We start from the raw sequence: 70,907 nt of genomic DNA, 5'->3' as shown, positions 1-70,907 counted from the left end.
ACTGGTGGGGACGGGTCTGTCACTGTATAACACTGGGGTACAGTACTGGTGGGGACGGGTCTGTCACTGTATAAAACTGAACAGGTTCTCTGATGGCTCTGTTCAGTTGAAGATACCTTTGCTTTGAAGCAGAGGTTTAACATGACGGAGAACGGGGTGGGATGGAATGGTTAGGATTCGGAACGTGTTGCCTGAAGTGGCAGCAAAGTTCGAAACAGAATCAGACAAATAATCTAGCGAGGAACGAGATGCCGATGGGCTCCCTGGCCATTGTTAGACTTTCTAATTCCAGATATTTGTTTGGGGAATTCACATTTCTGCCATGGGAGAATTTGCCCCGTGGGTTTCAGGGCTATTGACCCAGTCATAATGCCACCTTTAATGCTGAATTGCTTCGAAAGGTCTGCCAGGCAGTCGGAGACATGTTTGGCCTGGTGGTCACGGGGGCAATGAGTTAGTTATTGGGCTACAGCTTGGCCTCGGGGCTGTGCAGGGGGAGGATGGGTAGGCACAGGGTGGGGGGGCCGGAGAAAGTTGGGACGAGAGCTGGTTTAGCACAGTGGGCTAAATAGCTGGCTTGTAATGCAGAACAGCGCGGGTTCAATCCCCGTACCAGCCTCCCCGGACAGGCGCCGGAATGTGGCGACTAGGGGCTTTTCACAGTAACTCCATTGAAGCCTACTCGTGACAATCAGCGATTATTATTATTATCCACTGATATCATAGAATTTACAGTGCAGAAGGAGGCCATTCGGCCCATCGAGTCTGCGCCGGCCCTTAGAAAGAGCACCCTACCCAAGCCCACACCTCTGCCCTTACCCCAGTAACCCCACCTGACCTTTTTGGACACGAAGGGGCAATTTATCGCGGCCAATCCACCCTAACCCGCACATCTTTGGACTGTGGGAGGAAACCGGAGCACCCGGAGGAAACCCACACAGACATGGGGAGGACGTGCAGACTCCACACAGACAGTGACCCAAGCCGGGAATCGAACCCGGGACCCTGGCGCTGTGAACACAGGTGCAGTGTAAATCTAGGAAGGGCAGATGGGTGATTGGCTCCCAACATCAATGTTCCTGGTAGAGTTGTTGATGATTTGAAGTCGAACACGGCGATGATGATGAGGGTTAAGAGGAAGATTCCAACGCAACAGAATGTGTTAAACCTCTTCTATAAGAAGTTGAGCCTTGCCCTTATTGCCATTCACCCCCATTGGGTGACCAGAACCCTCCGAGGGAGTGAATTAGGGTGAGCACGGATGGGGGTGAATAAACAGAGTAAATACATTTAACAAACTGACTCTCAAAACTGGGCAAATGTTCACTGGTGATCCAGGCACTGGATCAGGAATCCCATCGCCCGATTTGAACTTCCTTCCAAACCTGTCCACTTGGGCAGAGGTGTGGCAATGCCCAGGAATGCTGAGGCCCATTTCTAAGGGTTTGACTTGGTGGAGAGGGTGCCAAGAATGACAAAGGTACAGGGGGGCCGAGGGAAGGCTTAAGATCAGGAAAAGGATGATCCCTTATTGCCTTATTTATGTCGGAGACACACCGCGTCTTAAACCTCTGGGGTAGACGCAAGGTGGGGCCAGCTTCTCCCTACTTTTTGCCACCCCATCCCACCCCACCGCGATGTATCCACACCTGCCAAGGACATGTCCAAATGCGTTTAAGAAGGTCCTGCTCCGCCAGAGCCCACATTGAGAGTGAAGACCACCCGGCCAGCGAATTTATCGCGCTCGTCATCGTTCTTCACGTTCGACCCGTAGACTTTGCACTCAATGCTGACATCGGTGTTGTGTGTTATGTTGAGGAATTTCACTGCCACCAATGGTTGTGTGTAGTTCACCTTTAGGACATAGGGGTCACAGTTAGATTGGCTGCTCATTGTGGACACTATCTCCTGTCCTACATTCCATCAGTCTTAACCATCCCCCCATTCACATCGCTCCTCCATTGGCAGCCGTGCCTCCAGCTGCCTGGGTCCTGGAGCTCTGGAATTCCCTTCCCAAACCTCCCTCCCTCTATCTCTCCACCTCCCTCTCTCTCCACCTCTCTCTCTCTCCACCTCTCCCTCCCTCTATCTCTCCATCTCCCCTCTCTCTCCGCCCTCTCTCTCTCCACCTTTCTCTTCAGCTCCCTCTCTCCACCTCTCTCTTTCTCCACCTCCCTCTTCACTTCTCTCTCGTTCCACCTCCCTCTAATCACCTCTCTCTCTCCACTTCCCTCTCTCCCTCTGTCTCTCCACCTCTCTCTCTCTCTCTTTCTCCACCTCCCTCCCTCTTCACCCTCTCCACCCCCTCTGTCCACCTCTCTCTCCACCTCCACGCACCACGGCCGTGCCAAGGGTGGCATGGGCCCACGATCGGTGGGCACCGATCGCGGGCAGCGGGTCCGATACCCGCGCACTCTTTGTTCTTCCGCCGCCCCGCAGGATCAGTCCGCGGGGCGGCTGAGGGGCATGATGGACCGCACATGCGCGGGTTTGACGCATATGCGTGATGACGTCATCCGCGCATGCGCGGGTTGGAGCCGTCCAATCCGCGCATGCGCGGCTGACATCATCGTGCGTGTCAGCTGCCGTGACGCTTGGCGCGCGGGCTTAGCGACGGTCGCTAAGGCCACAATGCCGTGCTTCACGGGGCCGCGCTGCTAGCCCCGCCCGGGGGGGGGGGGGGGGAGAATCAGGTCCCGGGAGGGGGCGCGGAGGCTGCCGTGAAACACGGCCAGTTTCACGGCAGCCTTTACGACTCTCCGCATTTGCGGAGAATCGCGCCCTTTATTCTTCAAAAAACTATCTGTATCTTGAAAATATTTAATGAAGGAGCCTCAACTGCTTCACTGAGCAAGGAATTCCATAGATTCACAACCCTTTGGGTGAAGAAGTTCCTCCTAAACTCAGTCCTAAATCTACTTCCCCTTATTTTGAGGCTATGCCCCCTAGTTCTGCTGTCACCCGCCAGTGGAAACAACCTGCCCGCATCTATCCTATCTATTCCCTTCATAATTTTATATGTTTCTATAAGATCCCCCCTCATCCTTCTAAATTCCAACGAGTACAGTCCCAGGCTACTAAACCTCTCCTCGTAGTCAACCCCTTTAGCTCTGGGATTAACCTAGTGAATCTCCTCTGCACACCCTCCAGCGCCAGTACGTCCTTTCTCAAGTAAGGAGACCAAAACTGAACACAATACTCCAGGTGTGGCCTCACTAACACCTTATACAATTGCAGCATAACCTCCCTAGTCTTAAACTCCATCCCTCTAGCAATGAAGGACAAAATTCCATTTGCCTTCTTAATCACCTGTTGCACCTGCAAACCACCTTTTTGCGACTCATGCACTAGCACACCCAGGTCTCTCTGCACAGCAGCATGCTTTAATATTTTATCGTTTAAATAATAATCCCTTTTGCGGTGATTCCTACCAAAATGGATAACCTCACATTTGGCAACATTTGATCACTCACATGTGCCTTTTTTCCGTAATACGGAAAGTAGATCAGGTCCAAGGTCCCATTGGGAGGGAAGTATAGCACCTCGTGAACTCGATTGTTGTCTTTGGTCTAAACAAGAACAATAAAGAGGAGGAATTTCAGTGGCCGCCTGCTTGAAATGCAGAGTTTACAGATTTGAGTGCAAGAGTCCATCGAATAAGCTTCAGAGAGATGTGATGGGAACTTTATACGGGCGAGAGAGGAGGAAGTGAGGGAATGAGAGAGAGGGAGAAAGGGTGTGAGAAAATGGGAACGAGAGAGAGAGAGAGAAAGGGAGAAAGAAAATAGAACGAGTGAGAGAAAGGGAGTGAGAAAATGGGAACGAGAGGGAGAGAAAGGGAGTGAGAAAATGAGAACGAGAGAGAGGGAAGACAGGAGAGAGAATGGGTGCTGTCGATATCTGCTTTTAATTTTACACTAAAGGAACTATTCGGCAAAAGTGTACCTGTGAGAAATTTAACGCAAACTCTGTTTAACATCCCGACTGAAAGTTGTCACATTCAATATTTCAACAATCCCTCAGTACTGACCCTCTGACAGTGAGAAAGCGAGAAGGATTAGGGTTCACGAGAGTGAGCAGCACTTGTGAAAGTGGCTAGACTCGACGTAATAATTTAGAAGCCAGCTCGGCATCCAGCGAAGAGACGTGACTTCAGTCCGCCATTGTTGGCGGGCTTGGGCGGTCAAGTGGCGCCTTGGTGGTTTTTACCCGGGGGTGGGTTTTAGCAGCCCATTGCCTCGACAATCTAACCGATCCTGCCGACGTTCAACCATCTTATCCTGTCGCTTTGCCCACTTTTGTTTCTGCGCTGATCCGGAGTGGACGGAGAGCAGAAGGGAGGAAATGAAACAGGGATAGTTAGAGGGCGCTGACGGCCAACTCCCCACGGGGAGAGCGCTGTCATCGCAACGCGCACAGCAAGGACTCCGCAGGTCACTAACCTTCCCTTCACAGGACACATACGGAGCCTTCCCCTCGCTGGGCAGGAAGCCAATGATCTGCAAGAGAAGAAGTTAGAGATTTGGATTGGATCGCACCTCCGGACGTCACACAAACCCCGAGGCAGGCAGAGATATTTCAGTTCAAGGATATTCACTGTAGCAAAGGCAGAAGCCAATTTGAGCACAGCCAGATTCCAAATAAAGCAATTGGACAGTGAGCAAATAATCTGCTGTTAGAGACAAATATTGGGCGATTGAGAGGACAGAGTTCACCCTCAAACTCTACTGACCGTGAGATCAATTATATACAGGTCAGAGGACACATGAGGGGTTAGTTTAATTTCTCAGTACTGACCCTCTGACAGTGCGGCACTCCCTCAGTACTGACCCTCTGACAGTGCGGCACTCCCTCAGTACTGACCCTCTGACAGTGCGACACTCCCTCAGTACTGACCCTCTGACAGTGCAGCACTCCCTCAGTACTGACCCTCTGACAGTGCGGCGCTCCCTCAGTACTGACCCTCTGACAGTGCGGCACTCCCTCAGTACTTTTTTTAATTTTTTTATATAAATTTAGAATATCCAATTCATTTTTTCCAATTAAGGGGCAGTTTAGGGTGGCCAATCCACCTACCCTGCACATCTTTGGGTTGTGGGGGTGAAACCCACGCAGACACGGGGAGAATGTGCAAACTCCTCACAGACAGTGACCCAGGGCCGGGATTCGAACCCGGGTCCTCAGCGCCGTACTCCCTCAGTACTGACCCTCTGACAGTGCGGCACTCCCTCAGTACTGACCCTCTGACAGTGCGGCACTCCCTCAGTACTGACCCTCTGACAGTGCGGCACTCCCTCAGTACTGACCCTCTGACAGTGCGGCACTCCCTCAGTACTGACCCTCTGACAGTGCGGCACTCCCTCAGTACTGACCCTCTGACAGTGCGGCACTCCCTCAGTACTGACCCTCTGACAGTGCGGCACTCCCTCAGTACCGACCCTCTCCTCTGACAGTGCGGCACTCCCTCAGTACTGACCCTCTGACAGTGCGGCACTCCCTCAGTACTGACCCTCTGACAGTGCGGCACTCCCTCAGTACTGACCCTCTGACAGTGCGGCACTCCCTCAGTACTGACCCTCTGACAGTGCGGCACTCCCTCAGTACTGACCCTCTGACAGTGCGGCACTCCCTCAGTACTGACCCTCTGACAGTGCAGCACTCCCTCAGTACTGACCCTCTGACAGTGCGGCACTCCCTCAGTACTGACCCTCTGACAGTGCGGCACTCCCTCAGTACTGACCCTCTGACAGTGCGGCACTCCCTCAGTACTGACCCTCTGACAGTGCGGCACTCCCTCAGTACTGACCCTCTGACAGTGCGGCACTCCCTCAGTACCGACCCTCTCCTCTGACAGTGCGGCACTCCCTCAGTACTGACCCTCTGACAGTGCGGCACTCCCTCAGTACTGACCCTCTGACAGTGCGGCACTCCCTCAGTACTGACCCTCTGACAGTGCGGCACTCCCTCAGTACTGACCCTCTGACAGTGCGGCACTCCCTCAGTACTGACCCTCTGACAGTGCGGCACTCCCTCAGTACTGACCCTCTGACAGTGCAGCACTCCCTCAGTACTGACCCTCTGACAGTGCGGCACTCCCTCAGTACTGACCCTCTGACAGTGCGGCACTCCCTCAGTACTGACCCTCTGACAGTGCGGCACTCCCTCAGTACTGACCCTCTGACAGTGCGGCACTCCCTCAGTACTGACCCTCTGACAGTGCAGCACTCCCTCAGTACTGACCCTCTGACAGTGCGGCTCTCCCTCAGTACTGACCCTCTGACAGTGCGGCACTCCCTCAGTACTGACCCTCTGACAGTGCGGCACTCCCTCAGTACTGACCCTCTGACAGTGCGAGGCTCCCTCAGTACTGACCCTCTGACAGTGCGGCACTCCCTCAGTACTGACCCTCTGACAGTGCGGCACTCCCTCAGTACTGACCCTCTGACAGTGCGGCACTCCCTCAGTACTGACCCTCTGACAGTGCGGCACTCCCTCAGTACTGACCCTCTGACAGTGCAGCACTCCCTCAGTACTGACCCTCTGACAATGCGGCTCCCTCAGTACTGAAGGAGGAATGTTTTTACCCAGCGATAGGCCTGGAACCTGTGAACTGGAATAAAATGTGAAAAGGAAATTGGAGAGGCTCTGGGAATGAAACTCAGTGGGGTCTGGGAGTCGGGTGGGGTGGTAGAAATGCCTGGAGTGTGGTGCAGAGGAACAGAATGAGTGGATGGGCTTAATGGCCTCCTTTGCTGACTCTCTCAATTCAGTCCCGTTCTCCCTGAAACTGTGTCGCTCGCTCACCTTATTCATCTTGATGAGAATGCATGGTTTGCCCTCATTGTAGCCGTATGTCTTGTCCTCCAGCCCCGAGCATTGCCCCAGCATGGTGCGGTTGAACTGGCAAGACCTCTTGGGCGTGTTCCTGACATCCCCACTGTCTTCCTGCAGGTAGTATGTCCCTGGCTTGCACTGGTCGTTGGTGGAGACCTGGACGCTGTCATTGTAGGCTGGAAGAGACGGAAACAATTCAGCATCGAGGCTTCCCCGCCTTGGGGAAAATGGGATTGGTGGGGAGGGACGAGGAGGCGCGAGGTAAGGGTGTTTTCCGGGCGACGGCTACTCACGGTCGAGGTAGAGGTTCAGGGCCTTGACGTAACTCTCCCAGGTGCCCTGCTGTGTCACGTTGAACCCAACATGGAGACTCTCCGTTCTCGGCCGAATCATCAGACCTGCCGTCAGAAACCCCAGTTGGTCAATCACCCCGCCGACCATCGATAAAGCCGGCCGCTGTTCCCGGCGGGAGAGCTCAGCCGACATTCGCAGCGCCGAAACAGGCCACGTAGCTCACGCTGTAAACCCGTGGTCCACGTCCCGAACGAGCCTCCTCGATCAACAGAATGGTCAAACGCAGAAGGCCGAAAGCTGCCATTCGGAACGGTTCGGGCCGTTGGAAGGGACTGGGAAGCGGCCCACAGAATCGCAGAACTCCTACAGGGCAGAAGGAGGCCATTCGGCCCATCGGGTCCGCACCGACCCTCTGAAACAGCCCCCCTCTCCCGGTCCCCGCAACCCACCCCTTCCTAACCTGCGTTACTCTGGACCACCTCGGTCTCCAGATAGTCAAACTCGTTTTGACCTTGGGTTGGGGGGGGGGGGCCAGGAACCCAGAGAATGGGAAAGGACCGTTAGTTGGTCGGCCTTTCCCCTGAGGGAGCTGGACGCCGGAGGGAAGTGAGGCTTGAAAGCATCGGCTTCATGGATAACCCTTTCAGCGAAGGAAATCTTCCGTCCTTTCCTGGGGCTGGCCGACACGTGACTCCAGACCCAATGGGGTCGACTCTTTACCGCCCCCCCCCCCACCCCTCTCTGAAATGTGAAATGGATTCAGTCCTCGTACCCCCCCTCCCCGGGGGTGCTGAGCGTGCCTTTACCTGGATTTGTGATGCGGTCCTGATATTTGGGCGTGTATTCGTTCACCGTCTGTAGCATTACCCACATGGTCAACGTGAAGAGGCCGGTCAGGAATGTGTAAAAGACCACATAAAACAGCAGGATCAGGGCTGGAGGAGAGAAGAGCATGGCAATCAGAACGTCAGCGTGTTAGTGAGGGAGATCGTTACTACGGCCAACCCAGTTGAGGAGCGGGGCACGGCGAAGGGGAAACGGGACCCCGTCTCGTGCGAGGATGAGCCGGACACAGTGTAAGGTGGTGCACAGGGTGCATATGACTCGGGCGAGAATGAGTGGGTTCTTTCGGAGGGTAACAGATGAGTGTGGGCGGGGGCCAGCGAATCACGCGCACATTCACAGACTTTACAGTGCAGAAGGAGGCCATTCGGCCCATCGAGTCTGCACCGGCTCCTGGAAAGAGCACCCTACCCAAGGTCAACACCCTATCCCCATAACCCAGTAACCCCACCCAACACTAAGGGCAATTTTGGACACCAAGGGCAATTTATCATGGCCAATCCACCTAACCTGCACATCTTTGGACTGTGGGAGGAAACCGGAGCACCCGGAGGAAACCCACGCAGACACGGGGAGGACGTGCAGACTCCGCACAGACAGTGACCCAGCCGGGAATCGAACCTGGGACCCTGGAGCTGTGAAGCAATTGTGCTATCCACAATGCTACCCTGCTGCCCCTGTTTTGGGGTTGGGTAAAATTGGGAAGATTCTGGGCGGGAGTGTTCGTGGTCTTAGCCAGGATAGTGGAGGAGGAGGTGGACCCAGACCCTTTGCTGCCGATATTTGGGGTTTGAGAGAAGCCGGAGCTCATGGAGAGGACGAAGGCCGACGTCTGGGCCTTCGCCTCTCTGATTACTCGGCGGCGAATTTCGCTGGAGTGGCGGTCGGCATCGCCGCCGGGGGTAGCGGCTTGGTTGGGTGACCTGTACGACTTCCTGCGGTTAGAGAGATAAAGTATGAGTTGAGGGGCTCAGCAGGGGTGGCGGGTTTGAAAGAAGGTGGGAGGGGTATTTGTGACCGTGTTTGAGGAGCTGTTCGTCGCCAGGGGGCGGGAGAGGGGATGAAAAAGGGGGAAGGATTTGTACAGGCTGTGTAGCTGATCGCTGGGAAGTATGTGTCCCGGGGTGTTTTTGTGTTGTAACCTGTTTTGATACAGGTTGGTAATAAAATAAAAAAATTTTTAAAATACTGTGGGACAATCCTTTCCCACTCTAGGTTTCCCAAAGGACATACTGAGCAGGAATCTGCACTGTCAGAGGGTCAGTACTGAGGGAGTGCCGCACTGTCAGAGGGTCAGTACTGAGGGAGTGCTGCACTGTCAGAGGGTCAGTACTGAGGGAGTGCTGCACTGTCAGAGGGTCAGTACTGAGGGAGTGCCGCACTGTCAGAGGGTCAGTACTGAGGGAGTGCTGCACTGTCAGAGGGTCAGTACTGAGGGAGTGCCTCACTGTCAGAGGGTCAGTACTGAGGGAGTGCTGCACTGTCAGAGGGTCAGTACTGAGGGAGTGCTGCACTGTCAGAGGGTCAGTACTGAGGGAGTGCCGCACTGTCAGAGGGTCAGTACTGAGGGAGTGCCGCACTGTCAGAGGGTCAGTACTGAGGGAGTGCCGCACTGTCAGAGGGTCAGTACTGAGGGAGTGCCGCACTGTCAGAGGGTCAGTACTGAGGGAGTGCCGCACTGTCAGAGGGTCAGTACTGAGGGAGTGCCGCACTGTCAGAGGGTCAGTACTGAGGGAGTGCCGCACTGTCAGAGGGTCAGTACTGAGGGAGTGCCGCACTGTCAGAGGGTCAGTACTGAAGGAGTGCTGCACTGTCAGAGGGTCAGTACTGAGGGAGTGCCGCACTGTCAGAGGGTCAGTACTGAGGGAGTGCCGCACTGTCAGAGGGTCAGTACTGAGGGAGTGCCGCACTGTCAGAGGGTCAGTACTGAGGGAGTGCTGCACTGTCAGAGGGTCAGTACTGAGGGAGTGCCGCACTGTCAGAAGGTCAGTACTGAGGGAGTGCCGCACTGTCACAGGGTCAGTACTGAGGGAGTGCCGCACTGTCAGAGGGTCAGTACTGAGGGAGTGCCGCACTGTCAGAGGGTCAGTACTGAGGGAGTGCCGCACTGTCAGAGGGTCAGTACTGAGGGAGTGCCGCACTGTCAGAGGGTCAGTACTGAGGGAGTGCCGCAATGTCAGAGGGTCAGTACTGAGGGAGTGCCGCACTGTCAGAGGGTCAGTACTGAGGGAGTGCCGCACTGTCAGAGGGTCAGTACTGAGGGAGTGCTGCACTGTCAGAGGGTCAGTACTGAGGGAGTGCCGCACTGTCAGAGGGTCAGTACTGAGGGAGTGCCGCACTGTCAGAGGGTCAGTACTGAGGGAGTGCCGCACTGTCAGAGGGTCAGTACTGAGGGAGTGCCGCACTGTCAGAGGGTCAGTACTGAGGGAGTGCCGCACTGTCAGAGGGTCAGTACTGAGGGAGTGCCGCACTGTCAGAGGGTCAGTACTGAGGGAGTGCCGCACTGCCAGAGGGTCAGTACTGAGGGAGTGCCGCACTGTCAGAGGGTCAGTACTGAGGGAGTGCCGCACTGTCAGAGGGTCAGTACTCAGGGAGTGCCGCACTGTCAGAGGGTCAGTACTGAGGGAGTGCCGCACTGTCAGAGGATCAGTACTGAGGGAGTGCCGCACTGTCAGAGGGTCAGTACTGAGGGAGAAGGGCAGCACGGTGGCCTAGTGGTTAGCACAACCGCCTCACGGCGCTGAGGTCCCAGGTTCGATACCGGCTCTGGGTCACTGTCCGTGTGGAGTTTGCACATTCTCCCCGTGTCTGCGTGGGTTTCGCCCCCACAACCCAAAAATGTGCAGAGTAGGTGGATTGGCCACGCTAAAATTGCCCCTTAATTAGAAAAAATAATTGGCTAATCTAAATTTAAAAAAAAAAGAAAGAAAAAAAAGTACTGAGGGAGTGCCGCACTGTCAGAGTCAGTACTGAGGGAGTGCCGCACTGTCAGAGTGTCAGTACTGAGGGAGTGCTGCACTGTCAGAGGGTCAGTACTGAGGGAGTGCCGCACTGTCAGAGGGTCAGTACTGAGGGAGTGCCGCACTGTCAGAGGTCAGTACTGAGGGAGTGCCGCACTGTCAGAGGGTCAGTACTGAGGGAGTGCCGCACTGTCAGAGGGTCAGTACTGAGGGAGTGCCGCACTGTCAGAGGGTCAGTACTGAGGGAGTGCCGCACTGTCAGAGGGTCAGTACTGAGGGAGTGCTGCACTGTCAGAGGGTCAGTACTGAGGGAGTGCCGCACTGTCAGAGGGTCAGTACTGAGGGAGTGCCGCACTGTCAGAGGGTCAGTACTGAGGGAGTGCCGCACTGTCAGAGGGTCAGTACTGAGGGAGTGCTGCACTGTCAGAGGGTCAGTACTGAGGGAGTGCCGCACTGTCAGAGGGTCAGTACTGAGGGAGTGCAGCACTGTCAGAGGGTCAGTACTGAGGGAGTGCCGCACTGTCAGAGGGTCAGTACTGAGGGAGTGCCGCACTGTCAGAGGGTCAGTACTGAGGGAGTGCCGCACTGTCAGAGGGTCAGTACTGAGGGAGCGCCGCACTGTCAGAGGGTCAGTACTGAGGGAGTGCCGCACTGTCAGAGGGTCAGTACTGAGGGAGTGCCGCACTGTCAGAGGGTCAGTACTGAGGGAGCCGCACTGTCAGAGGGTCAGTACTGAGGGAGTGCCGCACTGTCAGAGGGTCAGTACTGAGGGAGTGCCGCACTGTCAGAGGGTCAGTACTGAGGGAGTGCCGCACTGTCAGAGAGTCAGTACTGAGGGAGTGCCGCACTGTCAGAGGGTCAGTACTGAGGGAGCGCCGCACTGTCAGAGGGTCAGTACTGAGGGAGCGCCGCACTGTCAGAGGGTCAGTACTGAGGGAGTGCTGCAATATCTCGCTATCAGCTGAACTGGTGCTGTTTGTGGGATTTTCCTGTGCACAAATTGGTTGCCGGATTCTCTACAACAGTGAGCCTAGTTTCATAGTTCTCCGTGCGATGTTAATACACTTTGGAATGCCTGCGGCCATGATAGCGGGTAGGGATGGAGGGGTTAGTGGTGTGGTTTGTGAGGTGGGTGTTAGGGTGACGATGGGCAGAGATGTGGGGGGCACTGTGGCACCAGGTTGTACCTGGAGAAATTCTCATTTCGGTGTCGAGTGAGAGGTGAACATTCGATCTGAATGACTGAGATCCGTTTCCCCCACAATAGAAGAAGAGTAAACATGATACGCAGCGGTTGCTGAGCTGGTTTGTATTTCTCTCTCGCAGCACACTAACCTGTCTCCCAGGGGATTCAGTACCCTACTGCCTTCATCGAAGACTTCCATCCCAGCGAGTTCATCTGGCAATGCCCCCCTTTGGGAATATCTCAATCCAGCACCCTCACATTCAGAACCCCCATTCTTTCTTCGCCATAAAATGGGCAACGGTGTTGAACCTGGTAACCGTTCTGATCTCGGGGGCATTAGCAGCTGTGGGAGGCCATTCTGCCCTTCTAGCTTGCTGGATCCTCCCGTCCACCTCCTCAAATCCCTCAGAATCCAGGAATGTAGCAATCACCGCCTCGGAACACCCTCGCCAACTGGGATTCCAAAGATTCACAACCCTCTTCCACTTATTGTACAAACTAATCATACGTTGATACAACCGGTTCTTTTGCCAATTCTCTTCAATGTGTAACTCTCTTGCCACAAGGAAACACTTTCTCCTTATTTACTCTAAGCAAAACACCTCGTGATTTCAAATGCCTCGATTAAATCTCCCCCTTAACCTTCCCTGCTCCACGGAGATCAATCCGGCTCCTCCCAGTCTCTCCACCTGGACTGGCGTCCCTCATCCCTGGTCCCGTTCACTCAGCTCCTGACCTCATTACAGCTTTGGTTCAAACATGGACAAAGAGCTGAATGCCAGAGGGGAGGTGAGAGTGACTGCCCTCGACATCAAGGCAGCATTTGGCCGAGTATAGCATCAAGGAGCCCGGGCTAAACTGGAGCCAATGGGAATCAGGGGGGAAACTCTCCGCTGGCTGGAGTCATACCCGGCACAAAGGGAGATGGTTGTGGTGGTTGGAGGACAATCATCTCAGCTCCAGGACGTCACTGCAGGAGTTCCTCAGGGTAGTGTCCTCGGCCCCAACCACCTTCAGCTGCTTCATCAACAACCTCCCTTCCATCATAACGTCAGAAGTGGAGATGTTTGCGGATGACTGCACAATGTTCAGCACCATTTGTGACTCCTCAGATACTGAAGCAGTCCGTGTCCAAATGCAGCAAGACCTGGACAATATCCAGGCTCGGGGCTGACAGGGGGCAAGTTACATTCACGCCACACAGTGCCAGGCGATGACCATCTCCTACAAGAGAGGATCTAACCATCGCCCCTTGACATTCAACGGCGTTACCATCGCTGAATCCCCCACACTCAACATCCTGGGGGTTACCATTGATCAGAAACTGAACTGGACCCAGCCACATTAATACTGTGGCTACCGGGGCAGGTCAGAGGCTGGGAATCCTGCGGAGAGTAACTCACCTCCTGACCCCCCCCCCCAAAGCCTGTCCACCATCTACAAGGCACAAGTCAGGAGTGTGATGGGAGACTCTCCACTTGCCTGGATGAGCGCAGCTCCAACAACACTCAAGAAGCTCAACACCATCCAGGACAAAGCAGCCCCGCTTGATTGCTCCCCTTCCACAAACATTCACTCCCTCCCCCACCGACGCACAGTGGCAGCCGTGTGCCCCATCTACACGATTCTCTGCGAGGTCCACTTTGCAAGAATTGAATTGAAGTAGATCTGGCCATCAAACCAGTCTGTGCTGCCAACGGGACACGCTTGGTGACGTTTAACCGTTGAACCACATCCGTCTCAGCCCCCTCCTTTCCCGAAGGGGCTAACAGGAAGACGCCATTCGGCCCCTCAGGCCTGTCCTATGGTTCAATGAGATCGTGGCCAATCTGCGAATAGCTACTTGTTCCAGAACCTTGATTCATACTCCCCACGCCCCACCGGGTCTGTGAAACAAGATTCAGTCACACGCCGCTGCCCAAAACTCCTGTACATTTGGCATTTGTTTCAGCCAAAAAAAAAAAAGATTTCCCGTGAAGCAAACAGAGACGATGAAGGTTCTGGTGGGGGTGAAACCCGCCTGCTGGGCGCAGCCTGGGCCACACGCGGGCAGAACGCTCCCCCCACCTCTACAACTGGAAATGTGGAGGCCTGGGTAGGGGCGATGAACACCATCTCCTTTACCCCCTCCCACCCCCCCCCCTCACCCCTGCCCCCATCCCCCCCCTCCCCCACTCCCCCAGCGACTCTCCACTCCATCAAACCGCCCTCCTCCCCAAGCCCCACAAATACCCCTCATTGTATATAGTTGCCAACATCGCTCCATGTATATATGTTCGCTATCCACCATTGTAAGTGCAGTTGCACTATCCGACCACCAGGGGGAGTCGCTCTGGGAGTACGCGAGAGTTTGTACTGGGCTCCCCCCTTGGCTCGGCCCAGGACTCCTCCCCCTGGGACCGATGTATAAAGATCAGTGCCTTAGAGCCGGCCTGCAGTTCATCTGGAGTTCAGCGACGAATAGGCTGGCTCTGTTGTAAGTGTATTAAAGCCTCTGTTCAGATCCGACTACACGTGTTCGCTGAATTGATGGTTCCATCAATTTATTGGGGGAGGGGGGACTAGCCTCTGTAGAGAAAGGACATCAGCTCTGACAATGTGGAATCTGTATGGGTAGAGTTGAGAAATACCAAGGGGCAAAAAAACATTAGTGGGTGTCACATATAGACCCCCAAACTGCACTGGTGAGGTTGGGAGTGGCATTAAACAAGGAATTAGTGATGAATGTAATAAGGGAATATCGGTGATCATGGGTGATTTTAATCTGCACATCAATTGGGCAAATCAGATTAGCCACAATCCCATAGGGGAGGAATTCCTGGAGTGTGTACGGGATGGTTTTCCTGACCAATGTGTGGAGGAACCAACTAGAGAGCAGGCCATCTTAGACTGGGTACTGTGTCATGAGAAGGGAATCATTGCCAATCTGGCTGTACGAGACCCCTTGGGGATGAGTGACCATAACATGACAGAATTTGTTACCAAGATGGAGAGTGAAGTAGTTGATTCGGAGACTAGGGTGCTGAATCTTAATAAAGGGAACTATGAGGATATGAGGCGTGAGTGGGCCTTGATAGATTGGGGAGAGTTACTTAAAGGGATGACGGTGGATAGACAATGGCAAACATTCAAGGAACGCATGGGAGGAACTACAGCAACTGTTCATTCCTGTCTGGCACAAAAGCAAAGGGAGGTAAGGGGGCCAATCCATGGCTCACAAAGGAAATTAGAAATAGTATCCTATCCAAGGAAGAAGCACATAGATTGGCCAAGAAAAATAACAGGTCTGAGGATTGGGAGCAGTTTAGAATTCAGCAAAGAAGGACAAAGGGATTGATTAAGAAGGGGACAGTACAGTACAAAAGGAAGCTTGCAGGGAACATAAAGACTGACACTAAGAGTTTCTACAGATATGTGAAGAGAAAGAGATTGGGAAAGAGAAATGTAGCCCCCCCTACAGACAGAAACAGGGGAATGCATAATAAGGGACAAAGAAATGGCTGAGAAACTGAATACATACTTTGGTTCTGTCTTCCCAAATGAGACGACAAATCAGATCCCAGAAATGTTGGAGAATGAAAGGTTTAGTGAGAGGGAAGAACTGAGGGAGATCAACATTAGTAGAGATATGGCGCTGGGAAAACTGATGGGATTGAAGGCGGATAAATTCCCAGGACCTGAGAATCTGCATCCCAGAGTGCTTAAGGAGGTGGCTGTGGAAATAGTGGATGCATTGGTGGGCATCTTCCGGGATTCTATAGACTCTGGACTGTCCCTGCAGATTGGAGGGTAGCTCACGTCACTCCGATATTCAAAAAGGGAGGTAGAGAGAAAGCCGGGAATTATAGACCAGTAAGCCTAACATCGGTAGTGGGGAAAATGCTTGAATCCATTATCAAGGACTTTATAGCGGACCATTTAGAAAGCAGTGGCAGGATCAGTCAGAGTCAGCATGGAATTATGAAGGGAAAATCATGCTTGACAAACCTGTTGGAATTCTTTGAAGAGGAAACCAGTGCAGTCGACAAGGGGGAGCCAGTCGATGTGGTATATTTGGACTTTCAGAAGGCAATTGACAAAGTCCCACATAAGAGGTTATTGTGCAAAATTAAAATGCATGGGATTGGGGGAAATGTATTGAGGTGGATAGAAAACTGGTTGGCAAAGAGGAAACAAAGAGTCGGGATTAATGGGTCCTTTTCAAATTGTCAGGCAGTAACCAGTGGGGTACCACAGGGATCGGTGCTGGGACCCCAGCTATTCACAATATATATTAATGATTTGGATGAGGGAACAAAATGTAACATCTCAAAGTTTGCAGATGATACCAAGTTAGGTGGGAGGGTGAATTGTGACGAGGATGCAGGGATCCTACAGCATTATCTGGACAGGTTGGGCGAGTGGGCAAACCAATGGCAAATGCAATATAATTTGGATAATTGTGAGGTTATTCATTTTGGAAGCAAAAACAGGAAGGCAGATTACTACCTGAATGGTTGTAAATTGGGAGAGGGGAGTGTGCAGCGGGACCTGGGTGTCCTTGTGCACCAGTCACTGAAGGTAAGCATGCAGGGGCAGCAGGCAGCAAAGAAGGCGAATGGTATGTTGGCCTTCATTGCGAGAGGATTCGAGTACAGAAGCAGGGATGCGTTGCTGCAATTGTACAGGGCCTTGGTGAGGCCACACCTGGAGTATTGTGCGCAGTTTTGGTCTCCTTCTCTGAGGAAGGATGTTCTTGCTCTCGAGGGACGGCAGCGAAGGTTTCCCAGACTGATTCCAGGGATGGCGGGGCTGTCGTATGAGGAGAGATTGACTAGGTTGGGATTGTTCTCGCTGGAGTTCAGAAGAATGAGGGGGAATCTCAGAGACGTATAAAATTCTAACAGGTCTAGACCGGGTAGATGCAGGGAAGATGTTATCAATGATGGGTGTGTCCAGAACCAGGGGTCTCAGTCTGAGGATTCAGGGTAAACCATTTCAGACAGAGATAAGGAGACATTTCTTCACCCAGAGAGTGGTGAGCCTGTGGAATTCATTACCACAGGAAGTAGTTGATGCTAAAACTTTGAATATATTCAAGAGGCTGCTGGATATAGCACTTGGGGAGAATGGGATCAAAGGCTATGGGGAGAAAGCAGGATTAGGCTATTGAGTTGGATGATCAGCCACGATGGTGATGAATGGCGGAGCAGGCTCGAAGGGCCAAATGGCCTCCTCCTGCTCCTATCTTCTATGCATCTATGTATTTGGGGAGGGGTCTATCCCCTGTATTTGGGGAGGGGTCTATCCCCTGTATTTGGGGAGGGGTCTATCCCTTGTATTTGGGGAGGGGTCTATCCCTTGTATTTGGGGAGGGGTCTATCCCCTGTATTTGGGGAGGGGTCTATCCCTTGTATTTGGGGAGGGGTCTATCCCTTGTATTTGGGGAGGGGTCTATCCCTTGTATTTGGGGAGGGGTCTTTCCCCTGTATTTGGGGAGGGGTCTATCCCTTGTATTTGGGGAGGGGTCTATCCCTTGTATTTGGGGAGGGGTCTATCCCTTGTATTTGGGGAGGGGTCTATCCCTTGTATTTGGGGAGGGGTCTTTCCCCTGTATTTGGGGAGGGGTCTATCCCTTGTATTTGGGGAGGGGTCTATCCCTTGTATTTGGGGAGGGGTCTATCCCTTGTATTTGGGGAGGGGTCTATCCCCTGTATTTGGGGAGGGGTCTATCCCCTGTATTTGGGGAGGGGTCTATCCCTTGTATTTGGGGAGGGGTCTATCCCCTGTATTTGGGGAGGGGTCTATCCCTTGTATTTGGGGAGGGGTCTATCCCTTGTATTTGGGGAGGGGTCTATCCCTTGTATTTGGGGAGGGGTCTATCCCCTGTATTTGGGGAGGGGCCTATCCCCTGTATTTGGGGAGGGGTCTATCCCTTGTATTTGGGGAGGGGTCTATCCCCTGTATTTGGGGAGGGGTCTATCCCTTGTATTTGGGGAGGGGTCTATCCCTTGTATTGGGGGGGAGGTTTATAAGGGAGGGGTGGCAGCAATGAGGGGGGGGGGTGTCAGAGTGCGTATTTCAGCGTGGATGTACCCACCCAGCATAGACCCCCCCCCCACACACAATCCCTCACCTCACGGACTGAGGGACGACCTGCCCAGACCCTGACCGCCCGCTGGAGACACGGCAAAACTTACAGGGCGCAAAGATTCCCTTATCCCTGTCAAAAATTTAAATACGTTACCCCCCCCCCCCCCCCCAACCACCTCCCTCACTTACCCCAGCTGGTCCCGGTCCTGCCCAGAAATTCCTGGGTCCTCGGGTTCCACAGGAACTCTCTCCACTCGCTCATCACCTGCCCACAGGACTTCTTATCCTTCGGAGCCATCTTCACAGCGACTAAACCGGGGTGGGGTGGGGGGGGTGAAATGAAAGAGAATTCTGTCACAGCCAGAGGCTTTTTGCTGCTAAACACGGGGTTAGTGCAGGAGCGCACAGTCTGCCCGGCTGGCAGCCACACACACACTAATGATGCACCGACCTACATCTCCGCAACTTTTATAATCCTCCTCCTGCTTAACATTCATGTATGCAAAACCCACGGCACTCCCCCCACCCCCACGTCCTCATTAATATTAATCTTTCAATCTATTGCCGTGAGGTCGATTCCTTCATTTCCAAACCCCCCCCCCAACAACATGCGGTACAGCGCCGATGGAGTCTATTCGGCCCATCGAGTCGGTACTGTCCCTCCGAAAGAGCGCTCTACCCTGGCCCACACCTCCACCCTATCCCCGTAACCCCACCTAACCCAATCCTTTTGGACGCAAAGGGCAATTTATCATGGCCAATCCACCCTGACCTGCACGCCTTTCGACTGTGGGAGGAAACCGGAGCGCCCGGAGGAAAACCCACGCACACACGGGGTGAACGCGCAGACTCCGCACGGTGTGGGATCTTGCTGTGCGCTGATGGGCTCCCGGGGTTTCCCGCGTCACAGCCGGAGACTGGACTTCACCTCTTTTAATATACGTCATCCTTTAACAATGACGTTGGCATCGTCCACACCAACACCCTCCGGTCAAACTCTTTCCTGGTGCGACAGCTGCCTCCTGCTGGACAGAGCCGGAATGACGTGGGCGATGTCTGATCGAGAGCAGGCGGAGAGAGTGATACCAATCCAGACTCTCTGGGCAGTGGGAGGGACCCGGGGAAGGGGGGTATCAATGGCGCCATGGCAACCAGTCCTTGACCAGCTGGGGTCTGGGGGTCAGCATTGTGATGCTGCCCAGGAGAGTGGACCCTTCGCAAAGTCTTCCATCGCCTCACCTACACCCCTCCCTATCTCTGTAACCTCCTCCAGCCCCTACAACCCCTCCCTATCTCTGTATCCTCCTCCAGCCCCTACACCCCTCCCTATCTCTGTAACCTCCTCCAGCCCCTACAACCCTCCCTATCTCTGTAACCTCCTCCAACCCCTACAACCCTCCCTATCTCTGTAACCTCCTCCAGCCCCTACACCCCTCCCTATCTCTGTAACCTCCTCCAGCCCCTACAACCCTCCCTATCTCTGTAACCTCCTCCAGCCCCTACAACCCTCCCTATCTCTGTAACCTCCTCCAGCCCCTATACCCCTCCCTATCTCTGTAACCTCCTCCAGCCCCTACACCCCTCCCTATCTCTGTAACCTCCTCCAGCCCCTACAACCCTCCCTATCTCTGTAACCTCCTCCAGCCCCATCAACCCTCCCTATCTCTGTAACCTCCTCCAGCCCCTACAACCCTCCCTATCTCTGTAACCTCCTCCAGCCCCTACAACCCTCCCTATCTCTGTAACCTCCTCCAGCCCCTACAACCCTCCCTATCTCTGTAACCTCCTCCAGCCCCTACAACCCTCCCTATCTCTGTAACCTCCTCCAACCCCTACACCCCTCCCTATCTCTGTAACCTCCTCCAGCCCCTACAACCCTCCCTATCTCTGTAACCTCCTCCAGCCCCTACAACCCTCCCTATCTCTGTAACCTCCTCCAGCCCCTATACCCCTCCCTATCTCTGTAACCTCCTCCAGCCCCTACACCCCTCCCTATCTCTGTAACCTCCTCCAGCCCCTACAACCCTCCCTATCTCTGTAACCTCCTCCAGCCCCTACAACCCTCCCTATCTCTGTAACCTCCTCCAGCCCCTACAACCCTCCCTATCTCTGTAACCTCCTCCAGCCCCTACACCTCCCTATCTCTGTAACCTCCTCCAGCCCCTACACCCCTCCCTATCTCTGTAACCTCCTCCAGCCCCTACACCCCTCCCTATCTCTGTAACCTCCTACAGCCCCTACACCCCTCCCTATCTCTGTAACCTCCTCCAGCCCCTACAACCCTCCCTATCTCTGTAACCTCCTCCAGCCCCTACAACCCTCCCTATCTCTGTAACCTCCTCCAGTCCCTACACCTCCCTATCTCTGTAACCCCCTCTAGCCCCCTACAACCCTCCCTATCTCTGTAAACTCCTCCAGTCCCTACAACCCTCCCGATCTCTGTAACCTCCTCCAGCCCCTACACCCCTCCCTATCTCTGTAACCTCCTCCAGTCCCTCCAACCCTCCCGATCTCTGTAACCTCCTCCAGCCCCTACAACCCTCCCTATCTCTGTAACCTCCTCCAGTCCCTACAACCCTCCCTATCTCTGTAACCTCCTCCAGCCCTACACCCCTCCCTATCTCTGTAACCTCCTCCAGCCCCATCAACCCTCCCTACCTCTGTAACCTCCTCCAGCCCCTACAACCCTCCCTATCTCTGTAACCTCCTCCAGCCCCTACAACCCTCCCTATCTCTGTAACCTCCTCCAGCCCCTACAACCCTCCCTATCTCTGTAACCTCCTCCAGCCCCTACAACCCTCCCTATCTCTGTAACCTCCTCCAACCCCTACACCCCTCCCTATCTCTGTAACCTCCTCCAGCCCCTACAACCCTCCCTATCTCTGTAACCTCCTCCAGCCCCTACAACCCTCCCTATCTCTGTAACCTCCTCCAGCCCCTATACCCCTCCCTATCTCTGTAACCTCCTCCAGCCCCTACACCCCTCCCTATCTCTGTAACCTCCTCCAGCCCCTACAACCCTCCCTATCTCTGTAACCTCCTCCAGCCCCTACAACCCTCCCTATCTCTGTAACCTCCTCCAGCCCCTACAACCCTCCCTATCTCTGTAACCTCCTCCAGCCCCTACACCTCCCTATCTCTGTAACCTCCTCCAGCCCCTACACCCCTCCCTATCTCTGTAACCTCCTCCAGCCCCTACACCCCTCCCTATCTCTGTAACCTCCTCCAGCCCCTACAACCCTCCCTATCTCTGTAACCTCCTCCAACCCCTACACCCCTCCCTATCTCTGTAACCTCCTCCAGCCCCTACAACCCTCCCTATCTCTGTAACCTCCTCCAGCCCCTACAACCCTCCCTATCTCTGTAACCTCCTCCAGCCCCTATACCCCTCCCTATCTCTGTAACCTCCTCCAGCCCCTACACCCCTCCCTATCTCTGTAACCTCCTCCAGCCCCTACAACCCTCCCTATCTCTGTAACCTCCTCCAGCCCCTACAACCCTCCCTATCTCTGTAACCTCCTCCAGCCCCTACAACCCTCCCTATCTCTGTAACCTCCTCCAGCCCCTACACCTCCCTATCTCTGTAACCTCCTCCGGCCCCTACACCCCTCCCTATCTCTGTAACCTCCTCCAGCCCCTACACCCCTCCCTATCTCTGTAACCTCCTACAGCCCCTACACCCCTCCCTATCTCTGTAACCTCCTCCAGCCCCTACAACCCTCCCTATCTCTGTAACCTCCTCCAGCCCCTACAACCCTCCCTATCTCTGTAACCTCCTCCAGTCCCTACACCTCCCTATCTCTGTAACCCCCTCTAGCCCCCTACAACCCTCCCTATCTCTGTAAACTCCTCCAGTCCCTACAACCCTCCCGATCTCTGTAACCTCCTCCAGCCCCTACACCCCTCCCTATCTCTGTAACCTCCTCCAGTCCCTCCAACCCTCCCGATCTCTGTAACCTCCTCCAGCCCCTACAACCCTCCCTATCTCTGTAACCTCCTCCAGTCCCTACAACCCTCCCTATCTCTGTAACCTCCTCCAGCCCTACACCCCTCCCTATCTCTGTAACCTCCTCCAGCCCCTACCCCTCCCTATCTCAGTAACCTCCTCCAGCCTCCAACCCTCTGTATCTCTCTAACCTCCTCCAGCCCCTACACCCCTCCCTATCTCTGTAACCTGCTCCAGCCCCTACACCCCTCCCTATCTCTGTAACCTCCTCCAGCCCCATCACCCTCCCTATCTCTGTAACCTCCTCCAGCCCCTACAACCCTCCCTATCTCTGTAACCTCCTCCAGCCCCTACAACCCTCCCTATCTCTGTAACCTCCTCCAGCCCCTACAACCCTCCCTATCTCTGTAACCTCCTCCAGCCCCTACAACCCTCCCTATCTCTGTAACCTCCTCCAACCCCTACACCCCTCCCTATCTCTGTAACCTCCTCCAGCCCCTACAACCCTCCCTATCTCTGTAACCTCCTCCAGCCCCTACAACCCTCCCTATCTCTGTAACCTCCTCCAGCCCCTATACCCCTCCCTATCTCTGTAACCTCCTCCAGCCCCTACACCCCTCCCTATCTCTGTAACCTCCTCCAGCCCCTACAACCCTCCCTATCTCTGTAACCTCCTCCAGCCCCTACAACCCTCCCTATCTCTGTAACCTCCTCCAGCCCCTACAACCCTCCCTATCTCTGTAACCTCCTCCAGCCCCTACACCTCCCTATCTCTGTAACCTCCTCCAGCCCCTACACACCCCTCCCTATCTCTGTAACCTCCTCCAGCCCCTACACCCCTCCCTATCTCTGTAACCTCCTACAGCCCCTACACCCCTCCCTATCTCTGTAACCTCCTCCAGCCCCTACAACCCTCCCTATCTCTGTAACCTCCTCCAGCCCCTACAACCCTCCCTATCTCTGTAACCTCCTCCAGTCCCTACACCTCCCTATCTCTGTAACCCCCTCTAGCCCCCTACAACCCTCCCTATCTCTGTAAACTCCTCCAGTCCCTACAACCCTCCCGATCTCTGTAACCTCCTCCAGCCCCTACACCCCTCCCTATCTCTGTAACCTCCTCCAGTCCCTCCAACCCTCCCGATCTCTGTAACCTCCTCCAGCCCCTACAACCCTCCCTATCTCTGTAACCTCCTCCAGTCCCTACAACCCTCCCTATCTCTGTAACCTCCTCCAGCCCCTACACCCCTCCTATCTCTGTAACCTCCTCCAGCCCCTACCCCTCCCTATCTCAGTAACCTCCTCCAGCCTCCAACCCTCTGTATCTCTCTAACCTCCTCCAGCCCCTACACCCCTCCCTATCTCTGTAACCTCCTCCAGTCCCTACACCCCCTCCCTATCTCTGTAACCTCCTCCAGCCCCTACACCCCTCCCTATCTCTGTAACCTCCTCCAGTCCCTCCAACCCTCCCGATCTCTGTAACCTCCTCCAGCCCCTACAACCCTCCCTATCTCTGTAACCTCCTCCAGCCCATACAACCCTCCCTACCTTTGTAACCTCCTCCAGCCTCCACATCCCTCCCTATCTCTGTAACCTCCTCCAGCCCCTACACCCCCTCCCTATCTCTGTGACCTCCTCCAGTCCATACAACCCTCCAAAACCTCTGCTCCTCCGATTCCGGCCTCTCGAGCACCCCTCGCTTCCGATCTATCCACCATTGGCTACCTTGGGGGGGGTGGGGGCATAATGTCTGGAATTCCCTCTCTCTGCCTCTCCTATCCCTCTCTGTCTCTATTCCTCTCTCTTTATTCATCTCTCTCTCCCCCTACCTCTCTCCCTCTCACCTCCTCCCCCCAATCTCTCTTTCTTGGTGTCTCTTGTAACAATATGTGTGTACGAAGGAAGATCACGGGTTGACAATAAGGTAATAATACCTCTCACCACCAGATGGAGATAAGGAGCAGTGATATATATATCATGTGACTTCTGGGATACGGGGAGAAGGTTGTGAGGTGTGACAGAGATTAAGTGAGAGTTCAGTTGTAAGAGATTGTATTGTTTTATTTTTTTAAATAAATTTGGAGTACCCAATTCATTTTTTTTTCCAATTAAGGGGCAATTTAGCGTGGCCAACCCATCCTGCACATCTTTGGGTTGTGGGGGTGAGACCCACGCAGACACGGGGAGGTATTGCTTCACTTAATAACTCCTTCCTCGTTGACTGGTTAGAATCTTTAATTTAGTAGTATAAATAAATCAGCTTTGTTCAATCACTCAGCCTAATGTTCTTTGTTAACCTTACGTTCTGGCTGAGCACGGTTTGGCTGCCGTGTTTGCGACAGCGACTGCAAGTCTCAAAAGGGATTTCGTTGGCAGAGGGACGTTTAGGGGCATCCTCGAGCGGGTGAAAGGCGCTATCGAAATGCACAACCTGAGCTGCCCAGGTGTTAATTCCGCGAGGACGCCGGTCCCTGATCCGTTCAGGTGGAGCCTGGTCCCGATGCTACAGATCCCTCCTGCCCCAATACTGGTGCCAATTCCCCAGGAAATGGAACCCCCCCCCCTTCCCGCAACACTCCTTAAGTTCACTTCCCTAGTTTTCTCATCCGCATTCCCAATTCACATTTGCCTCGGATAGTAATCCAGAGATAGTAACCCTTGACTACCTGTTCTTTAATTTAGTTCATGGTACCTGATAATAAGACCATCAGACATAGGAGCAGAATTAGGCCACTCGGCCCATCGAGTCTGCTCTGCCATTCAATCATGGCTGATATTTTCTCATCCCCATTCTCCTGCCTTCTCCCCATACCCCCTGATCCCTTTATTGATCAAGAACCGATCCATCTCTGTCTTAAAGACACTCAGTGATTTGGCCTCCACAGCCTTCTGCGGCAAAGTGTTCCACAGATTGACCGCCCTCTGGCTGAAGAAATTCCTCCTCATCTCTGTTTTAAAGGATTGTCCCTTCAGTCTGAGATTGTGTCCTCTGCTTCTAGTGTTTCCTACAAGTGGAAACATCCTCTCCACGTCCACTCTATCCAGGCCTCGCAGTATCCTGTACGTTTCAATAAGATCCCCCCTCATCCTTCTAAACTCCAACGAGTACAGACCCAGAGTCCTCAACCGTTCCTCATACGACAAGTTCTTCGTTCCAGGGATCATTCTTATGAACCTCTGGAGCTGGAATGGCCTCCTGTGCAGTGGTCAGTTGGCTCAATCCTCCCTCCAGCCCTCTTCCTCATCCACACAGGGGGCAAATACCTCGTACCTGTTGGACAAGATCAAGAGCTGAGGCTCCTCCGTTTCTGAATTCAGGATCCCTCTACCTGCCTCACTCGCAGTTACTACCTGCTGTCCCCTGACCACTGGTCAGGGACTGAATCTATGGCGTGTGACCACCTCCTCAAATAAATGTCCAGGTGACTCAGGAACTCGCAAACTAATTGTTCTACACCCGACAGTTGGAGCTGGTGTAAATATTTGGGAGGTGCTTACAGCTGCCATCGAAGCTGCGGATGAGATAAAGTCTGGCTTTCGCCTGACAAATCCCGTTTAATCTGCTTCTGTGTTAATCCCCATCAGAGGCAGCGCATCGCTCCGCTCTCTCTCTCTCCGCTCTCTCTCTCTCTCTCAGCTTCCTTGCTGCTCTCTCTCCCTCTCCCTCCCTCTCTGCGCTCTCTCTCTCTCTCTCTGCTTCCTTGCTGCTCTCTCTCCCCGCTCCCTCTCTCCGCTCCCTCTCTCCGCTCCCTCTCTCCCTCTCTCCACTCCCTCTCTCTCTCTCTCCCCTCTCCCTCTCGCCGCTCCCTCTCTCTCTCTCCGCTCCCCCTCTCCACGCTCCACCTCTCCCTCACCACACTCCCCCTTTCCCTCTCTCCGCTCCCTCTCTCCCTCTCCATGCTCCCCCTCTCTCCCTCTCTCTCTCTGCTTCCTTGCTGCTCTCTCCCTCTCCCTCTCTCCATCTCCACGCTCTCCTTCTCCCTCTCTCCCTCTCTCTCTGCTTCCTTGCTGCTCTCTCTCCACGCTCCCCCTCTCCCTCTCTCCGCTCTCTCTCCCTCTCCGCTCCCACCTCTCCCTCTCTCCATTCTCTCTCCCTCTCCGCTCCCTCTCTCCCTCTCCCCGCTCCCTCTCTCCCTCTCTCCGTTCTCTCTCCCTCTCCGCTCCCTCTCTCCGCTCTCTCCCTCTCCGCTCCCTCTCTCCGCTCTCTCTCCCTCTCTCTCTCTCCCTCTCTCCGCTCTCTCTCCCCTCCCTCTCTCCGCTCTCTCTCTCCCTCTCCATGCTCCCCCGCTCCCCCGCTCCCTCTCTCCCTCTCTCCGCTCTCTCTCTCCCTCTCTCCGCGCTCTCTCCCTCTCCACGCTCCCCCGCTCCCTCTCTCCACTCACTCTCCCCGCTTCCTCTCTCCGCTCTCTCTCCCTCTCCGCTCCCTCTCTCCCTCTCTCCGCTCTCTCTCCCTCCCCCCTCTCTCCCTCTCTCCCTCTCTCCCTCTCTCTCTCTCCGCTCTCTCTCTCTGCTTATTGTTGCTCTCTCTCCACACTCCCGCTCTCCCTCTCTCCCCCTCTCTCTCCTTCTCTCCCTCTCTCCGCTCTCTCTCCCTTGCCCTCTCTCCCTCTCTCCGCTCTCTCTCCGCTCTCTCTCTCTGATTATTGTTGCTCTCTCTCCACCGACTCCTCTCTTCCCTCCTCCCCGCGCTCTCTCTCTCTCTTCCCTCTCTCCGCGCTCTCTCTCCGTCTCCACGCTCCCTCTCTCCCTCTCTCTCTCCCTCGCCTTATCTCCCTCTCCCTCGTCTCCCTCTCTCTCTCTCCGCTCTCTCTCTCTGCTTATTGTTGCTCTCTTCTCCACAACGTCCCTCTCTCCCCTCTCTCTTGCTCCTTCTTTCCCATCTCTCCAAGCGCCTTACACCACATCTCTCCCTCTCCACGCTCTCCCCCGTTCCCTCTCTCACTCACTCTCCCCGCTTCCTCTCTCCGCTCTCCTCTCCCTCTCCGCTCCTCTCTCTCCCTCTCTCTCTCCCTCTCTCCCTCTCTCCCTCTCTCCGCTCCCTCTCTCTCTCTCCCTCTTTCCGCTCCCTCTCTCTCTCTCCCTCTCCCTCTCTCCGCTCCCTCCCTCTCTCTCCCTCTCACTCTCTCCACTCCCTCTCTCCCTCTCCCTCTCTCCCTCTCGCCGCTCCCTCTCTTTCTCTCCCTCTCTCCCTCTCTCGGCTCCCTCTCTCCCTCTCTCCCTCTCCCTCTCTCCGCTCCCTCTCTCCCTCTCCACGCTCTCTCTCTCCCTCTCTCCGCTCCCCCTATCCCTCTCTCCTCTCTCCTCTCCCACTCTCCGCTCCCTCTCTCCCTCTCCCTCCCTCCCTCTCTCCGCTCCCTCTCTCCGCTCCCCCTCTCCCTCTTTCCACTCTCTCCCTCAGTACTGACCCTCTGACAGTGCAGCACTCCCTCAGTACTGACCCTCTGACAGTGCAGCACTCCCTCAGTACTGACCCTCTGACAGTGCGGCACTCCCTCAGTACTGACCCTCTGACAGTGCGGCACTCCCTCAGTACTGACTGTTTGACAGTGCGGCACTCCCTCAGTACTGACCCTCTGACAGTGCGGCACTCCCTCATACTGACCCTCTGACAGTGCAGCACTCCCTCAGTACTGACCCTCTGACAGTGCGGCGCTCCCTCAGTACTGACCCTCTGACAGTGCAGCACTCCCTCAGTACTGACCCTCTGACAGTGCGGCACTCCCTCAGTACTGACCCTCTGACAGTGCGGCACTCCCTCAGTACTGACCCTCTGACAGTGCAGCACTCCCTCAGTACTGACCCTCTGACAGTGCGGCACTCCCTCAGTACTGACCCTCTGACAGTGCGGTGCTCCCTCAGTACTGACCCTCTGACAGTGCAGCACTCCCTCAGTACTGACCCTCTGACAGTGTGGCACTCCCTCAGTACTGACCCTCTGACAGTGCGGCACTCCCTCAGTACTGACCGCCTGACAGTGCGGCACTCCCTCAGTACTGACCCTCTGACAGTGCGGCACTCCCTCAGTACTGACCCTCTGACAGTGCGGCACTCCCTCAGTACTGACCCTCTGACAGTGCGGCACTCCCTCAGTACTGACCCTCTGACAGTGCGGCACTCCCTCAGTACTGACCCTCTGACAGTGCAGCACTCCCTCAGTACTGACCCTCTGACAGTGCGGCACTCCCTCAGTACTGGCCCTGAGTGTGTTAACATGTGTGATATGATCATGGTCCTGGAGTGGAACTATTGATGGTTCAACCTCATGATTCAATAGATAGAGAGAGACCCGGCCCCGATCAATCACGTTTGATCACATAAATCCCACACACTCACTCCGACCTTTCGCTTACCCATTCTCCTGAAGATGCTGAGCGTCATTCCAGCTAATCCCTGCTCCTCGTTCGATTCCTGGCAGCAGCTTGCCAATCCCGCGTCCTGATTGCAACCCTTCACCCCGTGGTCAGGCTGTGTCTCTGTGACCAGCAGTTGCTGAGAAGCGATCACACTCAGAATCCACATTTCAAAGGTGCTCGTCATTTAAGTGCCTCGAGCATTTGTAAAGAGAGACTTCCCTTTCCAGGCCCTCGATCAGTTAACCAGGTTTTTTTTATTGGTGGTCAAGAGCGTCTGAAGAGAGACTGAGAAGGTTGTGGTCATGTCTGGATTCCCAGCCCACCTGTCCTCTCTGTGACCTTGAGGAGTTTGTGTCCCAGGCGTAGTTTGACGCCTTCCGTGAATGGTGGAAGCTGCTGGGGATGGAGTTCACTGTCAGCCCCGGAAATGACATGTTAATCTAATTTGTTGAGGTTCCTTCAAAGTTTTGTCTATTTGTTACGGTGTTGCTTTGAGGGGCTGTTAATTGATCATTCGTCTATTTGTTCATTAGTTTGTTTTGTTAGTAATTAAAAGGACTAACAATGGGAGAGGACTGAAACACTGGTTACAATGCTGCCTCCTGTAACTAAACCAAATATGGAGGAAAGGGTTTGCATCGAGTTCCAGGCTTCACATTCTGCTTTGGGAACCAATTATCGCAGGAGAACCAGCTCGTTTATAAGTTAATAATTCTTTTTTCTCCGAGGATTGCTTGTGAATGTTTAAATGAAACCTTGACCATCATTGAGGACTGCAGATCCTTCGATTTTCAGCGGTTTGGGGAGCTCCAGTCGACTTGCGATATCGGTCCCATTGTCCAGCCTCTTCGCCTTCCCTCGGCCAATCAGGAAGAGGGCAGGGGTCTTGTTATCCAATTCGATTATTCTTGACCGTGAACGGAACAGAATTCCCCGCCCCCGAACCATCACCCCCGGAGGAAACCCACGCAGGCACGGGGGAGAACGTGCAGACTCCGCACAGATAGTGACCCGAGCCGGGGAATCGAACCCGGGACCCTAACCACTGTGCCGCCCTGCCGCCATTTGCCCCCGCTTAATCTGTCGTGATACCATGTCCGAGGGATCAGTATGTCATTCTCAAAGGTCCCAGGGGCAACGTGGAGAGCTTTGAATCTTTGCCCCACTCCCCATCACTTTACAAAGAGGAGGGGGGTGCGATCGACAGGAACAGGAATAAACCATTCAGCCCCTCAAGCCCACTCTGCAATTCAGACAGGTGATCGTCAACAATGCCACTTTCCCACGCTGCCCACCACCCCCGGCCCCTGACGTCGGGAGTGTCCAAACATTCTCCATGATTGAGGTTCGCACAGCCCACTGGGGTGGAGACTTTCGTAGCTTCGTCGCCACCCCTCTCCCAAATGGCCTGCCCTTCATTCCGGGACTGTGCCCGCCCTCACTCCCCTCCCCCTCCCCCCCGCCCCGGTTCGAGACACGCCCTTCCCGTGTCGAGCCTGTCACGAGCCTGTGAGGACACTGTGAGTTTCAATGAGGCAGCCTCTCCCTCTTTGACACTCGAGAGAGAGAGAGAGAGAGAGAGAGAGGTACAGGCCCAGTTTCCTCAACGTTTCCCTCATCGCACAGGCGTTGCAACAGGCCATTCGGCCCATCAGAGTGCAGACTCTGGCGGCCACGCCCTCTCTTTATCAGCAACGATGAATGCCCCCCTGTTTGAGATTGACTGACAGGGCTGAGATGGAGGTCGAGACCCCCGCCCCCCCGCCCCCCCCCACCCACACACCCCACCCCCCAGGGCCACCATTTTATTTCAGCAGAGTCGGCCTAAGGGCCAATCAGCCTCGTGTCTTGAACCATCCGCGACGGGGCATCATGGAAAGACCACAGGAGACAAAGGAGACTATTGTGCGAGAGTTTATTATCAGCAGGAGGTGTAGCAAGGGCGGGGGTGGGGTGGGGAAAGCGGGTCCCAACGCGCCCCCCCCCCCCCCCCCCCACCCCCGCCCCCGGCCTAATACCCCCGCCAGTGAATATTCCCCGTGGCCTCCCCAATTAAACGGGAGGATGATTACTCGGCAACTCTACTTCCGGAACTCTTTGGTCTTCGGCTGGGTAAAGCCACCAGCGTCGATCGACGGGCTGGACGATTGTTTGGGTGCCGGGCAGCTATGGGACGAGACAGAGTCGTGTTTGAACAGCACCTGGTTGAAATCCACGGCTGCTCCCTGCAATCTGATGTCCTGCATGCAGCCCGCGTACACGTACCAGTCATACCCCAGCTTATCCAGGCCTACAGGAAAAGGATAAATGCACAGGTACATCATTGGCCTGGTGACCAAATCACTTTGCAGCCTCCAGCCCCTCCTCCCCTCCCTATCTCTGTAACCTCCTCCAGCCCCTACAACCCCTCCCTATCTCTGTAACCTCCTTCAGCCCCTCTTCCCCTCCCTATCTCTGTAACCTCCTCCAGCCCCTCCTCCCCTCCCTATCTCTGTAACCTCCTTCAGCCCCTCTTCCCCTCCCTATCTCTGTAACCTCCTCCAGCCCCGACACCCCTCCCTATCTCTGTCACCTCCTCCAGCCTCTACACCCCTCCCTATCTCTGTAACCTCCTCCAGCCCCTACACCCCTCCCTATCTCTGTAACCTCCTCCAGCCCCTACACCCCTCCCTATCTCTGTAACCTCCTTCAGACCCTCCTCCCCTCCCTATCTCTGTAACCTCCTTCAGCCCCTCCTCCCCTCCCTATCTCTGTAACCTCCTTCAGCCTCTACAACCCCTCCCTATCTCTGTAACCTCCTCCAGCCCCTACACCCCTCCCTATCTCTGTAACCTCCTCCAGCCCCTACACCCCTCCCTATCTCTGTAACCTCCTCCAGCCCCTACACCCCCTCCCTATCTCTGTAACCTCCTCCAGCCCCTACACCCCTCCCTATCTCTGTAACCTCCTCCAGCCCCTAAAACCCTCCCTATCTCTGTAACCTCCTCCAGCCCCTACACCCCTCCCTATCTCTGTAACCTCCTCCAGCCCCTACACCCCTCCCTATCTCTGTAACCTCCTCCAGCCCCTACACCCCCTCCCTATCTCTGTAACCTCCTCCAGCCCCTACACCCCTCCCTATCTCTGTAACCTCCTCCAGCCCCTACAACCCTCCCTATCTCTGTAACCTCCTCCAGCCCCGACAACCCTCCCTATCTCTGTAACCTCCTCCAGCCCCTCCTCCCCTCCCTATCTCTGTAACCTCCTCCAGCCCTACACCCCTCCCTATCTCTGTAACCTCCTCCAGCCCCTACACCCTCCCTATCTCTGTAGCCTCCTCCAGCCCCTCCTCCCCTCCCTATCTCTGTAACCTCCTCCAGCCCCGACAACCCTCCCTATCTCTGTAACCTCCTCCAATCCCTACACCCCTCCCTATCTCTGTAACCTCCTCCAGCCCCTACAACCCTCCATATCTCAGTAACCTCCTCCAGCCCCTTCTCCCCTCCCTATCTCTGTAACCTCCTCCAGCCCCTACAACCCTCCCTATCTCAGTAACCTCCTCCAGCCCCGACAACCCTCCCTATCTCTGTAACCTCCTCCAGCCCCTACAACCCTCCCTATCTCTGTAACCTCCTCCAGCCCCTACCACCCTCCCTATCTCTGTAACCTCCTCCAGCCCCTACACCCCTCCCTATCTCTGTAACCTCCTCCAGCCCCTACAACCCTCCCTATCTCTGTAAGCTCCTCCAGCCCCTCCTCCCCTCCCTATCTCTGTAACCTCCTCCAGCCCCTACACCCCTCCCTATCTCTGTAACCTCCTCCAGCCCCTACAACCCTCCCTATCTCTGTAACCTCCTAAAGCCCCTACACCCTCCCTATCTCTGTAACCTCCTCCAGCCCCTACACCCCTCCCTATCTCTGTAACCTCCTCCAGTCCCTACACCCTCCCTATCTCTGTAACTTCCTCCAGCCCCTACACCACTCCCTATCTCTGTAACCTCCTCCAGCCCCCTACACCCCTCCCTATCTCTGTAACCTCCTCCAGCCCCTCCTCCCCTCCCTATCTCTGTAACCTCCTCCTGCCCCTACAACCCTCCCTATCTCTGTAAGCTCCTCCAGCCCCTCCTCCCCTCCCTATCTCTGTAACCTCCTCCAGCCCCAACACCCCTCCCTATCTCTGTAACCTCCTCCAGCCTCTACACCCCTCCCTATCCCTGTAACCTCCTCCAGCCCCTACACCCCTCCCTATCTCTGTAACCTCCTCCAGCCCCTACACCCCTCCCTATCTCTGTAACCTCCTCCAGCCCCTACAACCCTCCCTATCTCTGTAACCTCCTACAGCCCCTACACCGTCCCTATCTCTGTAACCTCCTCCAGCCCCTACACCCCTCCCTATCTCTGTAACCTCCTCCAGCCCCTACAACCCCTCCCTATCTCTGTAACCTCCTCCAGCCCCTACACCACTCCCTATCTCTGTAACCTCCTCCAGCCCCCTACACCCCTCCCTATCTCTGTAACCTCCTCCAGCCCCTACACCCCCTCCCTATCTCTGTAACCTCCTCCAGCCCCCTACACCCCTCCCTATCTCTGTAACCTCCTCCAGCCCCTACACCCCCTCCCTATCTCTGTAACCTCCTCCAGTCCCTACAACCCCTCCCTATCTCTGTAACCTCCTTCAGCCCCGACAACCCTCCCTATCTCTGTAACCTCCTCCACCCGTCTCTATCTCTGTAACCTCCTCCACCCCCAACAACCCTCCCTATCTCTGTAACCTCCTCCAGCCCCTACACCCCCTCCCTATCTCTGTAACCTCCTCCACCCCCAACAACCCTCCCTATCTCTGTAACCTCCTCCAGCCCCTACACCCCTCCCTATCTCTGTAACCTCCTCCAGCCCCTACACCACTCCCTATCTCTGTAACCTCCTCCAGCCCCCTACACCCCTCCCTATCTCTGTAACCTCCTCCAGCCCCTACACCCCCTCCCTATCTCTGTAACCTCCTCCAGCCCCCTACACCCCTCCCTATCTCTGTAACCTCCTCCAGTCCCTACACCCCTCCCTATCTCTGTAACCTCCTTCAGCCCCGACAACCCTCCCTATCTCTGTAACCTCCTCCACCCGTCTCTATCTCTGTAACCTCCTCCACCCCCAACAACCCTCCCTATCTCTGTAACCTCCTCCAGCCCCTACACCCCCTCCCTATCTCTGTAACCTCCTCCAGCCCCCTACACCCCTCCCTATCTCTGTAACCTCCTCCAGTCCCTACACCCCTCCCTATCTCTGTAACCTCCTTCAGCCCCGACAACCCTCTCTATCTCTGTAACCTCCTCCACCCCCAACAACCCTCCCTATCTCTGTAACCTCCTCCAGCCCCTACACCCCTCCCTATCTCTGTAACCTCCTCCAGCCCCCTACACCCCTCCCTATCTCTGAGGCTGGTGAGTGGGGTGGGGAGTGCGGGGGGTGGGGGTGGAGGAGGGGGGGGGGGGATCAGGGGGCTGGGGTGATGTTTGTTTTTCTCACCAGGAAGGCCTCCCAGGAACATCAACGTGTCTCCCTTGAACCAGGAAGTTTTCAGCGCTGCGAAGTCGCTGGCGTGCACCCTTTGCCGACCGTGCTGATCGCCAATCTGTAATGTGGCCTTGCTCTCGGAGATGGTCAGGTTGATGTGATGGCCGTCACAGAGCCTGGCCGGGCCCTCGATGCTGATGGTCGTCTCCGTGCCCAGGGACAGTTTAAATTGCTGAGGGGTTAACCAACACAGAGGATCAACCAGGCGAATGGAAAGTGCTGGAAGCTTTGGCGTTTGGCAAAGGTGAAGGAAGTTGGACATCTGTCAGACTGGGATGGCCAACCCTGATTGGTCCCAGAGGTGGAGGTTTCGTCACATGACCTCCAATGCATCCCCCCACCCCGCCCCCCCCCACAATCCACTCATTTGCTGGGCAACATGGCCTTCGCCCCAATATCCCAACCTCCCGGGGTCAACTGGGGGACCTTTGACCCCGGGTCTGTGTCCCCTTTGGTCACCGAAACACCTCCTCCTCGCTTGCTCCATCCGAACCCCTCGTGATTTCTGAACGCATCGATTAAATCTCCCCCTTGACTTTTATCTGCTCCGGGGAGATCGATCGGGCTGGCGCACGCTGGTTCGAAACCCTGACCTTCCCTGACTTGGAAAGACGTCGGCCGTTCCCTTCGCTGTCGCCGGGTTACAACCCTGGAGCTCCCTCCCCAGGAATGGTGGGAGGGACCTTGCTACCACCCTCCCCCCCCCCCCCCCCCCACTCCCCGTCCCCCCCCCCGCCCCCACCCAGACTCTCAGCATCCAATGGCTATTTGACGCGTGCGGGAATTCTAAATGTTTCCCCATTTCCCCCCCCCCCCCCGCAGCCCAGGGAAACAGAGCCAGATCATGGTGATCTTGGAGCGATCATCGATTGCCGTTAAACCCCATCTGGTTCATCTACAGGGAAGGAAATCTGCCGCCCTCACGCGGTCTGGCTTACGCATGCCTCCAGACCCAATGGGGTTGGCTCTTAAATGCCCCTCACTGAAATGGGCCAAGCGAGACGCTGGGTTGGAGGGCAGTTAGGGAGGGGGGGGGGTGACGAAGGCCGGCCCAGCCCCCGATGACCCACCCCCACGAGAGAAGTTAGACAGAAGGTTGACGCACCTCGTGGGTGTCCTGGAGGGAGAACTGAAGCTTCAGGAGAGGGTCGTGCTCTCCGGTCAGGAGCGCCATCACCAGGCCGTTGTGTTTCTTCGGCCGTATCACCACCTCGAACCTCAGGGACCAGCTCGGCTCGGCCTCGGATGCGTTCAGGAGATCTGGGGGTGGTCAGAGGAGACAGAGGTTGGGGTGCAGGCTGGGTAATGAGGGGGGGGGGTCATGCAGAGACTCAAGGGGAGGGTTGTCGGGGCGGGGGTAGGGATGGAGGGGTGTGTGGGATTGGGGGGGGGGGCTAATTTCCGGAATTCTCTTACCACTGCATCTAAACACTGCCATTCCCACCCCGGGGAAGAAGGAGCCGGTCGTGATCTCGGTGTGACACTGCAGGTTGGGATTTCTGGCCACCTTCTCCTTGATCCATGAGGTGTTCTGCTGCAGCCAATTCCAGTTCATGATGCAGGCGTCCAGGGAGTGCCGGAGCTGAGGGGAGGAGGGGGGGGGAGACAAAGGTTCGTCACCTCAACCGGGAAGTGCATCTCTCCCCCCCCCCCCGCCGGAGACCCCCCCACCGCGGAACCCCCTCCCCCGCTCCGCTGCAGCCCAGCCGACTTTCCCTTTCCGGTTTTGTCCCCACTCCCGTCCGCCGACCGGGGGGGGGGGGGGGGGGGGGGGGAACTCACTGGCACGAGGAGGCTGGATTCGTTAATCAGGAGTCCGCCCATGGCAATCCTCATGTTCTCCATGCTGTTGTCAAGCCCAATGCTGGGGACAATCGCAATCACCAGGGCGATCTGGTCATCCACAGTCAGTACAATCACGTCCTCTTGGCTCCTCACGGCTATCTGTTGGAGGGGGGGGGGGGGGGGGGGGGGGAGAAGAACACACAATCACAGCCTGCTGCGCAGACGCTGACATCGAAAATCTACACCGCGGAAGGATACCGTTCGGGATCCGGTCCTACCTTCCACCGCTCGGTCCGCGTCTGGCGGGGGGGGGGGGCGCGCAACATCGCTACGGGCAGAAGGAGGCCATTCAGTCTATACTGGCTGGCTGAATGAGCAACGCACCTGGGCGCCATTCCCCCCCCCCCCCCCTCTGCTTACTCTTCCTTCTCCAATCAGAGTGGAATTTCCTCTCGGGTAGAGCTCGCTCGAGATCCTGGCCCCGCTACACTCTCAGAGAACATGCTCCAGAAGTGAGTCACTGGCCGCGTGGAAATGCTCCTCCTCCTCTCTCCAGCCTTCCCGTCGATCATCTTCATTTCCGGGCCCCTATCATTCTCGATTCTCCCGCCGATGGCAATAGTCATAGAACATAGAACATAGAACAGTACAGCACAGAACAGGCCCTTCGGCCCTCAATGTTGTGCCGAGCCATGATCACCCTACTCAAACCCACGTATCCACCCTATACCCATAACCCAACAACCCCCCCCTAACCTTACTTTTATTAGGACACTACGGGCAATTTAGCATGGCCAATCCACCTAACCCGCACATCTTTGGACTGTCCCTCCCGGTCGACTCTGTCCCTTAGGACTGAGTTTAGGAGGAACTTCTTCACCCAAAGGGTTGTGAATCTATGGAATTCCTTGCCCAGTGAAGCAGTTGAGGCTCCTTCATTACATGTTTTTAAGGTAAAGATAGATAGTTTTTTGAAGAATAAAGGGATTAAGGGTTATGGTGTTCGGGCCGGAAAGTGGAGCTGAGTCCACAAAAGATCAGCCATGATCTCATTGAATGGCGGAGCAGGCTCGAGGGGCCAGATGGCCGACTCCTGCTCCTCGTTCTTATGTTCTTTTGTCCCAGGCTCCTGATGATTTTGGACTCCTCGATCACGGCTGCTCCCCTCCAGCGAGAATTTCTCCAACCGATCAACCGAGCCGAAGTCCCGGGGGCCGTTCTCTTTTCTGCTCCCGCCCGCTCTCTCTCTCTCTCGAACGCCTCCGCACTCTTCCCAAAGCTGAACACGACGCTCCAGCTCACATCGAACCGTTCATTCGGCCGATTCCTGGGAATAGAGGGGTTGTCCCGTGAGGGAAGGTGGGGCGGGTTGGGGCCTGTAACCCAGCGGGACCCCCCCCCCCCCCCCCGGCTGGAAGTGCTGGAGAATCGGCCTCCCTGCCCGATAATGGTATCAAGGAGGGGGGGCAGGTCGGGAGGCTGAGAGGCCTGAGACCCGTTTCCTGCCTCCCATCCCAGCCTCCGGGTCAGCCCCCGTTCCCGCCGCTGTTCTTTGAAGCTGCGATCGATCAATGTTTGTCGGCCGAAGGCATCAAGAAATTTAGGCCAAAGGCCTCGGTCTCAGGTCAGCCATGACCTCAGTGAAAGGCCGAACTGAATCATGGGGACTGTTTCCTGGCTTCCCCCACATAGTTACGGTGAAATTGGTGAGGGGGGGGGGGAACTGGGGGAGAGTTTACCTTTCTCCATCTTCCATCGTTCAGGACATTGCCAGATGATACCACCAGGTGACAATATTGATTGCTAATCTGAATTTCAGGCCTTCCGTGTCTCAGTGCCAGAACGAACCAGTTGTTGCCATTGTTAGCATCACCGTAAAACACAACTCCTTCCGGGTCGTAGGTTCGCAGGTAAAACTCGGACTCAAAGCTGAGGCACAGGGAGAAAGGGACAGGTAGATTTTCTGTTCACAAGACCCGCGTCACCCACATTTACCCCTGCATGTTTAAAATTATTTTGTGGGATGTGTGCATCGCTGGCATTCTTCCCTAATTTTTAATTGGCACCCCATCCACAAACATTCACCCCCTCCACCACCGACGCACAGTGGCAGCCGTGTGGACCGTCTACAAGATGCCCCGCAGCAACTCGCCAAGGCTCCTTAGGCAGCACCTTCCAAACCCACCGCCTCTACCATCTAGAAGGACAAGGGCAGCAGATACCTGGGAACCCCACCACCTGGAGGTTCCCCTCCCAGTCCCTCACCGCCCCGACTGGGAAATATATCGGCCGTTCCTTCACTGTCACTGGGCAACATCCTGGAGCTCCCTCCCTAACAGCACAGTGGGTGTACCTACACCTCAGGGACTGCAGCGGCTCAAGAAGGCGGCTCACCCACCACCTTCTAAATTCTGGAATAACCAGCCACGCCCACATCCCGTAAATGAATTTTTAAAAAACTCTAGTGAGTGACGGGCCGATCAATGTGAAACTTTCTAGACACAGTGCAAGTGAAATACAAGATTCTCTGAGGATTAATGAGGCGGCAAATATGTGCTCTGGGATAACGCAGGCTGCAACTCGATGCAGCTTTGACCAAACGATACTCCAGACTTTGAAGTAAGTTCAGTGTGATTTAGTGAACCATTAGCACAGTTCCCTATGAGTTCGACTCTCCTGCTAATCTTGCTGTAGTAACTCAGTCTAACTAACCAGTCTGCTCTAAGCCACGTGGTGGGTGTGATGCTTCTGATCTGCCCCTGTCCTACTCTCTAAGTGTCGCCTGTGGAAAGAGACAGAGCATGTGTGTCCTGTCCTTTTATATATGGTTGTGTAATGCCCCCTTGTGGTAGTGCCACCTCTGGGTTTCTTGACTGTCCATTGGTCGTGTCCTATTCTATGTGTTCATTAGCTGTATGTCTGTACGTCTTTGGTGCTCCCTCTAGTGTTTACTTAGTGGTAGTGTATTTACATTCACCCCTTGTGTATTTATAGTGATGCACATCACCACAAAGGCATGGGTCCTGTTGTGATTCTGGACCACACCTCAATTTCTGTTAGGATATTGGACAACCCTGAGAACTTTTTTTTTAAAAAGATTTGTAAAACTGGGGGAAAGGATTCTTTGTCTCGGGAGTGCCAACAGCTATCATTTATATTACAACAAACTTCATTCTTAACACAGGATTAAACACATTAACATAACAGAAAGTGGCTTCTCAATTAACCGTCAAACAATCCTTCACACCAAACAGAAATACTTTAACTGCGAGTGGCTGGGGATAATGAGGGGACAGAGGGAGCATCGGGTGTCGCTCTATGCTGATGACCTCTTGCTGTATGTTTCGGATCCGTTGGAGAGTGTGGGAAGGATTATGGGCCTGTTGGGGAGGTTTGGAGGGTTCTTGTTTATCTTTCAGGCTCTCCCGATCTTTATATCAAAGGCCTTTTTCCGGAAAGTGGACACAATCATCTCTGACTTTGTCTGGGCGGGAAGGTGCTGAGGGTGGGGAGGACCCTGCTACAGAGGCAGCAGGGGGGGGGGGGGGGAGGTGCCGAGGGTGGGGAGGACCTTGCTACAGAGGCAGAGGCAGCAGGGGGGGGGGGGGGGGGTTGGCATTGCCAAATTTGCTTCATTATTATTGGGCGGCGAATGTCGACAAGGTGCGGCGGTGGTGGGAAGGAGAAGGGGTAGAGTGGGTTAGGATGGCGGAGGAATCTTGTAAGGGGTCTAGTTTGAGGGCTATGGTGACGGCAGCATTGCCAATGGCTCCGAGTAGGTATTCAGGGAGCCCAGTAGTGCAGTCCACGGTGAAGATATGGAATCAGCTGAGGAGGCATTTTAGGGTGGAAGGGATGTCGGTGCTAACGCCGCTGTGTGAGAATCATAGGTTTGAGCCGGGGGGGGGATGGCTATCGTGTGCAGGAGGTGGAGGGAAGTGGGGTTGGTCAAGGTGAGGGATCTGTATTTGGAGGAAGGGTTCGCCAGTCTGGAGGAGCTAAGGGAGAGGGTAGAGCTGCCGAGGGGGAGTGAGTTCAGATATCTGCAGGTTAGGGACTTTGCACGAAAGGTCTGGAAGGGGTTCCCTAGATTGCCGGGATGTACCCTGCTGGAGCGACTGCTGCTTCCGGATGTGGAAGGGGAGGGAAGAATTGGGGATATATATAAGTGGCTGGGGGAGAAGGGAGGCGAGCGAGTTGTGAAGATCAAGGAGAAATGGGAAGCGGAGTTGGGAGGGGAGATCAATTGGGGAGTATGGAGTGAGGCACTGTGTAGGGTAAACGGGACCTCCTCTTGTGCAAGGATGAGCCTGATACAGTTTAAGGTGTTGCACAGGGTGGATATGGCTCAGGTGAGAATGAGTGGGTTCTTCCAGGGGGTAGCAGATGAGTGTGAGAGGTGTGGGCGGGGGCCAGCGAATCATGCGCCCATGTTTTGGGGTTGTGGAAAGTTGGGAAGATTCTGGGCGGGAGTGTTCACGGTCTTAGCCAGGATAGTGGAGGAGGAGGTGGACCCGGACCCTTTAGTGGTGATATTTGGGGTTTCAGAGAAGCCGGAGCTCATGGAGAGGAGGAAGGCCGATGTCGTGGCCGTCGCCTCCCTGATTGCTCGCCGGCGAATTTCGCTGGAGTGGCGGTCGGCATCGCCGCCGGGGGTAGCAGCTTGGTTGGGTGACCTGTACGACTTCCTGCGGTTAGAGAAGATAAAGTATGAGTTAAGGGGCTGAGCAGGGGAGTTTGAGAAAAGGTGGGGGATGTTTGTGACCGTGTTTGAGGAGCTGTTCATCACGGGGGTTGGGAGGTGGGTGATGGGGAGGTGGGGGGGGAGGGGTGAAAAAGGAGAAAAATCTGTACAAACTGTATAGTTGATTGTTGGAAAGAATGTTTCCCGGGGTGTTTATTTGCTTTAACCTACTTGGATACAAGTTTGAATAAAATCCGTTTAAAAAATAAAAGACATACTTTAACTGCTAAATTATACCTTCTCTATCTCCAATCACGCAAAACCCATTACAGGTCAAAAGCCGCTTGTAAATAAAGTGAGCAAACACTGGTCTACTTGCATTGAAATTTCTTGGAAAGACTGCTTGAAGAGAGAGAGAGATCCTGTCAGGAGACAGCCTGTAGATACTTCTGCATGTGTCATACTATTGCTTAACCCTTTGTCAAAAGCTGCTGCTCAGCTTCAAAACTCTTAGCCCGTAGCAAACTGCAAAGCTACAGGCAGACCTGGCTCCTCCCAATAATGACAGCATCATTATCCCTGCACGTGGCACGATCTGGGTAATAGTCTCGCTGGTTGCGATCCATATAATCATATTTAAATGAGCCATTTTTTAATACCATTACTGAAACAGAAATATATATAGAATACAATCGATAGAAAAATTGCCTACATTCATCACAGACCATACCTGAAAACTTTCTCCAGCTGCACCCTGATAACCTCTGTTGGAATTGGTGCATCCCAGTGGTGAGCCAAAGTTAGAAAGCGTGGATTCTTGTTGGTGGACCAGAAGAAGCAGGAATTAAATATCTATTGGTGATCCAGGTAAGAGAGGGAGAAAGAAAATACAGAAATGGATTCAGGAATGTCCCTCCACCGTGAACAGATTTAACGGGTGATTGACTGAACTACTTTTGCACTACATTAGTGACAAAAAGACACACATTGTCAAAGTATTTCACTTGCACACATCAAGACCAGTGCCAGAAGACCACTTTTAAAAGAAATAAGTTTATCACTGAACACGAAAATAACATTGATTGGTTACTGAGTTAAGACCTCTTACTGTGCCCAACCCAGTCAAACGTCGGCTTCTCCGCATCATCGACATGGAAGATGCAACAGGGGACAGTTAACTGCCAAACTTCAGACAGGGCAGTTTGGCACTGATACTCAAAGCCCCGGTAACACAAGCAGGGTAGGACTTTGCTACATCTTTGCTTCAGTTGACAAACAGCACACAAACAGTGGTGGAACATGCACATCCTGAGTGCAACATGAGGAGGTAGAGCCTGTCACCTAAACCTTAGAGAAGAAAAGGATATTCACCGAGGAAGCAGGTTCACACATTAGAGTTCACATTTTAAATCCAATAAATAATATAATACACTGCATAATATAAAGCTGATAATATAAAACTGATAATATAAAACACCTCACAATATAAAGCTGATAAAATAAAACTGATAATATAAAACTAATAATATAAAACTGATAATATAATTCTGACAATATAAAACTGATAAAATAAAACTGATAGTATAAAACTGATAATATAAAAATGATAATATAAAACACCTGATAATATAAAACTATAATATAAAACTGATAATATAAACCTGATAATATAAAACTGAGAATATAAAACTGATAATATTAAACTGATAATATAAAACACCTGATAATATAAAACTGATAATATAAAACTGATAAAATAAAACTGATAATATAAACCTGATAATATAAACTGATAATATAAAACACCTGATAATATAAAACTGATAATATAAAACACCTGATAATATAAAACTGATAATATAAAACTGATAATATAAACTGATAATATAATTCTGATAATATAAAACTGATAAAATAAAACTGATAATATAAACCTGATAATATAAACTGATAATATAAAACACCTGATAATATAAAACTGATAATATAAACTGATAATATAAAACACCTGATAATATAAAACTGATAATATAAAACTGATAATATAAAACTGATAATATAAACTGATAATATAAAACTGATAATATAAAAATGATAATATAAACACCTGATAATATAAAACTATAATATAAAACTGATAATATAAAACTGATAATATAAACCTGATAATATAAAACTGATAATATAAAACTGAGAATATAAAACTGATAATATAAACCTGAGAATATAAACCTGATAATATAAACCTGAGAATATAAAACTGATAATATAAACTGATAATATAAACTGATAATATAAACCTGATAATATAAACCTGATAATATAAACCTGATAATATAAACCTGATAATATAAACCTGATAAAATAAACTGATAATATAAAACTGATAATATAATTCTGATAATATAAAACTGATAATATAAAACTGATAATATAAACCTGATAATATAAACTGATAATATAAATCTAATAATATAAAACTGATAGTATAAACTGATAATATAAAACTGATAATATAAACCTGATAATATAAACCTGATAATATAAACCTGATAATATAAACTGATAATATAAAACTGATAATATAAACCTGATAATATAAAACTGATAATATAAACTGATAATATAAAACTGATAATATAAACTGATAATATAAAGCTGATAATATAAACCTGAGAATATAAAACTGATAATATAAACCTGATAATATAAACTGATAATATAAACCTGATAATATAAAACTGATAATATAAACTGATAATATAAAACTGATAATATAAACCTGATAATATAAAACTGATAATATAAACTGATAATATAAAACTGATAATATAAACCTGATAATATAAAACTGATAATATAAACTGATAATATAAACTGATAATATAAAACTGATAATATAAACCTGATAATATAAACTGATAATATAAACCTGATAATATAAAACTGATAATATAAACTGATAATATAAAACTGATAATATAAACCTGATAATATAAAACTGATAATATAAACTGATAATATAAAACTGATAATATAAACCTGATAATATAAAACTGATAATATAAACTGATAATATAAAACTGATAATATAAACCTGAGAATATAAAACTGATAATATAAACTGATAATATAAAACTGATAATATAAACCTGAGAATATAAAACTGATAATATAAACTGATAATATAAAACTGATAATATAAACCTGATAATATAAAACTGATAATATAAACTGATAATATAAAACTGATAATATAAACCTGATAATATAAAACTGATAATATAAACTGATAATATAAAACTGATAATATAAACCTGATAATATAAAACTGATAATATAAACTGATAATATAAAACTGATAATATAAACCTGATAATATAAAACTGATAATATAAACTGATAATATAAAACTGATAATATAAACCTGATAATATAAAACTGATAATATAAACTGATAATATAAAACTGATAATATAAAACTGATAATATAAACCTGATAATATAAAATTGATAATATAAACCTGATAATATAAAACTGATAACATAAACCTGATAATATAAAACTGATAATATAAACTGATAATATAAAATTGATAATATAAACTGATAATATAAAACTGAAAATATATACCTGATAATATAAACTGATAATATAAACCTGATAATATAAAACTGATAATATAAACCTGAAAATATAAAACTGATAATATAAAACTGATAATATAAAACACCTCACAATATAAAGCTGATAAAATAAAACTGATAATATAAAACTGATAATATAAACTGATAATATAAATCTAATAATATAAAACTGATAATATAAACCTGATAATATAAACCTGAAAATATAAAACTGATAATATAAAACTGATAATATAAAACACCTCACAATATAAAGCTGATAAAATAAAACTGATAATATAAAACTGATAATATAAACTGATAATATAAACCTGAGAATATAAAACTGATAATATAAACCTGATAATATAAAACACCTGATAATATAAAACTGAGAATATAAAACTGATAATATAAAACTGATAATATAAAACTGAGAATATAAACCTGAGAATATAAAACTGATAATATAAAACACCTGATAATATAAAACTGATAATACAAAACTAATAATATAAAACACCTGATAATATAAAACTGATAATATAAACCTGATAATATAAAACTGATAATATAAAACTGAGAATATAAAACTGATAATATAAACCTGATAATATAAAACTGATAATATAAAACACCTGATAATATAAAACTGATAATATAAAACTAATAATATAAAACACCTGATAATATAAAACTGATAATATAAACCTGATAATATAAAACTGATAATATAAAACTGATAATATAAAACACCTGATAATATAAAACTGATAATATAAACCTCATAATATAAAACTGATAATATAAAACTGATAATATAAAACTGATAATTTAAATCTAATAATATAAAACACCTGATAATATAAAACTGATAATATAAAACTGATAATATAAAACTGATAATATAAAACTGATAATATAAATCTAATAATATAAAACTGATCATTTAAATCTAATAATATAAAACACCTGATAATATAAAACTGATAATATAAAACGCCTGATAATATAAACCTCATAATATAAAACTGATAATATAAAACTGATAATATAAAACTGATAATATAAAACTGATAATATAAACTGATAATATAAATCTAATAATATAAAACACCTGATAATATAAAACTGATAATATAAAACTGATAATATAAACTGATAATATAAAACTGATAATATAAAACTGATAATATAAATCTAATAATATAAAACACCTGATAATATAAAACTGATAATATAAAACTGATAATATAAACTGATAATATAAAACTGATAATATAAACCTGAGAATATAAACCTGATAATATAAACCTGATAATATAAACCTGATAATATAAAACTGAGAATATAAACCTGATAATATAAACCTGATAATATAAAACTGAGAATATAGAACTGATAATATAAAACTGATAATATAAACCTGATAATATAAAACTGATAATATAAAACTGAGAATATAAAACTGATAATATAAAACACCTGATAATATAAACCTGATAATATAAAACTGAGAATATAGAACTGATAATATAAAACTGATAATATAAAACTGAGAATATAAAACTGATAATATAAAACTGATAATATAAATTTAATAGTATAAAACACCTGATAATTCTATGCATCTGATAATCTAAAAATCTGCATATTTCCATTCGTGGTTGCCAGAAGGCTGCTTATCTGTTGTGATTCTGATAAATTTGTTTTTCTGCCCTTGATCGTCTGCCGTTTGGATTGTTGGAATGTGTTGGCACTCTAACCGTTCCCTCGACATGGCCTGAGTGTCTGGCACCTTGAACCTTGACAGATGGACAATTGTCCCCGTCGGTCCCTGCTGTACTGTACCTTCTCAGCTTGGGGAAATCCTCCACGTTGATAGAGTTCCAAATCTCCCAGGGCTGTGGTGAGGAGGGAGAGCAGTAGCAGGAGACAGCAGGATAGCATTGTAACGGCAGAATGTGAGACCGTGAGAGGTGACGGGGGCCTTCACTGAGCGTCTTGCTGTCCCACTGACCACCAGGAAAAGCTGGCAAGCAAATGGAGGGATCTTCTTGGCATTTGGGTTTTATACGTGTCGGTTATTTACAGGAGCGATTTCTCAAGAGCACCCGTGTGGCGATAGTAAACTTTGTTCTGATAAGCGGCAGCCTCATTCTTTTTATTGCCTGTGTTGTGTACAGAGGCTGGACCTGAACAGGAGAGGAGCAAGGACAACCAACGTGACAAAATCTGAACCCATTTCAGCCGCTTCGAGATCTGCGGTAGATATTGAGCTTCCCGGAGATCAGAGAGGAAGTGCACTGCCAAGGTAAAAGAAATCAGCACAGTGCGATCCACACAATTCGTGGTTTCAATATCCTCAGCCAACGCTGGTCACATCGCTCATTGTTGGCCATGAATCGACCTGTTGCCTCTGCCCACACCGGGTGTTTGGCGAGCTGTGTTTGTGCTGGCGTGGGAGAGGCTGGTGGAAATCGGCCAGAGGTCTGGGGATGGTGGGGGGGGGAAGTCACTGCTGACTGGCCACCCACCACCTCAAGGTGCCCCGTGGGCGGGCGCTGTGACATTGACGCTTCCTCCTTGCAGTGTCACCAGACGTGTGAGGGACCTCGCTTTGGGATTGTGTCGCCCGTCATTAGGCCGTGATCAGCCCTTTTTTCTTACCGCCCCCTCACCCCACTGCCCGGTATCCCGGTCATCACTGTGGGCGTGTGGGAGGCTGTGGGGACGCAGGGGTGGAATTGGCAACTCCTACCCATTGCCCAAGGGGGGGAAAGGTGGTCAGACCCCGGACCCCATGGATCTGCCGTGTGGGATGGAGAGGGAACAATCCGGTGGTAACTAATTCTCCGCTCCCCAAGGAAATGAAGGTGGAAACGTGCGCTCCGACCCGTCGCAGTGTGGGACAAATGGCGGAATCTTTCTCGACGTTGCGGGCTCCCGGAAAACAGCCCGCTCGCTAAACGCGCTGTCGAGCCGATTTTCACTCAGCTCCACTGAATCACACCCTCGAGAGGCTCCCAGAAATTCCTGCCTCCATCCAAATTGGCATCACATCCCGGACGTCCTTTCGACGTCTGACGACATCAATCAAACCACATTCTCCCCGTAGCTTCATCCGGAACATTCACTTCTGGAGCATCCACCCGATGGCGCACAGCGACAGGCAACACTCCGAGTGGGGCACTGCGGCACGCCGTCATCGGGATCCATGGCGGGAATCCACCTCACCGTGCGCACACCAGTTACGTAAACGTGAACATTCTCATCTCCCGCCCTGGGGGAGCTTCATTCCGACACGCGGGACTTTTAATCGGCATTCACCAGACGCTCTGTCAGAGGGTCAGTACTGAGGGAGTGCCGCACTGTCAGAGGGTCAGTACTGAGGGAGTGCCGCACTGTCAGAGGGTCAGTACTGAGGGAGTGCCGCACTGTCAGAGGGTCAGTACTGAGGGAGTGCTGCACTGTCAGAGGGTCAGTACTGAGGGAGTGCTGCACTGTCAGAGGGTCAGTACTGAGGGAGCTCCGCACTGTCAGAGGGTCAGTACTGAGGGAGTGCCGCACTGTCAGAGGGTCAGTACTGAGGGAGTGCCGCACTGTCAGAGGGTCAGTACTGAGGGAGTGCCACACTGTCAGAGGGTCAGTACTGAGGGAGTACCGCACTGTCAGAGGGTCAGTACTGAGGGAGTGCCGCACTGTCAGAGGGTCAGTACTGAGGGAGTGCCGCACTGTCAGAGGGTCAGTACTGAGGGAGTGCCGCACTGTCAGAGGGTCAGTACTGAGGGAGTGCCGCACTGTCAGAGGGTCAGTACTGAGGGAGTGCCGCACTGTCAGAGGGTCAGTACTGAGGGAGTGAGGCACTGTCAGAGGGTCAGTACTGAGGGAGTGCTGCACTGTCAGAGGGTCAGTACTGAGGGAGTGCCGCACTGTCAGAGGATCAGTACTGAGGGAGTGCTGCACTGTCAGAGGGTCAGTACTGAGGGAGTGCCGCACTGTCAGAGGGTCAGTACTGAGGGAGTGCCGCACTGTCAGAGGGTCAGTACTGAGGGAGCCGCACTGTCAGAGGGTCAGTACTAAGGGAGTGCCGCACTGTCAGAGGGTCAGTACTGAGGGAGTGCCGCACTGTCAGAGGGTCAGTACTAAGGGAGTGCCGCACTGTCAGAGGGTCAGTACTGAGGGAGTGCCGCACTGTCAGAGGGTCAGTACTAAGGGAGTGCCGCACTGTCAGAGGGTCAGTACTGAGGGAGTGCCGCACTGTCAGAGGGTCAGTACTGAGGGAGCCGCACTGTCAGAGGGTCAGTACTGAGGGAGCCGCACTGTCAGAGGGTCAGTACTGAGGAAGCGCCGCACTGTCAGAGGGTCAGTACTGAGGGAGTGCCGCACTGTCAGAGGGTCAGTACTGAGGGAGTGCCGCACTGTCAGAGGGTCAGTACTGAGGGAGTGCCGCACTGTCAGAGGATCAGTACTGAGGGAGCCGCACTGTCAGAGGGTCAGTACTGAGGGAGCGCCGCACTGTCAGAGGGTCAGTACTGAGGGAGTGCTGCACTGTCAGAGGGTCAGTACTGAGGGAGCCGCACTGTCAGAGGGTCAGTACTGAGGGAGCGCCGCACTGTCAGAGGGTCAGTACTGAGGGAGTGCCGCACTATCAGAGGGTCAGTACTGAGGGAGTGCCGCACTGTCAGAGGGTCAGTACTGAGGGAGTGCTGCACTGTCAGAGGGTCAGTACTGAGGGAGTGCCGCACTGTCAGAGGGTCAGTACTGAGGGAGTGCCGCACTGTCAGAGGGTCAGTACTGAGGGAGTGCCGCACTGTCAGAGGGTCAGTACTGAGGGAGTGCCGCACTGTCAGAGGGTCAGTACTGAGGGAGTGCCGCACTGTCAGAGGGTCAGTACTGAGGGAGTGCCGCACTGTCAGAGGGTCAGTACTGAGGGAGTGCCGCACTGTCAGAGGGTCAGTACTGAGGGAGTGCCGCACTGTCAGAGGGTCAGTACTGAGGGAGTGCCGCACTGTCAGAGGGTCAGTACTGAGGGAGTGCCGCACTGTCAGAGGGTCAGTACTGAGGGAGTGCCGCACTGTCAGAGGGTCAGTACTGAGGGAGTGCCGCACTGTCAGAGGGTCAGTACTGAGGGAGTGCCGCACTGTCAGAGGGTCAGTACTGAGGGAGTGCCGCACTGTCAGATGGTCAGTACTGAGGGAGTGCCGCGCTGTCAGAGTGTCAGTACTGAGGGAGTGCTGCACTGTCAGAGGGTCAGTACTGAGGGAGTGCTGCACTGTCAGAGGGTCAGTACTGAGGGAGTGCCGCACTGTCAGAGGGTCAGTACTGAGGGAGTGCCGCACTGTCAGAGGGTCAGTACTGAGGGAGTGCCGCACTGTCAGAGGGTCGGTACTGAGGGAGTGCCGCACTGTCAGAGGGTCAGTACTGAGGGAGTGCCGCACTGTCAGAGGGTCAGTACTGAGGGAGTGCCGCACTGTCAGAGGGTCAGTACTGAGGGAGTGCCGCACTGTCAGAGGGTCAGTACTGAGGGAGTGCCGCACTGTCAGAGGGTCAGTACTGAGGGAGCCGCAGTATCAGAGGGTCAGTACTGAGGGAGTGCCGCTCTGTCAGAGGGTCAGTACTGAGGGAGTGCCGCACTGTCAGAGGGTCAGTACTGAGGGAGTGCCGCACTGTCAGAGGGTCAGTACTGAGGGAGTGCCGCACTGTCAGAGGGTCTGTACTGAGGGAGTGCCGCACTGTCAGAGGGTCAGTACTGAGGGAGTGCCGCACTGTCAGAGTCAGTACTGAGGGAGTGCCGCACTGTCAGAGGGTCAGTACTGAGGGAGTGCCGCACTGTCAGAGGGTCAGTACTGAGGGAGTGCCGCACTGTCAGAGGGTCAGTACTGAGGGAGTGCCGCACTGTCAGAGGGTCAGTACTGAGGGAGTGCTGCACTGTCAGAGGGTCAGTACTGAGGGGGTGCTTGCACTGTCAGAGGGTCAGTACTGAGGGAGTGCCGCACTGTCAGAGGGTCAGTACTGAGGGAGTGCCGCACTGTCAGAGGGTCAGTACTGAGGGAGTGCCGCACTGTCAGAGGGTCAGTACTGAGGGAGTGCCGCACTGTCAGAGGGTCAGTACTGAGGGAGTGCCGCACTGTCAGAGGGTCAGTACTGAGGGAGTGCTGCACTGTCAGAGGGTCAGTACTGAGGGAGTGCCGCACTGTCAGAGGGTCAGTACTGAGGGAGTGCTGCACTGTCAGAGGGTCAGTACTGAGGGAGTGTCGCACTGTCAGAGGGTCAGTACTGAGGGAGTGCTGCACTGTCAGAGCGTCAGTACTGAGGGACTGCCGCACTGTCAGAGGGTCAGTACTGAGGGAGTGCTGCACTGTCAGAGGGTCAGTACTGAGGGAGTGCCGCACTGTCAGAGGGTCAGTACTGAGGGAGTGCCGCACTGTCAGATGGTCAGTACTGAGGGAGTGCCGCACTGTCAGAGGGTCAGTACTGAGGGAGTGCCGCACTGTCAGAGGGTCAGTACTGAGGGAGCCGCTCTGTCAGAGGGTCAGTACTGAAGGAGCCGCTCTGTCAGAGGGTCAGTACTGAGGGAGTGCCGCACTGTCAGAGAGTCAGTACTGAGGGAGTGCTGCACTGTCGGAGGGTCAGTACTGAGGGAGTGCCGCACTGTCAGAGGGTCAGTACTGAGGGAGTGCCGCACTGTCAGAGGGTCAGTACTGAGGGATCCGCACTGTCAGAGGGTCAGTACTGAGGGAGTGCCGCACTGTCAGAGGGTCAGTACTGAGGGAGTGCCGCACTGTCAGAGGGTCAGTACTGAGGGAGTGCCGCACTGTCAGAGGGTCAGTACTAAGGGAGCGCCGCACTGTCAGAGGGTCAGTACTGAGGGAGTGCGGCACTGTCAGAGGGCCAGTACTGAGGGAGTGCTGCACGGTCAGACGGTCAGTACTGAGGGAGTGCCGCACTGTCAGAGGGTCAGTACTGAGGGAGTGCCGCACTTTCAGAGGGTCAGTACTGAGGGAGTGCCGCGCTGTCAGAGGGTCAGCACTGAGGGAGTGCCGCACTGTCAGAGTGTCAGTACTGAGGGAGTGCCGCACTGTCAGAGGGTCAGTACTGAGGGAGTGCTGCACTGTCAGAGGGTCAGTACTGAGGGAGCGCCGCACTGTCAGAGGGTCAGTACTGAGGGAGAGCCGCACTGTCAGAGGGTCAGTACTGAGGGAGTGCTGCACTGTCAGAGGGTCAGTACTGAGGGAGTGCCGCACTGTCAGAGGGTCAGTACTGAGGGGGTGCCGCACTGTCAGCTTTTCTATCAAAGTGTTTTTCCCACCAGATTCCTGATGCCAACGTTGAGCCCACATCTCACGTCCCTGAACCAGATCACACAGTTGCTAATTGGCTCATACTGTGCCAAAATGCGCTGCTGCATTGTGATTGGTCAGTAAAATCTTTATTCCTTTCACTTATTAATTATTTGATACTATATTTGTAATCAGTTAAGTTAAAGGGTAAAAATGGCAGGAGATCCCAGACCCGTGTAATGCTCCTCGTGCTCAATGTGGGAGCTCAGGGACACGGCCGATGCCCCTGACCTCTTCATGTGTTTGAAGTGTGTCTAGTTGGAGCTCCTGTTAGACCGTATGACGGCTCTGGAGCTGCGAATGGACTCACTTTGGAGCATCCGCGATGCTGAGGACGTCGTGGATAGCACGTTCAGTGAGTTGGTCACACCGCAGGTTAGGATTGGTGAGGGATGCAGAGAAAGAGCAGGAAGGCAGTGCAGGTGTCCCCTGCGGTCATCTCCCTCCGAAACAGGTATACCGTTTTGGATACTGTTGGGGGAGATGACTCACCAGGGGAAGGCAGTAGTAGCCAGGCTCATGGCACCGTGGCTGGCTCTGCTGCACAGAAGGGCGGGAAAAAGACTGGCAGGGCTATAGTCATAGGGGATTCAATTGTAAGGGGAGTAGACAGGCGTTTCTGTGGTCGAAAACGAGACTCCCGAATGGTATGTTGCCTCCCGGGTGCTCGGGTCAGGGATGTCTCCGATCGGCTGCAGGACATACTGAAGGGGGAGGGTGAACAGCCAGTTGTCGTGGTGCATATAGGCACCAATGATACAGGTAAAAAAGGGATGAGGTCCTACAATCAGAATTTAGGGAGTTAGGAGATAAGTTAAAAAGCAGGACCTCAAAGGTAGTAATCTCAGGATTGCTACCAGTGCCACGAAACAGTCAGAGTAGAAATTCAAGAATAGTCAGAATGAATACGTGGCTTGAGAGATGGTGCAGGAGAGAGGGGTTCTGATTTTTGGGACATTGGAACCGGTTCTGGGGGGCGGTGGGACCATTACAAACCGGATGGTCTACACCTGGGCAGGACTGGAACCAATGTCCTGGGGGTGCTTTTGCTAACACTGTTGGGGAGGTTTTAAACTAATGTGGCAGGGGGATGGGAACCAGATTAGGAAGTTAGAGGTCAGTAAAGAAGCAGCAACTAAAGCCAGTAAGGCACTAGATAATAAACTCAATGCGACTAAGGGGAAGAGTAGACAGGGAAGAGATGATGATCGCAAAGGGACAGGTGGTCTGAGGTGCATTTGTTTTAATGCGAGAAGTGTAGCAGGTAAGGCAGATGAACTTAGGGCTTGGATCAGTATCTGGGAATATGATGCTATTGGTATTACTGAGACTTGGTTGAGGGAAGGGCAGGACTGGCAACTGAATATCCCAGGGTATAGATGCTTCAGGAGGGATAGAGAGGGAGGTAGAAGGGGTGGAGGAGTTGCATTACTCGTCAGAGATGATATCACAGCTGTGATTAAGGAGGGCACGATAGAGGATTCGAGCACTGAGGCAATATGGGTGGAGCTGAGAAATAGGAAGGGTGCAGTAACATTGTTGGGACTTTACTACAGGCCTCCCAAAAGCGATCATGAAATAGAGGTACAAATATGCAGACAGATTATAGAAAAATGTAGGAAGAATAGAATGGTTGTGATGGGAGATTTTAACTTCCCCAACGTTGAATGGGACTCGTGTAGTGTTGGAGGCGTAGATGGAGCAGAGTTTGTAAGGAGCATCCAGGAGAGTTTTTTAGAGCAGTATGTAAATAGTCCAACTCGGGAAGGGGCCATACTGGATCTGGTATTGGGGAATGATCCCGGCCAGGTGGTTGATGTTTCAGTCGGTGATCACTTTGGGAATAGCGATCACAATTCCGTAAGTTTTAGAATACTCATGGACAAGGACAAGAGTGGTTCGAAAGGAAGAGTGCTAAATTGGGGAAAGGCAGAGTATAACAAAATTCGGCAGGAGCTAGGGAATGTGGATTGGGAGCAGCTGTTTAAGGGTAAATCCACATTTGAAATGTGGGAGTCTTTTAAGGAAAGGTTGATTAGAGTGCAGGACAGACATGTTCCTGTGAAAATGAGAGATAGAAATGGCAAGATTAGGGAACCATGGATGACGGGTGGAATTGTGAGACTAGCTAAGATGAAAAAGGAAACATACATAGGATCGAGGCAACTCAAAACTGATGAAGCTTTGGAGGAATATCAGGAAAATAGAACAAATCTCACACGCACAATAAAGAGGGATAAAAGGGGTCATGAAATATCTTTGGCTAACAGGGTTAAGGAAAATCCCAAAGCCTTTTATTCGTATGTAAGGAGCAAGAGGGTAACTAGAGAAAGGATTGGCCCACTCAAAGACAAGAGTTAATTTATGCGTGGACTTAGAGGAAATGGGTGAGATTCTTAATGAGTACTTTGCATCAGTATTCACCAAGGAGAGGGACATGACAGATGTTGAGGCTAGGGATGGATGTTTAAATACTCTAGGTCAAGTTGTCATATGGAAGGGGGAAGTTTTGGGTATTCTAAGACCTTAAGGTGGACAAGTCCCCAGGACCGGATGGGATCTATCCCAGGTTACTGAGGGAAGCGAGGGTCGAAATAGCTGGGGCCTTAACAGATATCTTTGCAGCATCCTTGAGCACGGGTGAGGTCCTGGAGGACTGGAGAATTGCTAATGTTGTCCCTTTGTTTAAGAAGGGTAGCAGGGATAATCCAGGGAATTATAGACCTGTGAGCTTGACGTCAGTGGTAGGCAAACTGTTGGAGAAGATACTGAGGGATAGGATCTATTCATATCTGGAAGAAAATAGACTTATCAGTGATAGGCAGCATGGTTTTGTGCAGGGAAGGTCATGTCTTACAAACCTAATAGAATTCTTTGAGGAAGTGACAAAGTTAATTGATGAGGGAAGGGCTGTAGATGTCATATACATGGACTTCAGTAAGGCGTTTGATAAGGTTTCCCATGGCAGGTTGATGGAAAAAGTGAAGTTGTATGGGGTTCAGGGTGTACTAGCTAGATGGATAAAGAACTGGCTGGGCAACAGGAGACAGAGAGTAGTGGTGGAAGGGAGTGTCTCAAAATGGAGAAGGGTGACTAGTGGTGTTCCACAGGGATCCGTGCTCGGACCACTGTTGTTTGTGATCTACATAAATGGCCTGGAGGAAGGAATAGGTGGTCTGATTACCAAGTTTGGAGATGATACTAAGATTGGTGGAGTTGCAGATAGTGAGGAGGACTGTCAGAGAATACAGCAAAATATAGATAGATTGGAGAGTTGGGCAGAGAAATGGCAGATGGAGTTCAATCCAGGCAAATGCGAGGTGATGCATTTTGGAAGATCAAATTCAAGAGCGGACTATATGGTCAATGGAAGGGTCTTGGGGAAAATTGATGTACAGAGAGATCTGGGAGTTCAGGTCCATTGTACCCTGAAGGTGGCAACGCAGGTGGATAGAGTGGTCAAGAAGGCATACAACATGCTTGCCTTCATTGGACGGGGTATTGAGTACAAGAGTCGGCAGGTCATGTTACAGTTGTATAGGACTTTGGTTCGGCCACATTTGGAATACTGCGTGCAGTTCTGGTCGCCACATCACCAGAAGGATGTGGATGCCTTGGAGAGGGTGCAGAGGAGGTTCACCAGGATGTTGCCTGGTATGGAGGGCGCTAGCTATGAAGAAAGGTTGAGTAGATTAGGATTGTTTTTGTTGGAAAGACGGAGGTTGAGGAGTGGACCTGATTGAGGTCTACAAAATTATGAGAGGTATGGACAGGGTGGATAGCAACAAGCTTTTCCCAAGAGTGGGGATGTCAGTTACAAGGGGTCACGATTTCAAGGTGAGAGGGGGAAAGTTTAAGGGAGATGTACGTGGAAAGTTTTTTACGCAGAGGGTGGTGGGTGCCTGGAACGCTTTGCCAGCGGAGGTGGTAGAGGCGGGCACGATAGCATCATTTAAGAGGCATCTAGGCAGGTATATGAACGGGCGGGGAACAGAGGGAAGCAGACCTTGGAAAATAGGCGACAGGTTTAGATAAAGGATCTGGATCGGCGCAGGCTGGGAGGGCCGAAGGGCCTGTTCCTGTGCTGTAATTTTCTTTTTTCTTTGTTCTTTTGAAATAGTGGCCACACCACAAAAAGTGTTGCGATGGATGCAGGAGGCGGCTTTGGGGACATCCGCGGTTGGGGACAGGCGCTAGTAAAATGCATGTTTATTGTTATTGCTCCCGGTACAATGGAGAGGTAGGGGAATGGGAAGATCCCGTCAAGGTTTACCCAGTGCCCGGTACCCCCAACCCCACCCCCACCACCGCACAGGTCCGAGAAGGGCAGACGTCCAACCGCGGGCCCAGTCAGTGATCGCAGCCGTCAGCTGAATCCAGCGCAACGTCCTTGATTCGAACCTTCGCCCTCTGTGAGGTCAGTGCCTCGGCGGGCGGTTTAGCCCTCCGAGTTGTTGTCGGGTCTTCCTCTCCTCCTTGGCTGGCTGACGGGGTTAGCGAGCCGCCTATCGCCGTCATGACCATGCGAGTGGGAGCAAGGGCAAATTGATCGGACAAACAAATCTTCAGTTAATGAATGATTTTTGTCATCGCTTCGATTCGAGCCTGGATAAAATTCTCCGGTGCAATGGCCGACTTCGGGGAGGACAGACTTATAGGCCGGGGTGCTGGACTGGTTTTACCCCTCGATTTCTAGCCCAGAAACCTCCTGGCTAATGCTCTGGGGAGGCTGGTTCAATTCCCACCAGAGCAGCCAGAAAAACCCAAAGGAGCAAATCTGGAATTATAAAGTCAATCTCAGCGATGGTGACTGTGGCAACTATTGTTGTAAAAACCCATCTGGTTCGCTAATGTCCTTTAGGGAAGGAAATCTGCCATCCTTACCTGATCTGGCCTACACGTGACTCCAGACCCACAGCCACGTGAGGGGGAACTTTCCATTCTCGAGATTAAGGCCAGGATCGTCCACCCATGTTTCGGTTGGGAGGGTCTGACGGCTAGAGGAGGCCAAGGTAGCGATTCACCTTGACGTGAAAGCAGCAGGAAGCAATCGTCCCCTCCCACTTCTCCACCCCTCCCCCTTCTCCCCCCTCTCTCCCCCTTCCCCTTCTCCCCCCCCCCCCACACCCTATCGCTGGCCACCTTTGCCACCCTGCTTCGATGCCAACCACAAAGCTTAAAAGCACTCTTGTTACGATTGACAGCTCCTCGCCACTTCAAAAGGAGCTAAGTGCTTTCTGCTGTGAATAAGAGGAAGTGGCTCCTTTTGATGTGGTGAGGCGCCGTCAATCATAGCAAGTGTTTATAGACGTTGTGGTTAGCATCGAAGCAGGGTCATGGCGGTGCCCTCCAGCACGAAGGGAACGATAGATCAACAATCCACCCGTCTCTGGAGTCATAAAACGGGTCGGAGGAGTCTCTGACACTTGTCACAGCTAATGCTTCAAACACTTTTGTCTGAGGCAGCAGATATTGGGGAAGGGTGAGTGATCTTTCGTTGTGCTATCTGAACTGCTTTTCAACTTTCAGACAGGGGTGACTGATGGAGAGGTCTGATAGGTCGGGGGGGGGGCGGGGTCTGATGGGGGGCTGATGGGGGGGCAGGTGGGGTGACTGATGGGGGGGATCTGATGGGTCGGTGGGTCAGATGGGGGTTGGATGGGGGATCTGATGGGAGTCTTTGGCGGGGGTCTGATGGGGATAACAGATCGGTTTGTCTGATGGGAAGGTGACTGATGGGGGGGGTCTTTGATGGGGATTTTATGGGGGCATCAGATGGCACATGATGAGGGCGTGTTGACTCTGCACAGAGCATCCACCCACACACCCGCCTTTACCTCCTTTCCCAACTCATCTTCCCATTTACGTTTTAGCTCACCTCTCCGCGTTTCCTCGCACACCGTAAGTTCTTTATAAATTTCCGATTCCAGTGTGGTAGTCGGTATTAGGGGTATTACGGTACACAGGTTGAGGCTGTAAGACCATTGATGTGGGAGGTACCTGAGACAGCAATATCATTGGTGAAGCCTGCCTGCTGGTTCCGCCCAGTCAGGCGGGGTATAAGAGTCTGTGTCTCCCCAGCAGCCGCATTCTGTACCTTCGCTGCTGGGGGGAAAACATCTAGTCCAATAAATTGATGCTCGATCAATGACTTCAGAAGCCTTCAATTGTCGTCCAATTTTGCTTCTGGAGTCATTGATCCAGCATCAACCTTCCCCTCCCCCACTCCCATTCTAGAAACTACCCCGGCCTGTATCCCCTGCGGCGATCGGAGCGGAAAGATCGAAACCTGCCTCAGCGCAAAATCCCTTACCTGCAGATATCGAAACCCACTCCCACCCGGCAATTCAAACTCCTCCTCCAGATCCTCCAAACAGGGAACACTCCCATCGATAAACAGATCTCCCAGTCTCTCAATCCCTGCCCTCTGCCACCTCCAACCCCCCCCCCCCCGCCCCCCATCCAGCCTCCCCGGGACAAACTAGTGGTTGCCACAGATTGGAGCCCAGCCGGACGCTCCGTCCATCCCCATGTGCTTCCTCCACTGGCCCCCACACTCCCAGGGTCGCCACTACCACCGGGCCTGTGGAGTACCGGGCCGGCGGGGACGGCAGAGGAGCCGTTACCGGTGCCCCCAAACTTGTGCCCTTACGCGATGCCACCTCTACTGGCTCCCACATCGACCCCTCTCCCACTACCCACTTCTTAACCACGGATATATTTGCCGCCCAGTAATAGTTCCTAAATTTCGGCAGTTGCCAACCCTCACCCCACCTCGGCTCCGTTCCAACAACACCTTTCTTTACTCACAGGGGGTTTTGGTTCGTTCCACCTCGGAGGGTTTCCCCGACCAACCTATCCAGCTCCGCCCGTTCCACTTTCTCCCTATGAACCCGGATCGAAATCAGCTCCCCCCCCACCTAATCACTGCCATCAGCGCCTCCCACACCATTGCTGCCGAAACCTCCCCAGCGTCATTAATCGCCAAATAATTCTGGATGGCTTCCCTCACCCGCCTGCACACCCCCTCGTCCGCTAACAGTCCTTTGCCCCCTCCCCCCCCCCCCCCCCCTCGCTCACCCGGAAATCCGCCCAGTGTGGGGGCATGGTCCAACACAACAATCGCCGAATACTCGGCACCCACCAGCCCCTGCCCAGCAAGGCCCTACTCAAAATGGAAGCAATCAATCCGGGAGTACACTTTGGGGACATGGGAGAAAAGAGAAAACTCCTTCGCTCTTGGCCGTCCGAACCTCCCCGGATCTAACCCCCCCCCCCCCCCCCATCTGTTCCATAAACCCCTCTAGCTCCTACACCGCTTCAATCAGCCCACAATTGCACTCGTTGACTCCTCCCGCTCACCCTCAAACTCCTCCCCGACAATGTTTTTCCAAATGTTATCTTGCTCATTGGGGGCGGGGGGGGGGGGGGGGGGGGGGGGGGGGGAGTGCTGTGGTTTATCCGGGCGATCAACTTTCAACACCCCCTCCCCTCACCTTACTGTCCGAGGCCCCCCAATCCTCCTCCACCCTCACCGCACCCCCTATACCTTTGCTCCCATCCTCCTCCCTGTTCCCCTCGAGCCAATCCTTCATTAGATAGTCCTGCCCACCACCCACCCCCACCTCCCAAACAGTTTTGCGTGTAGATGTCTCCACGGCCTTTTTACCAACCTGACCGCTTCCCTTCTCCAGGCCACATGTCCCCGAGACTTTCAGGGACCCCCTGCCCCCAAAAATGAGGCCAGCCAACACGGCCTCTCCCCCCACCCCCCACGCCGACACAGCCTGCCCACCGCCGCACAACTTGCCAACTCCCTGTTTACAGGGAAGCAGATGCCTCCTCCGTCCGTGAATCCCAGAAGCGACACACGTCACCGACTGACCGCGCCGGCTGGCACGCCATGCCGGGATTGGCCGAAAGGCCTCCCCCCCCCCCCCCCCCCCCCCTCCCCCACCTCCCCAGGACCAAGACATGGGTGACAGTGAGGATGGCCTGCTCAGGCCCGAGGCCTGTCTTTGGAATCCTCCCCCCTCCCCTCCCCCACCGTCAAACTGGGGTCTCAGGGCCCCAGGACATTCTCACGCCCGTCCCCTCTGTCTGTTTAACAAACCACCCCTCCCTCCGGGAACCCCCGGAAACAACGTCCAACGACCCGGGAAGCCGCTGTGGTTCCTTAAGCCGCCTGTTCCGGGGTTGGCGGCTTTTCAACCTGGTGCGAGGACGCGATTCCTGGCAAATTGTAATTGTCACGTGGTGGAAATGTGCCCCCCCCCCCCGGTGGGAAACCCCTGACAGCCCCCCCCCCCGGCCGGGAAATCCCTGACACCCCCCCCCCCACCCACCGCCGCCCTCTCTCCCCCCCCCCCCCCCCCCCGGCCGGGAAATCCCTGACACCCCCCCCCCCACCCACCCACCGCCGGCCTCTCCCTCCTCCCCCCCCCACCCCAAAAGTCTCACCACTGGTGGGAATGTAACGTACCACCCGTGGCTGACCCTTACCCCCCCCCCCCCCCCCCCCGGAAATGTCCCAGCGAGGCGGTCAGTTTCCAGGTTACTAAAGAAGGGGAGACAAAGGTTCGCCCAGATGGGGGCAGCACGGTGGCCTAGTGGTTAGCACTGCTGCCTCACGGCGCCGAGGCCCCAGGTTCGATCCCGGCCTGGGTCACTGTCCGTGTGGAGTTTGCACATTCTCCCCGTGTCTGCGTGGGTTTCACCCCCACAACCCAAAGGTGTGCAGGGTAGGTGGATTGGCCGTGCTAAATTGCCCCCTAATTGGAAACAAATGAATTGGGCGCTCTAAATTTTTTTTATTAAAGATTCGCCCAGATCCCGTGACAGGACAAGGCCCAGGGCTTCGGCGTGACGGAGTGGCTCCATCGTCATGGCACAAATACCAGCCGGCGGCTAAGATTTCTGAGTCATTCCCCCCCCCCCCCCCCCCACAAACCCCCATTCCCGCCCAAACCCACCCGCCCAACATGGCATTTCCCATATGCGCTGGGGAAAGGACCGGGCGGGGTCCGGATGGGATTCACGGATGGACGGGAGGCAGCTGGCCACTTCCATTGCTGAGCTGCCTTCCCGGAAGTGCGAGTTCGGGAAAAGCTGTGTGGAATCCGGAACATTCCGAATGGAACAGGTAAGAGGAGGTGGGAACTTGGAGGTTGTGTTTGGGTAACCCAGGTACCCTTTTGGATAGGGTCCCTGGACAACTTTGGGAGAGGTAAAGCACCTGTGGGAGGGGTAACAAATTCTTTAGGAGGGCCAACGCACTCTTTCAGGCTGGTGAAAGTGAACCTGAATCTGCACTTCTTTGGGGCACACAGGGTAATTGCTGAGCTGTCAAAGAGCTGTCCAGCTGTCAAGGAACTGTTCAGCTGTCGAAGAAATGTTCAGGAGGACGTCCAGATGTCAAACCTGTCAAAGCCAACCAATAAATGTCAAAGCTGTCAAGGATCTGTCCAAGAATACGAGGTGAGTTGTGGGAGGGTAAGGGCGAAGGGTGGCAGGCGGGATGGGGGAAGGCGTGTTGGCGTAGAGGGCATGGAGGCATGGGGGCCTTGGCAAGGGGGTGGAGGAGCGCTGAGTTGGCATAGGGGTATGAGGGGCAACGGGGAGGAGGAGTGGGGGACATGGGTGGGCACGGATTGGCATGGATGGACAGGAGGGAGTGTGTGAGGTGAGGGGAGGAGGGGGGAGGTGGGTGGCTGAGGGCTTTTTAAAAATTGCTTATTTATATCAAACACAACGCCCGGGACGTTGAGACAGGACCTTGCTCCCGGACGCACCGGGCTGCCTTGGATTGGTTCCGGGGTCACCCATTCTCCCTCCTGCCTCGGGGCGGGAGGGGGGGTTGATGGTGGAGTTTGTCAAGCCTGCATATCTTCGGAACTCAACAATCCAGGCTCCAAGAATGGTACCACCGAGGAAGATCCTCCACAGGGGAGGATCTCACACACGTCCCAGGAAGAGTTAACAAGCCCCCGGAGAGGCAGAGGTGAAAGAGGACATGTGGACACTGGGTAAATATTACACCCCCAGGTTCAGACAACAAGTAGTTAAAAATTAACTACTTTTCAGGAACCGAGCTTAGGTTCAGCTAGTATTAACGAAAGCCCCCAATGTGAAGTGTTTCTCAATCCCAAATGTTTGCCAGGCCAAAGTGCATTCAGTGGCCTTCACCACACATGCCTTTAAATGGATCGGTGCGGTTAACGTTAAGGGCTTGACGGGGGGAGAGTTACCACGGGCCTCAGGTGAGTGGCTAGAGAGCTAGTGGACGGTAACTCCCCGTCAGACTCGCTGTGGGACTCTCCCCATACACACCCACATTATGCCCTCAGTTAGACCAATTATGTTACCAATGGCAGACCCCAAAATTCTCTTTGATAAACAAACATCTAGACTCGAAACGTTAGCTCCCTCATCGCTCCACATGTGCTGTCAGACCGGCTGAGGGTCAGTACTGAGGGAGTGCCGCACTGTCAGAGGGTCAGTACTGAGGGAGTGCCGCACTGTCAGAGGGTCAGTACTGAGGGAGTGCCGCACTGTCAGAGGGTCAGTACTGAGGGAGTGCCGCACTGTCAGAGGGTCAGTACTGAGGGAGTGCCGCACTGTCAGAGGGTCAGTACTGAGGGAGTGCCGCACTGTCAGAGGGTCAGTACTGAGGGAGTGCCGCACTGTCAGAGGGTCAGTACTGAGGGAGCGCCGCACTGTCAGAGGGTCAGTACTGAGGGAGTGCTGCACTGTCAGAGGGTCAGTACTGAGGGAGTGCCGCACTGTCAGAGGGTCAGTGCTGAGGGAGCGCTGCACTGTCAGAGGGTCAGTACTGAGGGAGTGCCGCACTGTCAGAGGGTCAGTACTGAGGGAGTGCCGCACTGTCAGAGGGTCAGTACTGAGGGAGTGCTGCACTGTCAGAGGGTCAGTACTGAGGGAGTGCTGCACTGTCTGAGGGTCAGTACTGAGGGAGTGCCGCACTGTCAGAGGGTCAGTACTGAGGGAGTGCCGCACTGTCAGAGGGTCAGTACTGAGGGAGTGCTGCACTGTCTGAGGGTCAGTACTGAGGGAGTGCCGCACTGTCAGAGGGTCAGTACTGAGGGAGTGCCGCACTGTCAGAGGGTCAGTACTGAGGGAGTGCCGCACGGTCCGAGGGTCAGTACTGAGGGAGTGCAGCACTGTCAGAGGGTTAGTACTGAGGGAGTGCCGCACTGTCAGAGGGTCAGTACTGAGGGAGTGCCGCACTGTCAGAGGGTCAGTACTGAGGGAGTGCCGCACTGTCAGAGGGTCAGTACTGAGGGAGTGCCGCACTGTCAGAGGGTCAGTACTGAGGGAGTGCCGCACTGTCAGAGGGTCAGTACTGAGGGAGTGCTGCACTGTCAGAGGGTCAGTACTTAGGGAGCGCCGCACTGTCAGAGGGTCAGTACTGAGGGAGTGCCGCACTGTCAGAGGGTCAGTACTGAGGGAGTGCTGCACTGTCAGAGGGTCAGTACTGAGGGAGTGCGGCACTGTCAGAGGGTCAGTACTGAGGGAGTGCCGCACTGTCAGAGGGTCAGTACTGAGGGAGTGCTGCACTGTCAGAGGGTCAGTACTGAGGGAGTGCCGCACTGTCAGAGGGTCAGTACTGAGGGAGTGCTGCACTGTCAGAGGGTCAGTACTTAGGGAGCGCCGCACTGTCAGAGGGTCAGTACTGAGGGAGTGCCGCACTGTCAGAGGTCCAGTACTGAGGGAGTGCTGCACTGTCAGAGGGTCAGTACTGAGGGAGTGCGGCACTGTCAGAGGGTCAGTACTGAGGGAGTGCCGCACTGTCAGAGGGTCAGTACTGAGGGAGTGCTGCACTGTCAGAGGGTCAGTACTGAGGGAGTGCCGCACTGTCAGAGGGTCAGTACTGAGGGAGTGCTGCACTGTCAGAGGGCCAGTACTGAGGGAGTGCTGCACTGTCAGAGGGCCAGTACTGAGGGAGTGCTGCCCTGTCAGAGGGTCAGTACTGAGGGAGTGCCACACTGTCAGAGGGTCAGTACTGAGGGAGTATCGGACTGTCAGAGGGTCAGTACTGAGGGAGTGCTGCACTGTCAGAGGGTCAGTACTGAGGGAGTGCCACATTTCAGAGGGTCTGTACTGAGGGAGTGCTGCGCTGTCAAAGGGTCAGTACTGAGGGAGTGCCGCACTGTCAGAGGGTCAGTACTGAGGGAGTGCCGCACTGTCAGAGGGTCAGTACTGAGGGAGTGCCACACTGTCAAATGGTCAGTACTGAGGGAGTGCTGCACTGTCAGAGAGTCAGTACTGAGGGAGTGCCGCACGGTCCGAGGGTCAGTACTGAGGGAGTGCTGCACTGTCAGAGGGTCAGTACTTAGGGAGCGCCGCACTGTCAGAGGGTCAGTACTGAGGGAGTGCCGCACTGTCAGAGGGTCAGTACTGAGGGAGTGCTTCACTGTCAGAGGGTCAGAACTGAGGGAGTGCCGCACTGTCAGAGGGTCAGTACTGAGGGAGTGCCGCACTGTCAGAGGGTCAGTACTGAGGGAGTGCTGCACTGTCAGAGGGTCAGTACTGAGGGAGTGCCGCACTGTCAGAGGGTCAGTACTGAGGGAGTGCTGCACTGTCAGAGGGCCAGTACTGAGGGAGTGCCGCACTGTCAGAGGGTCAGTACTGAGGGAGTGCCGCACTGTCAGAGGGTCAGTACTGAGGGAGTGCCGCACTGTCAGAGGGTCAGTACTGAGGGAGTGCCACACTGTCAAATGGTCAGTACTGAGGGAGTGCTGCACTGTCAGAGAGTCAGTACTGAGGGAGTGCCGCACGGTCCAAGGGTCAGTACTGAGGGAGTGCCGCACTGTCAGAGGGTCAGTACTTAGGGAGCGCCGCACTGTCAGAGGGTCAGTACTGAGGGAGTGCCGCACTGTCAGAGGGTCAGTACTGAGGGATTGCTGCACTGTCAGAGGGTCAGTACTGAGGGAGTGCGGCACTGTCAGAGGGTCAGTACTGAGGGAGTGCCGCACTGTCAGAGGGTCAGTACTGAGGGAGTGCTGCACTGTCAGAGGGTCAGTACTGAGGGAGTGCCGCACTGTCAGAGGGTCAGTACTGAGGGAGTGCTGCACTGTCAGAGGGCCAGTACTGAGGGAGTGCTGCACTGTCAGAGGGCCAGTACTGAGGGAGTGCTGCCCTGTCAGAGGGTCAGTACTGAGGGAGTGCCACACTGTCAGAGGGTCAGTACTGAGGGAGTATCGGACTGTCAGAGGGTCAGTACTGAGGGAGTGCTGCACTGTCAGAGGGTCAGTACTGAGGGAGTGCCACATTTCAGAGGGTCTGTACTGAGGGAGTGCTGCGCTGTCAAAGGGTCAGTACTGAGGGAGTGCCGCACTGTCAGAGGGTCAGTACTGAGGAAGTGCCGCACTGTCAGAGGGTCAGTACTGAGGGAGTGCTGCACTGTGAGAGGGTCAGTACTGAGGGAGTGCAGCACTGTCAGAGGGTCAGTACTTAGGGAGCGCCGCACTGTCAAATGGTCAGTACTGAGGGAGTGCTGCACTGTCAGAGGGTCAGTACTTAGGGAGCGCCGCACTGTCAGAGGGTCAGTACTGAGGGAGTGCCGCACTGTCAGAGGGTCAGTACTGAGGGAGTGCTGCACTGTCAGAGGGTCAGTACTGAGGGAGTGCCGCACTGTCAGAGGGTCAGTACTGAGGGAGTGCTGCACTGTCAGAGGGTCAGTACTGAGGGAGTGCCGCACTGTCAGAAGGTCAGTACTGAGGGAGTGCTGCACTGTCAGAGGGCCAGTACTGAGGGAGTGCTGCCCTGTCAGAGGGTCGGTACTTAGGGAGTGCCGCACTGTCAAATGGTCAGTACTGAGGGAGTGCCGCACTGTCAGAGGGTCAGTACTGAGGGAGTGCCACACTGTCAGAGGGTCAGTACTGAGGGAGTGCTGCACTGTCAGAGGGTCAGTACTGAGGGAGGGCTGCACTGTCAGAATCAGTACTGAGGGAGTGCTGCACTGTCGGAGGGTCAGTACTGAGAGAGTGCTGCACTGTCAGAGGGTCAGTACTGAGGGAGTGCCGCATTGTCAGAGGATCAGTACTGAGGGAGTGCTGCACTGTCAGAGGGTCAGTACTGAGGGAGTGCCGCACTGTCAGAGGGTCAGTACTGAAGGAGTGCTGCACTGTCAGAGGGTCAGTACTGAGGGAGTGCTGCACTGTCAGAGGGTCAGTACTGAGGGAGTGCTGCACTGTCAGAGGGTCAGTACTGAGGGAGCGCCGCACTGTCAGAGGGACAGTACTGAGGGAGGGCCACACTGTCAGAGGGTCAGTACTGAGGGAGTGCTGCACTGTCAGAGGGTCAGTACTGAGGGAGTGCCGCACTGTCAGAGTGTCAGTACTGAGGGAGTGCCGCACACTGTCAAAGGGTCAGTACTGAGGGAGTGCCGCACTGTCAGAGGGTCAGTACTGAGGGAGTGCCGCACTGTCAGAGGGTCAGTACTGAGGGGGTGCCGCACTGTCAGAGGGTCAGTATTGAGGGAGTGCTGCACTGTCAGAGGGTCAGTACTGAGGGAGTGCCGCACTGTCAGAGGGTCAGTACTGAGGGAGTGCCGCACTGTCAGAGGGTCAGTACTGAGGGAGTGCCGCACTGTCAGAGGGTCAGTACTGAGGGAGTGCCGCATTGTCAGAGGGTCAGTACTGAGGGAGTGCCGCACTGTCAGAGGGTCAGTACTGAGGGAGTGCCGCACTGTCAGAGGGTCAGTACTGAGGGAGTGCCGCACTGTCAGAGGGTCAGTACTGAGGGAGTGCCGCACTGTCAGAGGGTCAGTACTGAGGGAGTGCCGCACTGTCAGAGGGTCAGTACTGAGGGAGTGCCGCACTGTCAGAGGGTCAGTACTGAGGGAGTGCCGCACTGTCAGAGGGTCAGTACTGAGGGAGTGCTGCACTGTCAGAGGGTCAGTACTGAGGGAGTGCCGCACTGTCAGAGGGTCAGTACTGAGGGAGTGCCGCACTGTCAGAGGGTCAGTACTGAGGGAGTGCTGCACTGTCAGAGGGTCAGTACTGAGGGAGTGCCGCACTGTCAGAGGGTCAGTACTGAGGGAGTGCCGCACTGTCAGAGGGTAAGTACTGAGGGAGTGCCGCACACTGTCAAAGGGTCAGTACTGAGGGAGTGCCGCACTGTCAGAGGGTCAGTGCTGATGGAGTGTTGCACTGTCCGAGAATCAGTACTGATGGAGTGCCGCACTGTCAAAGGGTCAGTACTGAGGGAGTGCCGCACTGTCAGAGGGTCAGTACTGAGGGAGCGCTGCACTGTCAGAGGGTCAGTACTGAGGGAGTGCTGCACTGTCAGAAGGTCAGTGCTGAGGGAGTGCCGCACTGTCAGAGGGTCAGTACTGAGGGAGTGCCGCACTGTCAGAGGGTCAGTCCTGAGGGAGTGCCGCACTGTCAGAGGGTCAGTACTGTGGGAGCACCGCACTGTCAGAGGGTCAGTACTGAGGGAGTGCTGCACTGTCAGAGGGTCAGTACTGAGGGAGTGCCGCACTGTCAGAGGGTCAGTACTGAGGGGGTGCCGCACTGTCAGAGGGTCAGAACTGAGGGAGTGCCGCACTGTCAGAGGGTCAGTACTGAGGGAGTGCCGCACTGTCAGAGGGTCAGTACTGAGGGAGTGCTGCACTGTCAGAGGGTCAGTACTGAGGGAGTGCCGCACTGTCAGAGGGTCAGTACTGAGGGAGTGCCGCACTGTCAGAGGGTCAGTACTGAGGGAGTGCCGCACTGTCAGAGGGTCAGTACTGAGGGAGTGCCGCAATGTCAGAGGGTCAGTACTGAGGGAGTGCCGCACTGTCAGAGGGTCAGTACTGAGGGAGTGCCGCACTGTCAGAGGGTCAGTACTGAGGGAGTGCCGCACTGTCAGAGGGTCAGTACTGAGGGAGTGCCGCACTGTCAGAGGGTCAGTACTGAGGGAGTGCCGCACTGTCAGAGGGTCAGTACTGAGGGAGTGCCGCACTGTCAGAGGGTCAGTACTGAGGGAGTGCCGCACTGTCAGAGGGTCAGTACTGAGGGAGTGCCGCACTGTCAGAGGGTCAGTACTGAGGGAGTGCCGCACTGTCAGAGGGTCAGTACTGAGGGAGTGCCGCACTGTCAGAGGGTCAGTACTGAGGGAGTGCCGCACTGTCAGAGGGTCAGTACTGAGGGAGTGCCGCACTGTCAGAGGGTCAGTACTGAGGGAGTGCTGCACTGTCAGAGGGTCAGTACTGAGGGAGTGCCGCACTGTCAGAGGGTCAGTACTGAGGGAGTGCCGCACTGTCAGAGGGTCAGTACTGAGGGAGTGCCGCACTGTCAGAGGGTCAGTACTGAGGGAGTGCTGCACTGTCAGAGGGTCAGTACTGAGGGAGTGCCGCACTGTCAGAGGGTCAGTACTGAGGGAGAGCCGCACTGTCAGAGGGTCAGTACTGAGGGAGTGCCGCACTGTCAGAGGGTCAGTACTGAAGGAGCGCCGCACTGTCAACAATGTCATCCTTTAAATGGGAATTAAACCAAAGTCCCCTCCCCCATCTGTGTGCTCTGCAAATAAAACTCGGGGCGTCTATCCCGAGGAACACATCCTCTTTCCCGACCCTCAGTTACCCTCGCGTCTATCCCGAGAACAGGGGTCCCCGGCGAGTTATCAGATTGCACGTTCGGGCAACGTGAAGCGTGGAAATTAAACGTGTCGTGCTTGGCGACGGTGGCGAGAGTTCTGAGAGTTGCTGGGTCGGGCGTACACGCATTCCGTGCCGCCCCGAGGTAGTGACAGGCGCTAGGGAAATGCAATTGGGGGTGTTTCATCAGGGAACGTCGGTACATACCCAGCTACAAACTAAAACAGGACTCAGAAGGCATATGTGGATGTGTTGATTGTGGAGATTATACTTTATTTTGTGATGTTCATTTATTGTAACATACACACATATATATATATATTATATTATATATATATATATAGAGAGAGAGAAGCAATCTGCTAGTTTATCTATACACAGGTTCGACTAGGACAAAAGCCTCATTTTGAACAATGACCAAAAGCCTGATGCTAATAATGCGGAATAATGAGTCAGCTACTAAAAATTGCAAATACATTCAGTAGCAAATAGAAGGGAATTCTCAGGCTTAAGTGGCAAAGTGCAAGTTACTTCAAATTTTCAAAACAAATTTTAAAAAAAAGAAATCAGTGACCTCCATTCTAATTCAACCTACCCTAGCGCACGCGCACACACACTCACACACACACACACACACACAAATGGAAATCTAGAAACGTGTTGGTCTCTTCGGGCGCCCCCAAGCGTGTCACGAGTATTTCAGTCTTCGCCCACCTGGGTCGCTGCCCTCCGATCAGTCACAGGCCTCCGGACCAGGGGTTCCGACAATCAAAACATTAACAATCTCTTGGAGCTCCTCCGGCGCCAGGCAACCTCCAAGCTGGCCAGAAAGTTTCAAAAAGGTGCTTTGGGTACTTCACATACGTGCAGCATTAAGGGTAAAGTGTACTTCATGTCACATACCCCGGGGGTGAGTTACAGACTGGGATCTAATCGAGGGGTTCGGGGTGGTTTATATATAGAATAACAGATACCCAGGAGTGAGTTACAGACTGGAATCTAATCGAGGGGTTCGGGGTGGTTTATATATAGAATAACAGATACCCGGGAGTGAGTTACAGACTGGAATCTAATCGAGGGGTTCGGGGTGGTTTATATATAGAATAACAGATACCCGGGAGTGAGTTACAGACTGGAATCTAATCGAGGGGTTCAGGGTGGTTTATATATAGAATAACAGATACCCGGGAGTGAGTTACAGACTGGAATCTAATCGAGGGGTTTGGGGTGGTTTATATATAGAATAACAGATACCCGGGAGTGAGTTACAGACTGGAATCTAATCGAGTGGTTTGGGGTGGTTTATATATAGAATAACAGATACCCGGGAGTGAGTTACAGACTGGACTCTAATCGAGGGGTTCGGGGTGGTTTATATCTGGAATAACAGATACCCAGGAGTGAGTTACAGACTGGAATCTAATCGAGGGGTTTGGGATGGTTTATATATAGAATAACAGATACTCAGGAGTGAGTTACAGACTGGAATCTAATCGAGGGGTTCGGGGTGGTTTATATATAGAATAACAGATACCCGGGAGTGAGTTACAGACAGGAATATAATCAAGGGGTTCAGAGTGGTTTATATATAGAATAACAGATACCCGGGAGTGAGTTACAGACAGGAATATAATCAAGGGGTTCAGAGTGGTTTATATATAGAATAACAGATACCCGGGAGTGAGTTAGAGACTGGAATCTAATCGAGGGGTTCGAGGTGGTTTATATCTAGAAAAACAGATACCCGGGAGTGAGTTACAGACTGGAATCTAATCGAGGGATTCGGGGTGGTTTATATTTAGAATAACAGATACCCAGGAGTGAGTTACAGACTGGAATCTAATCGAGGGGTTCAGGGTGGTTTATATGTAGAATAACAGATGCCCGGGAGTGAGTTACAGACTGGAATCTAATCGAGGGGTTTGGGGTGGTTTATATATAGAATAACAGATACCCGGGAGTGAGTTACAGACTGGAATCTAATCGAGGGGATCGGGGTGGTTTATATATAGAATAACAGATACCCGGGAGTGAGTTACAGACTGGAATCTAATCGAGGGGATCGGGGTGGTTTTTATATAAAATAACAGAGAAACCGGGAGTGAGTTACAGACTGGAATCTAATCAAGGGGTTTGGGGTGGTTGATATATAGAATAACAGATACCCAGGAGTGAGTTACAGACTGGAATCTAATCGAGGGGTTCGGGGTGGTTTATATATAGAATAACAGATACCCGGGAGTGAGTTACAGACTGGAATCTAATCGAGGGGTTCGGGGTGGTTTATATATAGAATAACAGATACCCGGGAGTGAGTTACAGACTGGAATCTAATCGAGGGGTTCGGAGTGGTTTATATCTGGAATAACAGATACCCGGGAGTGAGTTACAGACTGGAATCTAATCGAGGGGTTTGGGATGGTTTATATATAGAATAACAGATACTCGGGGGTGAGTTACAGACTGGAATCTAATCGAGGGGTTCGTGGTGGTTTAATATTTAGAATAACAGATTCTTGGGAGTTAGTTACAGACTGGAATCTAATCGAGGGGTTCGGGGTGGTTTATATATAGAATAACAGATACCCGGGAGTGAGTTACAGACTGGAATCTAATCGAGGGGTTCGGGGTGGTTTATATATAGAATAACAGATACCCGGGAGTGAGTTAGAGATTGGAATCTAATCGAGGGGTTCAGGGTGGTTTATATATAGAATAACAGATACCCGGGATTGAGTTACAGACTGGAATCTAATCGAGGGGTTCGGGGTGGTTTATATATAGAATATCAGATACCCGGGAGTGAGTTACAGACTGGAATCTAATCGAGGGGTTC

The 70,907-nt window shown here is 52.7% G+C and overlaps 2 protein-coding genes across 3 annotated transcripts in view; both read right to left on the bottom strand.

Moving 5' to 3' along the window:
• Nucleotides 1-18,616, bottom strand: part of LOC119958442 (sodium/potassium-transporting ATPase subunit beta-2-like) — a 20,625-nt gene extending 2,009 nt beyond the window's left edge. Inside the window, exons 1-7 of one of the 2 annotated variants that reach the window (XM_038786982.1) lie at nucleotides 18,379-18,613; nucleotides 7,935-8,063; nucleotides 7,128-7,232; nucleotides 6,805-7,010; nucleotides 4,443-4,499; nucleotides 3,474-3,569; nucleotides 1,650-1,854 (exon numbers count right to left, since the gene is read on the bottom strand). In XM_038786982.1, the coding sequence (XP_038642910.1) occupies nucleotides 1,675-1,854; nucleotides 3,474-3,569; nucleotides 4,443-4,499; nucleotides 6,805-7,010; nucleotides 7,128-7,232; nucleotides 7,935-8,063; nucleotides 18,379-18,487 (882 nt within the window). In that variant the 5' untranslated portion in view covers nucleotides 18,488-18,613 and the 3' untranslated portion in view covers nucleotides 1,650-1,674. Of the gene's footprint in view, nucleotides 1-1,649; nucleotides 1,855-3,473; nucleotides 3,570-4,442; nucleotides 4,500-6,804; nucleotides 7,011-7,127; nucleotides 7,233-7,934; nucleotides 8,064-18,378 lie in introns of both variants that reach the window. The other variant, XM_038786983.1, reaches the window with a different exon arrangement.
• Nucleotides 18,617-30,488: 11,872 nt separating this feature from the next.
• Nucleotides 30,489-46,196, bottom strand: shbg (sex hormone-binding globulin). Its single transcript, XM_038787008.1, has 8 exons — nucleotides 45,983-46,196; nucleotides 41,235-41,356; nucleotides 37,560-37,749; nucleotides 35,818-35,979; nucleotides 35,452-35,617; nucleotides 35,141-35,295; nucleotides 33,988-34,207; nucleotides 30,489-30,775 (listed from the first exon to the last, which is right to left on the bottom strand). The coding sequence occupies exons 1-8, from the start codon at nucleotides 46,079-46,081 to the stop codon at nucleotides 30,567-30,569; spliced, it is 1,323 nt and encodes a 440-aa protein (XP_038642936.1). The 5' UTR covers nucleotides 46,082-46,196; the 3' UTR covers nucleotides 30,489-30,566.
• Nucleotides 46,197-70,907: the final 24,711 nt, after the last annotated feature.

This window comes from Scyliorhinus canicula, chromosome 29 (assembly GCF_902713615.1).
Source record: "Scyliorhinus canicula chromosome 29, sScyCan1.1, whole genome shotgun sequence".
NCBI classification, from domain to species: domain Eukaryota; kingdom Metazoa; phylum Chordata; class Chondrichthyes; order Carcharhiniformes; family Scyliorhinidae; genus Scyliorhinus; species Scyliorhinus canicula.
This window is presented reverse-complemented; position numbering and strand designations above follow the sequence as displayed.

What these genes read in the sequence shown, in the direction of transcription:
- shbg (XM_038787008.1), bottom strand. Translation starts at nt 46,081, where the DNA reads ATGCTATCCTGCTGTCTCCTGCTACTGCTCTCCCTCCTCACCACAGCC. An exon ending in GGCAGTGTTTAGATGCAGTG is followed by an intron (nt 35,296 to 35,451) that starts GTAAGAGAATTC and finishes GACCACCCCCAG; the next exon opens with ATCTCCTGAACGCATCCGAG. An exon ending in CCCTCCAGGACACCCACGAG is followed by an intron (nt 34,208 to 35,140) that starts GTGCGTCAACCT and finishes TTAACCCCTCAG; the next exon opens with CAATTTAAACTGTCCCTGGG.